This window comes from Clytia hemisphaerica, unplaced genomic scaffold (assembly GCF_902728285.1).
Source record: "Clytia hemisphaerica strain Z4C2 unplaced genomic scaffold, Clytia hemisphaerica genome assembly, whole genome shotgun sequence".
Taxonomy (NCBI): domain Eukaryota; kingdom Metazoa; phylum Cnidaria; class Hydrozoa; order Leptothecata; family Clytiidae; genus Clytia; species Clytia hemisphaerica.
Window position 1 is genome coordinate 905403 of NW_027104154.1, and position 72089 is coordinate 977491.

General features: G+C 35.2%; 5 protein-coding genes and 1 long non-coding RNA gene across 6 annotated transcripts in view; 2 read left to right on the plus strand and 4 right to left on the minus strand.

Annotated features, from left to right (window-relative positions):
• Nucleotides 1-4870: 4870 nt before the first annotated feature.
• LOC136814072 (uncharacterized) lies at nucleotides 4871-5578 on the minus strand. Its single transcript, XM_067070571.1, has 2 exons — nucleotides 5218-5578; nucleotides 4871-5080 (listed from the first exon to the last, which is right to left on the minus strand). Exons 1-2 carry the CDS (start codon nucleotides 5437-5439, stop codon nucleotides 4871-4873), a joined length of 432 nt encoding a protein of 143 aa, XP_066926672.1. The 5' UTR covers nucleotides 5440-5578.
• Nucleotides 5579-43730: 38152 nt separating this feature from the next.
• Nucleotides 43731-44064, plus strand: LOC136814050 (uncharacterized). Its single transcript, XR_010847595.1, has 2 exons — nucleotides 43731-43799; nucleotides 43950-44064. It is a non-coding gene; the product is annotated as an uncharacterized lncRNA (long non-coding RNA).
• Nucleotides 44065-44944: 880 nt separating this feature from the next.
• LOC136814073 (uncharacterized protein F54H12.2-like) lies at nucleotides 44945-46258 on the minus strand. Its single transcript, XM_067070572.1, has one exon. The coding sequence runs from the start codon at nucleotides 46256-46258 to the stop codon at nucleotides 44945-44947; it is 1314 nt and encodes a 437-aa protein (XP_066926673.1).
• A 1436-nt stretch (nucleotides 46259-47694) lies between these two features.
• On the minus strand, nucleotides 47695-48924 carry LOC136814074 (uncharacterized). Its single transcript, XM_067070573.1, has one exon. It carries the CDS (start codon nucleotides 48922-48924, stop codon nucleotides 47695-47697), a length of 1230 nt encoding a protein of 409 aa, XP_066926674.1.
• Nucleotides 48925-63147: 14223 nt separating this feature from the next.
• LOC136814075 (protein phosphatase 1 regulatory subunit 3B-like) lies at nucleotides 63148-63960 on the minus strand. The gene has a single exon (XM_067070574.1). The coding sequence runs from the start codon at nucleotides 63958-63960 to the stop codon at nucleotides 63148-63150; it is 813 nt and encodes a 270-aa protein (XP_066926675.1).
• Nucleotides 63961-66144: 2184 nt separating this feature from the next.
• Nucleotides 66145-72089, plus strand: part of LOC136814076 (dynein axonemal heavy chain 5-like) — a 139404-nt gene continuing 133459 nt past the window's right edge. The window contains exon 1 of the mRNA XM_067070575.1: nucleotides 66145-66199. The gene's annotated coding sequence lies outside the window, so the exon portion shown is untranslated. The remainder of the gene's footprint in view (nucleotides 66200-72089) is intronic.

The window sequence follows — 72089 nt, forward strand, 5'->3', positions numbered from 1 at the left end:
CCAGAGTTACAAAAACTCGAGTTACAAAAAACCCGAGTTACGACGAATGTGACGCCACAAGCTCAAATTATGACGTCATAAGGGGAGTTTGTAACTCGAGTCATTGTAACTCGGTTTTCCGGGCCTCCAAATACAAAGCAGAAAAATTTTTGGTTTAAGAAAAAAAATAAGAAAGAAAAAAATAAAGACTTACTAGCGGTTATTGGGAGGTTGTGATCACCAAAGTTCATTGTGAAGTGTACCTCTCCTAAAACTGGCAAGTTAGATTTGTTGGCAGATCGAGCGGAATGGAGGGTGGATTTTATTGGAATGCCAACACGGTGGACGAACGATTGTGAAACAACAGAAGATGTTGCCCCGGTATCGATGTTAACATGGCATGGATGGTGCTTGAATAAAGCAAAGAAGAATGGTGAGGTGTCGCATTCAACTTTTTGAACAGTTACTATGTCAGTTGCTGGTGGCGATGAAGAAAGAATAGGTGGAGAGTTGATGTCAAGCTTATGGATGTTGCTTGTTGCTGCGAGGGGAGGATCGATTTCGTCGCGTCCTTTTGGTCTACTGTGACCTGAAAAGCTTTAGCGATTTCCATCTTTTCAAACTTTGACACAAACCAGCATTCATTAATGGCATGGCAGGTGTGGGGACGAACAACTGATTTACATATAAAACACTGTTTGTTACTTTTTCCCTTTACCACCATTACGGTTGTTTGCTGTACTGGTATCTTGATCTGGTATAATGGATCTGCATATCCTCCTGGTGTGGAAAGTATAGCTAGAAGGGAATCCATTGACTGTGAAAGTCTTGGTTGAATGTCCTTGAGGGTGCATGATTGCAAATCATGGGCGTAAACACGGGCAACATAGCCTGATAATCGATTGTCTATTAAAGAAAGCCATAAAGCCACAGTTAACCTTTCAGTGGTGGGTGACATAACCTCGTCTGTGGTAGGAGGGGCTCCGTCAGGATGAAGACCAGAGGCTACGAGCAATAGGCTATCTTAAAGAGGCCTACACTTCGTTGATAGAATTCTCTTAACACTCATTAGGTTTCCTTAAAATTTTTGCAATGTTCAAGAAATTCACTTCTGATTGTACAAAGTTAAAAAGTCTACGAATCCTTTGCCAAATCCAAGCAAGATTTGTGGAGCGCTTGATGATATCATTACGTAGAAGTGATGGCGCAAATCCTCTCCAATGTTATCTTTTTCTGGACGGCTGTTTTTTTATTCTTTGCGTAAGGAGGATCTTCAGCCAACCCCATGTTGAGTATTGTTTGTGAAGACCAATTACCCTCTAGGAATTAAATAGACTCAGGTGATAGTGCATGTTTGATTGCGAATTAGCGTATAAAGTAATTGCTTCACTTTCAGTGAGGCTCCTCTGTTTTAGAGGCCACAAATGATCCATATTTCTGTACATAAGAGGTCGTTCGTTATATGTTCAATTTCACTATTTAAAGTCTTTCTTCGAGTTCACATGTCACAACGACAATAAATCCAACGCAAAGCAAATAGACAGTCCTTGATTGAAACACAATGATGTGAAACCTCTTCTATACTTTATATATTTATTTATTATCTCTTAATGAAACAAAACAGAATAATAGACTGGGGTGACTGTCGCAAACTTGGAAATGTTTGGAAAAAAGCCTGAGCGACAAGCATACCACAGCAGAAGTTTCATTGGGAATCATGTCTAAAAGATGTTGGAAGTAATTGATATAGACACAATTACGCGAAAAACATTTCATAGAAATTTGCAAAACTATTTCACCTCTATGCAACCTATCATAACATTATTGGACAATCACAAGGATTTGAAGAAGGTGACATTAATGATATGGGTAAATCTTGGCTCAAAATAGACCTCTTGCTAATTACACTGTCATGTTGAATTATTAAAACTCCTGCATCAAAACAATAATTGGAAAATTTTAGTGGTCATTTTAAATCGTTAGCTGTCATTTATTTTAATGCTGGAGTTTTTTAATTAATTTATCATTTTATTTGAGAAAAGCTTTGATTCCAGAATACCTTAATTCAATTAATCTTTTCTTTTTGCAGAAAAAAATGCGGGAAAATAAAATGCGTAATAATGAGCGTCATGCCTATACGTTATATTATAGAGCCTGGCTAATTAAAGCTCGAATATTTGTATAGAAACTCATATTACAAATTTGATGAGCTACTATCGTGCAACATAGCAGAAGGAAAACATAACTCCAAAGATGCATTTACTTGAAGATCACACAATCTTCTTTTTGAGAAAATGAAACATGGCGTTTGGAATTTATGGCGAGCAAGTTATGGAAAGCCTTTATGCAGTTTATACCGGTTTTAAGAAAAACTATGTATGCATGCCTGTTGGCACTGAAAGACTTAAATCAACTTTGGATGAACACTTTTTCAAGTCTGTTCACATATAGTAGTGTGCAGACCAAAAGTTGCCAGGCGAAAAAGGAAGAAGCTGAGCAAAAAAGAGAAAAGAAGAGAACAAAAGAGTGTAAAACAAAAGAATGGTAAAACAAAAGAAGGTAATATGCTACTTTGAATAAGTCACGTGACCACTTTCACTTTCGTTTTCAAGAGATCAGAAATTTACTAAGTCTTTTCACTGAGAGCACATTTTTTGACAATTTGCAATCCACTTTCACTTTCGATTTCAATTTGATTGATACAAATAACAACATTTTTGGACACCAAAAATGTAGAAAAATGGGAAAGATAAACTATAACTAGGTCACAGTGTGGATCTATACCACACTGAAACGACCGCCTTCCTTCACGCATCACGCACGCTCGCGAAAGAGCGCGCGCACATTGTTAACGCCTACATGTCATCTCCAGTACATTTTAGATTATTCATTAAAAACAGATTACAATATAGTCATTTTTCACGTCTCGATTATTCAATTACGAATAAAAGACATTCAGGGAAAAAAAAGAGAAACACCTGGGTAATCTAGTTAAAAAAACCGAAAGTAAATGGTAGACAAAGTAATGAGCCAAGGCAAAACGAGATTAGCGTACCACTATGAATAAACCCGCCTCCGGCGGTCGACTAGAACAGTGCTCACATCACTGGATAACGACCGCCTTAAATTTGATGAAGAATTAATCGGTTTAGACAATGATCCACTTCGACACTCTCGTTTGCGTGATTTAACTTGAAAATATGGATATTTTTTATAAGCATTGCACTTATAAGCATATCTTGGCTCAGATATGGGGAAAAATTAAGCATATGGCAAACATTACTTGAGCCTACGAAAAATGTTTTTTTCCTGATTTTGGCTGGAATTTCAGTATTTCCCTAAATTTGTGTTTTAGATTTAGGCATCCACTCAAGCATTTTTAAGCCTTATTAAGCTTTGAACCTAAGCATCTCTGAGCCTGTTTTCGTATTTTTGTATGCTTATAAAAAAACATGTATAAGATGCCTGACCAGATCTGTGAAATTGATGAGCTAGTATAGTATATTTTGAGTTGTTTAATCACTTGTGGTTTGAATCAGAAGCTGATAAATACTTTAAGTTTTTTTATTTACTTAACATTTATCTCCCTAGCGGGGCGCCACAGCATGTTTTTCATCTATTCATGATTAACATCGTTATCTCCAAAAAAATGCTTTTACTATCTCCGTAGTAAAACGCCACACATTTCAGAAAACAAGCGATTCTACAAATATCTCAAATTTGTCTCAGCTGCTCAAACCTTTAACCGAAAAAATTCTGCAAAACGTGCAGAATGGGCGAGTCAAATTTTAAAATATTCAAAAGGATAGCACAGTTGTGACAAATTTTGAATCCAACTTTTTTACCCGTATTAGTCCATGAGATAGGGGCTAAATGGGTATCAAAAAAGGGAGAAGTTGTGTTATATACCATTCGAAAGGTTAGGTATTGCAGAGTCAGAAAAATGATGGTAGACCTTTTCTAAGTGTCGGTACCAAGATTTAGGGGTCCCTAGGTAAAAGCAGTTGGACCCTCAAAAATGAATTTTTTAAAGGGGGTATGGCCTGAAAAAACGATTATATCTCGACAAATACATAAGATATGACTTTGAAAATTTGCAGGAATGAAGTAAACATATCGAATATAATCTGGAAAAAAATTTATGCTGATCACGTGACTCGTGTGTATTTTACAGACCAGAATAGCCGAATTTTCTAAAAAAAATGGCTTTTTTTCACAAAATCACCAAATAACTTTTTGTTTTTTAACTTCAAACTGCATATTAGAGGGTCAAATATGGTTCTTTTATGTTGCTAGTAACACTATGCAGCCCTTCAAATGATCATTGAACTAACCAAGCACCCTAGGAGAAATATTTACAAAGATATCAATTTTACAGACCAGAATATCGATTTTTAAGAAATTCATTGAACAATTTAACATAACATGTTGCAAAATGAAAATTGACCTAGTGTACAATAATGTTATGTTATATGTTAATAGTACATGAAATACTTTGACCAAATGATCAATGCTATCTACCATATGCCTAATGTGTATTTTACAGACCAGAAAAAATAGCGCATTTTCTCAAAAACTTTTCAAATATTCCGATTTCTTCCACTCGAATTTTTTTTTTGAGAAGGTATTCAGGTTTTCTTGTGATCTTTCGCAACTCACAAAATGTTTGATGAACAAGCCTAAAGACCCAAGAGCAAAATGATCAAAGATATCTATTTTGCAGACCAGAATAGATATTCAGAAAAACACATATTTTTTACATGAATTGATGTTTCGGATCGAATGCACTCCTCGTGTACGAATGACTTTTAAGAAATGTAAACAAAAATATAGTATGAAGTAAAGAAAAAAGTTATTTAATTTAGTTAATCAATTCAAGCAGCTTCAAATTTTAATTTTCATCATCTTCTGAATCATAATAATCATCTGAATCATAATAATCATCGTATTCATCCATCATTTCCTCATCAACTTCTATCGCTTCAATATTGCCACAATCATTACAAGAGCAAATATCTGTACACTTCAAGTTATTGACTGCACATGAACAACTGTTTTCGTCACATTTCTTCTTACAGTCACAAGATACCAGCTCAAGGATCTAAAATGGTATAAAAATTTGTGGGAACGTGTCAGATGAGTTAACAACATAGAAAGATAGAATAGTAGACTCTAAGATGATATAAATGTAACTTTTCTCAGATACCTTTTCATATCAAAGATAGTAATGACAATTACCTCATCGGGTGCAGGGTTGCATCTCATCCACTCAATATCGTAAGACCCATCTTCATTCAAAAGCCAACCATTTTCTGTTGGAACGTCTTGTTGCTGCTGTGTGACCAAGCTTTGTCGCCAAATGAAAGCTTGGTAGTTGGCTCTGATGATGTGTAGCTCGAGGACATCGTCACACGGTGGCAGTTTTTCGCAGGACAATTTCCCTCCACTCTGACAATACATCTTGTATCTAACGTCTTGCAGTGACTTGGTTTGTCTCCAACCGTATAAGTGACAAACAAATTGCTTCAACTGATCTTTAATCTTGTTATCTATATTGATAGTCTTCCCCAGCTGAGAAAAAGCTTCCACGTAGCGTATATCCTTCTCCAGGGGATTAAGGCGGGGTCAAAATGCTTGCAACGTTACAAATCATTTTCAGAAGCTCATTTTGGGCTCAAACAAAGCGTATGACTAAGTAGAATAGAATTCAGTCTAGGCAGATGTTTTTTCGCTTTGAAATTTTGCGTAATTCGCAAAAATCCTCAATTTTGCGCTATTTTGATGACGTCATAAAAATTAAAATCCCAATAACTTTTGATACAATTATCAAAATAATTTCAAATTTTGACCAAAGATGCATATCAATAATGTTTTCAGAATTAAATAAAAAAATTTATGAAATTTGATGACGTCATCACTTTTAAGGCAAAAAACTAAAATCCTCAAAAAATGCTGACGTCATCAAGATTTTGAAAATTTTTGAAATTTTTTTGAAAATTTGCATTGAAATGCATCTTTGGTGAAAGTTTGAAATTATTTTGATGATTCTATCAAAGGTTATTTGAATTTCAATTTTTATGACGTCATCAAAATAGCGCAAAATTGAGGATTTTTGCGAATTACGCAAAATTTCAAAATGAAAAAACATCTGCCTAGACTGAATCTTATTTTAATTAGTTACACGCTTCGTTTGAGCCCAAAAGGAGCTTCTGAAAATGACTTGTAACGTTGCAAGAATTTTGACCTCCACGAACCCGCCTTATTCCCGTGGAGTTCATCATCAAATTCAATGGTTTGACTTTCCCCTTCCCAGCGAAAGCACTAATGGTGTCACAACCAGTGAAGCTATGGAGGCCGATCAATGACTCCAGGATCAAATCTTTGGAAGCTTCGCATTGGTTCAATGACGTATTTACATTTTCTGCAACGGCTGTGATGTCAATAATTCTTCTGGAATTCTTCACTCCGGTGAGGAAAAATACATTGGCATTAATCATATGTTGCATCCCAAGACAAATTACAAATACATCTGTATCTGGACTTGAGATGAGAACTTGTTCAGACGTTTCACTTGCATGCTTAGCGTGCAAAACCATACGGGTGTCTGCTTCTTCGTGGTTACTGGTGAGCTCTTCTACTAATGAACATGAGTGGTCGGTTAAATGGAACACCGATTCTCCATCTGTCACGAAGAGGTTTTTAGATGCTATTTGTGAAAGACAATTCACTTTCTTCCACTCTGAGCATATAAATCTGACAAGGGCGTTTTTGTTCTTTCCACTCGAGTGAAAGAGCCCCCACTGCTTTATAGCTGTTGTTGGTAGAATGGCTGATTCCTTTCTGCGCAAGTAGTATATCAGTCAGCTTGTCGATTTTGTCCCAACCAGGTATGCCACGATGATCGCACACTGGCTATCCTGGCTATCCTGACTCTGGCTTTGGCTGCTCTGGCTGTCATCTTCATCCTCAATCTCCTCATCAGACACTTCCTTGACCATCCCGGTGTTCTTCAAAGGGTTATCGTTGTCAACAAATACAAAGTCAACACTGTCATGACAGCTGTACATACCCATGGTCAAACCCCCATCAGATTCAACACCAGAGTCCTCAATCCCGTCGTCAACCTCTTTCTCCACAGTTGACATCTTAAAGTTTTCTTGCTTCAAGTACTCCACACCGAAAAGCACATTTATTTTGGCTGATGGTTTTGGCTTGCCGACAAGCGGTTTGTCAAAAATCTGTGTGTGGAGGGCGTCAACTTTGGCACATAGCTCTGCATCGAACGTACGGAAGGAAGGGACTGAATTGGTTGCGTTGTTTTGGTTGGCATTTTGAACATCTTCTTTGCGAGCTTCGTTCCATCTTGCCAATCCAGCTAACAGATATGCTTGGAAGTTCACCCCGTTTGCCGATGTACCTGGAATAAAATTGACAATGTGGCTGTGAAAAGACTCAAGCGAAACTGTCCCTCTTGCACATCGATAGAGTGGAAGTTGGATGTCACCTTTCTTTGTTGTGCCAATTTTGGTGTAGAGGTCAATGGAAACAGGATCTTGGATACATGCGACGTGTCTACGTTCCACTTCCCAGATCTCAACCATTTTGTCGGTGAAAAGTGGGGTCCCAAGAGAGTCCGTTGCACCGGTAAAATGCAGAATCAGGTCGTCTATCAGCCTCTCTGTTTCGTACTCTCCCCTTGTCATTCTTCTCACGTGACGTTGCATCTCTGCTTTGGTCAGGTATTGCTTGACGGTTGCATCAGATGGTGTTTTGTTGCCTTCTTTCTTGAGGGCTTGCCGTTTAGCTTCCATCAACTTCTTGTAATCATCCTCATTCCATTTGAATATGCACCCAGACAGAAGAGACATAAAGGTTTGGTACAGTGGATGAGATTCAGAATGTACGCCACATACCAGCCTGTGCATAAAGTGCCAAATGGCGAGGCGGACCAACAATTTCAGCCATTCCATAATCATTGCATCTCTTTCCTTGTCTTCTTTGCTGTCACCTCCAGTCAAGAGATCTTCAATATCACTGAAAAGCTCCTGCATTTTAGAATTGCCACTTGCATTGCAACAATCCCGATCGGTATACAATACTTTTGGGGGATGGGCGTTGGCAGTTGCATAACGGCCCATGATTCCATTGGCCATCGGTCTCAGACTGTCAATGGATTCTGAAGAGGTCAGCACACACTGGAGGACTCCGCCATACTCATTACCAACATTTGTGCACCAATCAGCTGTGTTCTTATCATAACCAGCCAGCTTCTTAAGGATCTTCTTGGTCGAATCGATCTTGAGAACTTTTCCAAAGACAGGTGATGGAGCCTTTTAAGATGTTGGAACGGTACATTACGTCACGAGCATACGTGGAAAGAAACCATTTCGGTGTTGACACAGATTTTCTAGCTGGCAGTTCTTGAAAGTTGAGGTTCAAAGGAGCAAACTTTGTATCTCTTTCCTTGTAGCGCTTGCAGTCCTGTAGATACTTGGCAGCGTTCCTCAAGTAGCTTTCACTGTGTACCTCGTCAATGGTCTTTTGAGCGGGCACGAAGCATGGTCAGCAAGGATTTGTCAAGTGCATACCGGTACGTCAGACATGCAGGAAAGGTTTGTTTCGTAACGAATGGCATTGATTCCAATATGCGATGATCCCAAGCTGGAACCTTACTCCCACAAGGACATTCGAGATGCTCTGTTGCGATGTAATAATAACATGAGAGATCAAGCAACTTTCGGACTGTTTCATATGTACCCTTGTGCCACATAATCCTTTTGCACTTTGGATAAAGTATGCATGTAAATTTCCAGTCCCACATCTTGACTGGCATCCACAAAAAGAGATTTCGTCTAAAATACCCGTCAGGTGTGGGTTTCTTCACGCCGAATGCTTTGGATGGAGGGTAATACCAATTCCGCAAATCTTCCCTGAAGCCATGTTCTTTATTCAGGAAAAGGGCATGGCCAATCCATCCTTGGTCTGTCTCGTCAATGGTGACCTTCCACTTTGCTGGTAGCCTGGCAGCATATTCATTTTCCTGACGGGGCTTGCTGGGGCTTGGTGGCGGCTCCTTTTGTTTGACAGATGTTATTGTGCACAAACTCTCACGATCAGTACCCAGTGAAGCACGAACATCAGGAGGTGAAGAAGGTGGTGCGTCTATTTCTGATTCTGTAGAAAATGTAGTTTGTTGTGGAAGTGGTGCGTTTTGCGACTCTGCGATCATCGCCGTTTGTTGTGTTTGTGGTGCATCTTGAGGCTTAGCAACCATCGCCGTGTGTTGTGTTTGTGGTGCGTCTTGAGGCTTAGCAACCATCGCCGGTGTTGAGTCAAGAATTAGCTTACGGACAGCCTCTGGTACAGGAGTCAGTTTGGGCTTGTGAAAAGGTGGGTAAGAATTGGGTGACGCATGCTTGAAAGATCGCTTCAGCAGTGTGGATGAAAGCTGTTTAGGGCTCTGCGACTGAAAATTCAACAAACAGAACAGAAGACTTTTATTTTTATTTATATAATTATTTATCTTAGAGTTTTATATAAGTAATTATATATTAGAGATATACATATTATTATAGACTTTAGGCTGTTAGTACTATATAATGTTATTTTATTTTCTAAATTCTACATTATATTATGTATAATATATACCTGGATGTTTACCGTAGGAAAATGGTTTGGTAAAGTCACTGGTGGTGATGACAACAGTTTAGGTGCTGTCGAAGAAGCAGACATGCGTTTTGGATATGACTTTTTGTGCTGATATCCACAGTTACACTTAATTGGTCTCCCAAAAACATCAGTAGCAGCACCCTGAAAGGCTGGGCAATCGTCAATCTTTGCTTTCTCCTTGCCCCATTTAGACTCTCTTCGAGGATGCGAGCCAGGCTTTAGCTTTTTTGATATTGCATAAGCAGCAAGCTCCTCTCGCCAAATGTGATCAGGTTTAGCCTCTTTTGGCATTTTTACATTTTAACAGATTTCTATGAGATTAAATGAAAGTTATAATTCATCACGACACTCAATGTTTACGTGCCATAATGGTTTATAACTTCCACGAAACCTCCACGAACCAAATAAAAACCTATAAACTACTTTCAGGTTAACTCAAACAGACATTATATGACAGCTTGTAACGTTTTAACTTGCTTCGCAGAAGTTATGAAAGTCATTATTCACGACACTCAATGTTTACGTGTCATAATAGTTTATAACTTCCACAAAACCTCCACGAACCAAATAAAAACCTATAAACTACTTTCAGGTTAACTCAAACAGACATTATATGACAGCTTGTAATATTTTAACTTGCTTCGCAGAAGTTATGAAAGTCATTATTCACGACACTCAATGTTTACGTGTCATAATGGTTTATAACTTCCACCAAACCCCTGCGAACCAAGTCAAAACCTATGAGGTACTTCAAGGGAACTAAATGGAAGGTAAAACAACAAAAAACAAACAGAAACAAGCATGTATTTCAACATTAGCAAGCAACATTTTGGACCAAAACAATGAAAAATGGCTGTTTTGAGTGCACGGCCGTCACAGCCTCAGAACTTTTTACATACTCCTCAACCAACCAAAGAGAATACTATGGAAAGTATCCACAGATGATATAGATACTATTACAAGCAGTCATTCGTTCTAAATAAGCCTGAAAAAGCAGTCCCACCACCTTACCTTGCATGACAAGACCCCCAAAAAGTGACCAACATGAAAAACAACCATAACTTTTCCAAAAATGAACCAAAAGCAACCAAACTTCCAGAAGATACAAAGTTCAATGTGTAGATTCCAAATCTACCCAATTCCAGTCCAAATTCCAAGTATTTAGCTCATTTCAAAGCGATATTATAGCATATTTTGAACTTGGCTAAAAATATGCTAAAATATCGCTTCCCGCTTCGACGGCCATTTTGAATTTTTTCAATTCCGACCAATCCGATTACGGCAAAATGGGAAATTAGGAAATTGAGACAAACTCGGAATCTGATTGGCTTGGAAAAGTCTCATATTTCCCAATTTCTGGGGAACGACGCTGATTGGTCAAAATTGAGACTAAAATTGGGAAAATTGGGACAAAATTGAGACAACATGAGACTAAACAATGAAACATGAGACACGGATGACCAATGAAAATAGAGAATTGAAAATTGAGATTCTCAATTCACGTACAAGATTAGTTTATTCCTTGTGCAAAACCCGGGGAACGATCTTGGACGTAAAGGGGGGGGGGAAAGAAAAAAAAGGGCAGCGAAAGGGGGACGAAAGAAGAGAAGAAGTTGCGTGCGAAAGCGCGCATAATGGTAGCTGCCGAGATTTAAAAAATCAGCCCATTATCAGCTGATATTTCGCATATATTTGTTCAATTTAAAGTAATGTCTTATAATTTGCCTCTTTCTTACCTTTTTGATTCCTTCTTTTCGCCATTTCTTGATTTAAAGTGCATTTAGCATTACCCCAGACTGAGAATTGAACTCAGTTAGAACTACCTAGCTAGGGTGATCCTTGTTGTTGTTGTTGTTGTTTGTCGAATTATCTAGAAAATAAGAAAAAGGAGAGAAATCTGGAGAAATACAGTGTTCAAAAGAGGTCACGTGATCAAAAAAGGTCACGTGACCATTCTAAAATTTACTAAGTCTTTTGGCTGAGAGCATGCTTTTTGACACTTTCAAATTCACTTTCACTTTCGTTTTCTCTAAAATTTACTAAGTCTTTTCACTGACAGCTTATTTTCTGACCTTTCCAAACTGAATTTAAATGTCTAATTTCAGTGAGTTTAGAGAATATCTTCCTGTTAAATATAAACAAATAATACAAAAATGTACAAAAATATACCTTATAGGTGGTTAAAAAGCTATAAAAATATAAAAAACATCAGCAAACCAGAACAAACGAACCAAAACGAAACCAAACATTTACGACAAAAACCAAACCAGCACAACCACAACCACAACAAAAAACACCACAAACAGCACCAAACAGTACTTTTTACAGGACATTACATCAAGCCCCACCTCCTCTAGGTCACCCAGGAATATGGTGACCTGGTCTTGGTCTGATTCTTGCTGCTCTTGATGGTAGTGCCGGTATGGTGTCTGCTGCACAACTTTACAAAAATAGCTTCCACTATTCTATTTTTGGAGGGTTGGAAGGCAGGACTGCCACCGGTGAGAAAACATCTTCTCATTGCAATCTCTCGAGCAGCAGCATGACCAGACATTCTCTTCTTTCGTTGGAATCGGCCAGAAGCAGGCTTCATCTTCACTGGTTGCTAGACCATGGCTTTCTTGTCAAACTCGTCAAGCTGATTGAACGAGGCGACGATGTTGGCTGCAGACGCCAACTTTTTTGAAAAGTTCCATTAAAGAATTTAATGGCAACATCTTTTGTCGTTTGATTAAGTTTGACAAAGTTCGATTAGTTTGGTAGTCGAACTGTTCGATTAAAATTACGTCTGGATTGGTAGAAATTTCTCAAACTTTCAACAACAACAATACAGCACATTTTTTTTTTCTTTTTCCTTCCTCATCTTCAATAAAGCACTCAAACTCAAAGTAGAAAGGAAAAACCTGGAAGTGTGATTGAATATCTAATATGTCAAAACCAAGGCAAGGGTGTCCTTTTGTACAGCCATGTTTTGTTTACCTTATATTTGGAATTTTTGATTTTGGAGAAGTAAACCACGAAGACAAAATTATAAATCTCCATCCATTTTTACCAACCAAAAATCTCCAAAAATAAAAATATCAATTTAAAACAAGCATTTAATTAAAATAATCTGAATTTTTAAAGCTTTGTATGAAATTTAAGGCAAAACAAGCAAGTATCAAGACATCTTGAACAGCAAGTTTGCTGTTTGTGCTTGGTCCGCCATTTTCTACTTTCTCTCCACGCAGGATTAGCAAGCAAGAATAACAGGAAAATCGTGGATGTAGTTTGACAGGCCAACCTGGACCGGAATAGCGCTAAACTTTGAAACTCCAACTTATCTGCTTTTATCCGCGAAACAAGAGTAATAATTGTTGCATAAATTAGTTAAAAGCAACTTCCTTCCCAGTCTTTTATGTTTAAGACCTGAAATTTTAATAGCAGGGAGATATGGATGTTAGCTTGCTTGAATTTGAGCGGGAGCAAAATATACAGCTTCGTTGCTTAGAAATTCACCTTTATCTTTGGTGTCGCCTATGCGACTAGATTATCGGCACGCTGAAAATTGAGTATTATTACGGGCTTTTTTTCAAAGCTCTGAATCTCGATTTTGGTTGGCTAAAAATCGCTGAGATTTTGAACATCAGCCATTCTCAAGGTAAATTTTCCAAATATTAAATCTTAGATCGAAAACTCCCCAGCTTGCCTGTATTTTGCTGGGTAAAACGTTTAGGCGACAGTAAAATGTCGACTAAACGAAAATGTCGCCCATAGGTATACTTTATTGGCACATTTTGTCGCCTAAGGGTCGATTCGTAATTATTTTTATAAGCATAACGCTTATAAGCTTATTCGGCCTCATTATATATTGAAAGGAATATTTCTTAAACAATAGATCTATTGCTTTAAAGGATTAAAATCTGGGTCTCAGTATGCTTATAAGTATGTTATGCTTATAAAGAGAAAAACATGTACACGATTATGTATTTTGTGAATGTAAAATTTATCAGGCTTAATTATAAAGGGGTCAAAAGCATTTCCTGGAACAGCCCATATTTTTATCTTAAACGTGAAAATTGCTACTTTTAAAACAACTTTTCCAATAATTTCAAAAATTTATGACAATTGAAAATAAACATAAACATTAAGAATTAAATTATCATTTATATCAGATTATTAAGCAAACCAGTTATATAATTGTTTTTCACTTTTTTCAAACTTAGGCCAGAATAAGAATAATGCTTTCCTGCATTATCTGATGTGGAGAATAATCAATGGCTTCCATCAAAAAATTGAATATTCATTCATGATTGCTGGTCACACTAAATTCAGCTGCGACAGGTAAATACCTTATTGGTAGAATTTTGGTGGGTGCTAAATTTGCTTAACTGCCAAAACCATTTAGTATCCACCAGAATTTCTACCACTAAGGTAGGTTATTTTACTAGACTTATCTTTATTAACTTAAGGGTACAAATTTTAGCAGGAACTAATTTTTGCGGTTTCTGTTTTATAACAATAAAAATACAGATTAAATAAATAAATTTATACAGAATGAAAAGTTTAAACCCTGATAATAATCATACTAAAATACTAAACTTTTACAGCAAATGTGGTAATTTTCTTAATGTTGGCCTTAACATGTATTGATACCTGAACAGTTATCAGCGTGTATATAAGAATCGGTTTCTCCAAGATTGAAATTTTCAAGAAAATGGTGAACGTAGCTGATGGTGATTTTCGCTCCTTTTCCGGTAGAATTGATTTCATCGATCAGGTAGCTGTACTGCATATTGACTCCATCATTACAAATACCAAAAATGCTGCACTTTCAAGGCGTTTTAAAAAAGATTGGGCCCGGTTGAAGTGGGTTATACGGGTAGTGGACTTGTTGAGCGAAGTCCCAGCTAAAATGAGCCATACCCTTAAATGAGCACTTAGGCTTTGGCGAAAAGAGGTCGAACTTCTCCGAACTAAAAATAAGCTCCTTTGCATTTTCTTTGGCCTTATCACATTGGGCTCGGTAATAGTGCTGCTCTTCGGTAGCCCGGACGATGTGTTTCTTATGTTCTTCCAAGACTTGGTCATAATCGTCATCTTCGTCCTCGAAATTTTTGGCCCGCGCGCGAATTAGTTTTGTATTTCCCTCTTGGCAAACCCAACATAAATCGCTCATCGTTTTTGCGATCACGATGTGGGGCAATCTGGCTCTCCAAAATTCGGAAAATGTACTTAGACCCATAATGGGTAGATTCAACTAGCCTCTCGATACTTTTCGTATATTGTTTTCCTGGTTTCGTGCGACGGTAGCAGTTGTAGCCTGGCCTCTTCGTCACGATAATGCGGTACTCTGCCCGGTAGTAACAGAGCATTCTGCTCAGCAAAGTTGACGAGAAAGGTTTCCGCATGTTGTCGTGTTTCGATTGGAAGCGAATTATGTGGTGATTTTCTCTTATTTCCATGTTCACCAGGAACAAGGCCGTTCGTTTGGAAATGTTTGCACAAAGTAGCATATAGCTTTAGTAACAAGGCGAAACAAAATAAAAACGTAGTGCGACAAACACGTTGACCATACAAAAAAAAGTTTGATTTCTCACCATTATTTGGTTTATCAGCCATAAGAAAACCCATTACGATCATGTCTCTCTCTTTATTGTCCAACTCAAAAACATCATCTCGAAACTTAGAAACTTCGTCCTTGGTGAATAATTGAAAACATTGCGATTTTTCAGGTCCAATTTTACAACCACAGCCATCTCTAAAAAATTTGTCAACTTTTTCCTCCTCTACAGTATCAAGTGCTCGTTTCTCAGACATGGTAAATTATAACGATCAAAATAACAAAATGCACTTGGAGACCTCAACTAAATGAATCAAAGATCAAAAGTTTATCTGGGGTATTTATAAGAAACGAAACATATTTTCGAACGTTTGTTTATCTATTCTTTTAAACAAATTACATAATTCTCAACTTCAGTTGAGCTTTAATCTGAGAATGTCTGTATGTATGTGTTAGCGAATCCTACATACCAAGGACCTGTGTGTGTTGTAACCGTTAAAGTGAGGACCTCCCGCAAAGTGAGGACCTGAGATCAGGTCCTCACTTTGTAACTTTTTTAAAAATGAATTTAAACCTCATTTTAGGGGTAAATAAGACAATTTTTGTTGATACTTTAACTTTTAGGTTAGGTCCTTAGTATGCTGGTTTGGACACAAATTGTGTCAATTCTTATTTTTGCTAATTTTTAGGTAGAAGACTCCTTTTTAATCATATTTAACTCAAAATAGTTGATCTATAATTCTAATCAATCCTCAGTAAATAATATATCAAAATTAATGATTTCGCTTGCCCAGTCCTTCTTTGTGAGGACGTCCTCACATTGTTGGCTTGAACAAGCGATGTGTTATCAAGTCCTCGGAATGCAGGTTTATGTCAAAGGTGTGTCATAGGTCCTCTGAATGCAGGTTAAAGTCAAAGTGTGTCACGAGTCCTCAGAATGCAGGTTTGTGTCAAAGGTGTGTATCATAAGTCCTCGGAATGCAGGTTCATGTTAAAAGGTGTGTCATAAGTCCTCGGAGTCGGAATGCTAACTTGATAACAGCTGTTTATAATTTTCTTTTTTTATTGAGTAGAAACAATATATTTCCCAGGGTCACAGTTGACGAATTGGTCTGAAAAAACGGTAGATAAAATAGATAAAAATGTACATTGTCAGCCTTTTGGAATCACTTGTTCGATACCAAAATCGATTTCTTTAAGTTCTACAGGCTTGGATGAGCTTGGCGCAAAAGGTGACACACAAACATTGCAGGGACACAAGAGAATTGTTGAGAATTCTCGATTTTAATGAAAATAAACCATTCTCGGCTCAAAAAGTCACACACAAACATTGTTGGACTTTTTCGATTATCATATCAAAATTGCTTCCTAGTAAGTTTTCTGAGCTAGAATTTCAAAGGTTTTTTTAGTTTTTTTGAACTTTCCGAAATATTCCGGCCATTCCAGGAATATCCGGTCCTCTCGATAATATACTGAGTCTACAGTATTAGTCCATACCTTTTGTTGATTCTAGGCATCATGGTCAGTTTTTAGCTTTCTTCAGTCTTTGATGATATTGTTTAGCTGTTTAGATACTTTAATCGTATTTTGTCTTAAATCGTCCTTTTGAAAAAAAATACGTTTACGGATTTTCGGCACTTTGTGGAAAGTCCGGAATCCCATATTTTGGTTAAGATCTTATGTTAAGATTGAAATATTTGGCCTTTTTTCATCACTTGTTCGATCCCAAAATCGATTTCTTTAAGTTCTACGGGCTTTGATGTGCTTGGTGCAAAAAGTTACACACAAATATTGTGGGGACCAGGCTCGGATACAGAGGGAGGCTATAACCAATGGAGGAGAGTGCACTTTATTATCGTATTACCTTATATATAAAAACTAATTACTCTCCATGAATAAGATAGCCTACCTCCTGTATCCGAGCCTGGGGGAGACAAGAAAATTGTTGAGAATTCTCAATTTAATAAAAATATAAAACCATTCTCGGCTCAAAAAGTCAAAACATTGTGGGACATTTTTTAATATTATATCAAAATTGCTTTCTATTAACTTTCACGAGCTAGAGATCCAAAGGTTTTTTTTTTCTTTCGAACTTTCCGAAATATTCCGGCCATTCCGGGATTATCCCGTCTTCACGATAATATACTGAGTCTATAGTATCAGTCCATACCTTTTGTTGATTCTAGACCTCATGATCAATTTTTGGCTTTCTTTAGGCTTTGATGATATTACGTTTAGCTCTTTAGATATTTCAATCCTATTTTGTATTAATTCGTCTTCTTGAAAAAATCTACATTTCCGGTATTTTCGGTACGTTGTGGAAATCCGGAATCCCATCTTTTTGTTGAGATCTTTATGTTAAGATTGAAATATTTGGCCTTTTTATGACTTGTTTGATCCCGAAATCGATTTCTTTAAAGTTATACGGGCTTTGATGAGCTTGGTGCAAAAAGTGACACAGAAACATTGTAGGGACACAAAAATTTTTTGAGAATTATCGATTTTATGAAATCTACCACTTTCGAAGACTCGGGATGACATTTTAAAATAGATTTTAAGCTTTTTCTGCTGAACGAAACGCTTTTGAAGCCTTAGGGTTTTCTGCTGAATGAAAACAATTTGAAGCAGGTGAATGGTATTTAGAATCAATTTTAAGCTTGTTTTGCCGAATGAAAGCACTTTTAGAAGACTTGGGATGACATTTTAAAGCTTTTTCTGCTGAATGATGACAGTTTTCAATCCTTCAGATGGAATTTGGAATCGATTTGAAGCTTTTCCTGCTGAAGGAAAACACATCTTGAAGCATTCAGGTGGTATTTAGAATCGATTTTAAGCTTTTTTTGCTAAACGAAAACACTTTCGAAGCTTTAAAATTCATTTTAGTGTTTTCTACTGAAGGAAAACATTTTTCAAGCCTTGTGATCGCATTTTGAATCGATTTTAAACTTTTCTGCTCAACGAAAACGCTTTTGAAGCCTTCAGATGGTATTTGAAATCAATTTTAAGCGGTTTTTGTTAAATGAAAACACTTTTGAAGCCTTTGGGTGGTATTTGGATTTGATTATAAGTTTCTTCTGCTGAATGAAAACATTTTTTAAAGCCTTATGATCGCATTCTGAATCGATTTTAACCTTATTCTGCTCAACTAAACGCTTTTGATGCCATAAATTCGTATTTAGAATAGATTTTGTACTTTTTCTGCTGAACAAAACGCTTTTGATGCCTTCAGATGGTATTTGAAATGAATTTTTTAAGCGTTTTTCTGCAGAATGAAAACACTTTTGAAGCAGTCAGGTGATATTAGAATCAATTTTAAGCTTTTTTTGCTGAATGAAAACATTTTTCAAGCCTTATGATCGCATTTTGAATCGATTTTAACCTTTTTCTGCTCAACCAAAACGCTCTTGAAGCTTTAAGATCGCATTTTAGAATAGATTTTGTGCTTTTTCTGCTGAACAAAACGCTTTTGATGCCTTCAGATGGTATTTGAAATGAATTTTAAGCGTCTTCTGCAGAATGAAAACACTTTTGAAGCAGTCGGGTGGTATTTAGAATCAATTTTAAGCTTTTTCTGCTGAATGAAGACAGTTTTCAATCCTTTAGATGGAATTTGGGATCGATTTAAAGCTATTCCTGCTGAAGGAAAACACATCTTAAAGCATTCAGATGGTATTTAGAATCAATTTTAAGGTTTTTTGCTGAATGAAAACATTTTTCAAGCCTTATGATAGCATTTTGAATCGATTTTAAACTTTTTCTGCTCAACGAAAACGCTTTTGAAGCCATAAGATCGCATTTAGAATAGATCTTAAACCTTTTCTGCTGAGCGAAAACACTTTTGAAGCCTTCAGGTGGTATTTGAAATGAATTTTAAACGTTTTCTGCAGAATGAAAACACTTTTGAAACGGTGGGGTGGTACTTAGAATCAATTTTAAGCTATTTTTGCTGACCGAAAACACTTTTAAAGAATCGGGATGTCATTTTAAAGCTTTTTCTTCTGAATGAAGACAGTTTTCAATCCTTCAGATGGAATTTGGAATCGATTTAAAGCTTTTCCTGCTGAAGGAAAACACATCTTAAGCATTCAGGTGGTATTTAGAATCGATTTTAAGTATTTTCTGCTGAAAGAAAACACTTTTGAAGCTTTAAAATTCATTTTAAGTGTTTTCTACTGAAGGAAAAGATTTTTGAAGCCTTGTAATCGCATTTTGAATCGATTTTAAACTTTTTCTGCTCAACGAAAACGCTTTTGATGCCTTCAGATGGTATTTGAAATGAATTTTAAGCGGTTTTTGTTAAATGAAAACACTTTTGAAACAGTCGGGTGGTATTTAGAATCAATTTTAAGCTCTTTCTGCTGACCGAAAACACTTTTGAAGAATTGGGATGTCATTTTAAAGCTTTTTCTTCTGAATGGAGACAGTTTTTCATCCTTCGGATGGAATTTGAGATCGATTTGAAGCTTTTCCTGCTGAAGGAAAACACATCTTAAGCATTCAGGTGGTATTTAGAATCGATTTTAAGTATTTTCTGCTGAATGAAAACACTTTTGAAGCTTTAAAATTCATTTTAAGTGTTTTCTACTGAAGGAAAACATTTTTGAAGCCTTGTAATCGCATTTTGAATCGATTTTAAACTTTTTCTGCTCAACGAAAACGCTTTTGATGCCTTCAGATGGTATTTGAAATCAATTTTAAGCGTTTTCTGCTTGAATGAAAACACTTTTGAAGCAGGCGAATGGTATTTAGAATCAATTTTATTCTTGTTTTGCCGAATGAAAGCACTTTTAGAAGACTTGGGATGACATTTTAAAGCTTTTCCTGCTGAAGGAAAACACATCTTAAGCATTCAGGTGGTATTTAGAATCGATTTTAAGTATTTTCTGCTGAATGAAAACACTTTTGAAGCTTTAAAATTCATTTTTAAGTGTTTTCTACTGAAGGAAAACATTTTTGAAGCCTTGTAATCCCATATTGAATCGATTTTAAACTTTTTCTGCTCAACGAAAACGCTTTTGAAGCCTTCAGATGGTATTTGAAATCAATTTTAAGCGTTTTCTGCTTGAATGAAAACACTTTTGAAGCAGGCGAATGGTATTTAGAATCAATTTTAAGCTTGTTTTGCCGAATGAAAGCACTTTAGAAGACTCGGGATGACATTTTAAAGCTTTTTCTTCTGAATGAAGACAGTTTTCAGTCCTTCAGATGGAATTTGAAATCGATTTGAAGCTTTTCCTGCTGAAGGAAAACACATCTTGAAGCATTCAGTTGGTATTTAGAATCGATTTTAAGCTTTTTCAACTGAACGAAAACACTATTGAAGCTTTTAAAATCTATTTTAAGTGTTTTCTAGTGAATGAAAACATTTTTGAAGCCTTGTAATCGCATTTTGAATCGATTTTAAACTTTTTCTGCTCAACGAAAACGCTTTTGATGCCTTCAGATGGTATTTGAAATGAATTTTAAGCGGTTTTTTTAAATGAAAACACTTTTGAAACAGTCGGGTGGTATTTAGAATCAATTTTAAGCTCTTTCTGCTGACCGAAAACACCTTTGAAGCCTTTGGATGGTATTTAGATTCGATTATAACCTTTTTATGCTGAATGAAAACATTTTTCAAGCCTTATGATCGCATTTTGAATCGATTTTAACCTTTTTCTGCTGAGCAAAAACGCTTTTGATGCCTACTGGAACGAAAAGCATTCGTCGTGGACACACGAACGGTCAGTCATTCACGAACGGTCTATCCGTTCGCCACGAATGCTTTTCGAGCGACTTTCTTTTAAAGCGTTCGTCACAAACGCTTTCTAGATTTCGACTCATTTGTGACGAACGCTTTAATAGGGAGGCGTTTGTCACGAATGCTTTATGATTTATGACGAATGCCTAAGCGTTCACGACGAACACTTTGCTTTTAAACGAAAGTTTAAGCGTTCGTGACGAACGCTTTGGCTCTAAAAACGAATGTCTAAGCGTTATGACGAATGTGTGCATTTTTCACGAACGCTTTTCAAATAGGGTCACGCAAATAAAATAAAAACTGTTCGTGAAGAATGACAGAAAAAGACTATGGTTATTAAAGTGTTCGTTATGTTTACGAAGTAAATTCGAAAATGTCATTGAATATAAAATCTAGTAATGAAAATAATTATCATGTGGAAACTTTATGCTAAAATGCCATACAAAGTAACGACTTAGCCAAACCAAGACGTGAGACATCAAATACTGTGCCATTTCAATTTTTGATGACAATAATCTTATTACTGACTTTAAGCACAAATGTATTTCAAATTTCAAACGAAGACCAAATTAATTTTAGAGCTATTTATTAAAGTATGCACAAGGAGAATTACACACACCATATTGTCTCCACCGTGAAATTAGAATTCAATTTTTCCGGCTGACACTTGAAAAAAGCGCCCGAATTCTGTTGTTCCAAGGTAAAAAGTCCGTGGGGATGGTTTTGGAGTGCAATTTTTAAATATTGAATTTCGAGTTGGGATGAAATCAAAGTCATTCTCCCAGTGGGGCTGAAATTCGAGGATATTTTCCCACCGGTCTGTGACACAGGGGTGTGTTGGATTTTACTCAAGTAATGGAGCGTATCGAAAAGTGAGCAACAACTGTAGATAATTGAAAAAGGGCCCTCTCGGTGGATGCTTTCCAACATTATTAATTACTAAAGTTTACTTGTATAGTTCAATCTCAGTTCAATCCATAAGTCTTTAAATTTAACCATTCTTTACTTTAGATCTGGCCCTTGGTTGGAAGGTGTAAAAAGGGAAGCGAGTATACCTCCCCCATGGCCTACTAAAAATACGGCCATATATGTCACATTTTTTTCAAAAAATTAAGAGGCCTAATATTTGTTGCTTTATTACTATTACTATTATAATCTTGGTCATATTTGCTGGAAAGACACGCTAGAAAGACACAGGGTTTTGGCTTGTTTTTTCAAGCTTGTAAGCCGTATTTCTTTTATATTTTGATTTTTCTTCTTCTTTTATAATACACAAAGAAAAATACAGTAAACAAAATATCCAACAAACAATACAGAATAATATAAATACCGGAGAATGAAAATATGTTTAAAAACGAGATTGTTCGAGAGGCTGCAAGACAAGTTATTGTGAGCTCTTTTAACTTTAAAATGATGAATTATGAGTCTTCCATGATTATTTTTACCTGGCTGTCGGGAGCCAAAGTCAAACCCAAATTCAAATCAGAAGTGGAACAATAATATCACATTGAACCATACTACATTAAAAGGAAGACATCACTCTTTGGCACAGATCCTGCAGACTCCCAAAGTATTTCAAACACTTTTTCTCTGCAAAAGCAAACCAGAACTACTACGGTACTACGGTTACTACTTCATAGCTTCACAGCCTCGTCAGCATAACTCTTATACATGTGATCACTTCATATCAAATACTAAAATTCTCTCCAAAGTAATATCAATTCACGCACCAAAAATTTACCACCGTTAATTTAACGATACTGAGAAAAGCGACGTTCGATTGGGTCACTTTTGAAAACGTACTTTAAAAACCAAATTGTAGCCAACAATTACAACTGCTCATTATTTGCGATAGCAGCTCGTGATGGGCTAGTGGTTCAAAGGTTTGAATCATCAAAGTACATACAGGAAGTTTTGATCTCTCATAAGTCCACAAACCAAAAACACGATTAGATATAGACAGAAATAGGCAGAAATATTCATAAACTTAAGTTCCATTTACTCTGCAACAGGAATGTACCTAGCTTTTATCGTTCATTAGTACAATATCGTTCGATCACTGGCACTATACTACAAATTTAGTGACTCCATCTAACCACATCAAACATAAGTAAATCCATGTGAAAGCCACAGAACGACAGTTTTTTCAAATCTGGAAAGTAAATTCTGATGGAGATTTGATTTGTTTAAAGTCAATCGAGTTAACATATAATAATGACTCTGGATTTGAATTCCTTGTTAAATGGTCTTCTTGTGAGTTTCGTTTGATGGAGGTTTACAAGGGGCTTACAAGTTAATGTTTGTAGTTGGTACACCGATTTTCAAGCTCAGTCAAGCTCCTTAGAATGTTTTGTTGGAAAAACAGGGTCTAAATGACCTAAATCCCAGTTGAGTGAAGCCCTTTTGCGATTTCGTGTCAAACATTTATACTCAGAATACTGTGTGTTATTGGAGTCCAGTGAGCACCATTTGTTATTCATCAGTTCCTCTTAACGTTTGCTCAAAGAAAAATGAAATGTAGATACTGTATCTTTTACCAGTAGGCTCGTGGCTTGTGGCCTACAAAAATACCCAGTCTTGCATTTTGTTTTAGTAGAGCATTTGGTAACCATAATTTTATGTTCATAATCATATAAATAACCTTCTGAAATGAAAAAGTCAGTTAGTATATCTATAATCCATGAAATAACTATTTGAAAAAAATATCCCATCTAATTTCTTTCTACACACTCCACACATCTCACACAACAAACTACTCTAACCTCTTGTGCACACACTTGCACAAAAATTCGGTTTTTCTTTCCTTTTGTTTTATTGTAAAGTACCTGTCTGTTTATTTACTTTGTATGTAATGAATTTTTAATGAAGTTATTTCTTTAATAAATCTTTTATAACAAAAGAAAATCTATAACAGTCAATGAATAGGTAATATAATTAAAGAGAAAGTATAAATAGTTTTCAATTCTACAGTGCCATTTGATAGTAAAATTTTTAGGCCTCTTAATTTTTTGAAAAAAATGTGACATATATGGCCGTATTTTTAGTAGGCCATGCTCCCCCGATACCATCCTGATCAGAAGAGGCTTTTTATAATATGTATTTGCTTTCTTTTTCAGTGAAGATTTATGAAATAAATAAAAGAACTTTCTAAATTCAAGGCAGTCATTACGATTACAAATTTTTGGTATCAAAAAGAACTTGTTAGGTCTATCGAAAGTATAGATTTTAAAGTAAGTACTGAAAGATTGTAGAAATTATCAGTTCCCACTACGCATATTTCGATATTTTATTAATCTATACTTACTATACTATACTATAGAATGGGCAATTGAATTTGTTAATTACATTTTGTAAAGGTCTAAATCGTTAATTAGTTACGGCAGCTCAAAAATATTGTTCAAAATTACCTTAAATGTGGGTTAATTTACGCCGTTTTCGTTTGACATGGTTAGTGAATTTCAAAAGACAAATCGAGTGACAATTTTCAAATCAAGATAGACACTTCACCACAGCAGTATTTAAGCTTAACCATTATGGGCAGTATCTCAAAAACAAAATGGAGTATGCGACATACGAGTTCGAATCTTGGAAAGATAATCGATAAAAAGGCCGAAAGATTTCTTAAATTTGATTTTCATAAATAAGCGCTGACTTTAATAACTCCCGTCTCGAACATATTAAAGATCGTCATCACCACGGGCGAGTCAAATACAGGTATCTACTTATAAATAAAGTTTTAAAGAAAGAAATGTTTCCCTTTTTTACATGTCTCAGTACTTTGTCTTTATTTAGTGGAAAATGACTTTTATAGGCTCACTCCTTTTCTCTTGGTTTCTCTATTTAGCAACATGTTGGGGAGAAATGACCATAATCAGATGATGCTTGATTATCATTTTTTATTTGAATTTGATACATTTACCCATGTCAAGCTCATCATTTATCGAAGTACACTTTGTAGCGTATTTCATTGCGCTCACTCCCAGTTCTGCTCTTTGCAAAGAAAAAGAAGACAATGCAGTGTCATTTATGAAGATCAAATAAGCCGCCACTGAGCAACATTTTTTTCTCCTTTTTTGCAACATTCAAAAGAAAAAGAAGACATTCCAATGTTTATTACGTGATATAAATTTCCCACGCTCTTAGAAACGTGCTTCACTATCTTTCTCTGATTTTCAGTTTTATTGTGGAAAATGAAGGATTGCAATTGAGTACTTGCGTACTTGTTGAGGCGTGCAAAGTTTTCGAAGAATCAAGAAATTTACAACATTTACTTTCGCGAGCATATACTTCTAGAACTGGATTGAAACTTATGTCTTTTGACTTATGAGACTTTAACAGGCTAAAAAGTGCCATAAATCTTACATTTTATTTTAAGTTAGACGTTTTACAGATTTTGTCAAGAATTTTCAAGAATTTGTGAAAATCGCGAAAGTTTCTGCCAGTGAAAGTCTGCGAGTCTGTACGCCTAAAGTAGTATTTGGTTGTCTTAAAACAATCAAAAAAGCTTATAAAACAGAAAGTTTGCAAATAAATAACAGTTTGTATTAAATAAGAAAAATTCTACATAGTACCTTTTCGCAAGTCCCTTACTTTTCGGGTGAAAAATCTTAGGGTTTAATTTAGTGGAGGAAAAACAATAGCTGATTCACAGACCCTATAGATATACTTCCTGTAAGAAGCTTTTTTCGTTTGAGAATAATAGAAGCCTAGGCCAAAGCTTCGACGGGAAAAATTGGCTCACCTTAGAACATTCAAAAAATTTTTACTTTAGTAGTTTTGGAAATAAGTGTTTCTACCCAGAGGGAGTTTTTGTCAAAAGTGTAAAAAACACTGACTTAAAAATGGAATGAAATGCAAGTTTTGGTTGGGGATAAAAATATCGCGGAAAGCTTCGTCGGTAGAAGTAAGAACGGGTTGGAATCTCCTAATTACTTACTTCCATACGTAACAAAAAGGGTTCTTCAAAAAGCATACGTGAGGGAGGGAGTCAATCAAGATATGTATGTATCGCTTGCAAATTTTTTAAAACTTTCTTTTTTCAGTTTTTTTTAAAGCCTTTATATGTATATAGTTAACTTAACTTACACCCGACTTACACTAGTTTCTTCAAAGTTTCAGCCCAAATATAAACTGGAATAAAGAGGGCTTTATTAAAGAGAACGTTTTTAAAGTACATATTTATTAAACAGAGGGGTAAAAGGAAACAGCTAGGTAAAAATATCAACAAAACTAATTTTATAAGTTTCGAAGTTGCTCGAAATTAATTGATTGACAAGCTCTTGCAACATTTTCTACTCTCGAAAGAAGACATTACAGTGTCACAAAAAAGAGATCCCCCAAAGCTTAGAGAGACTTTGGGAGGGTGACCCAGCCCTTAAGGCACGTGTCATACCCAGCGCCCATATTTTTGCCGAAGTACCCCCCCCCACCGGGGGTTCAATCATACTAAGAAAATAACAGCCGAAATACTGCTCAAGTCTGTATTCAGTTCATTTGCGAGACAAATTTTTTGCAGTGCTCGTATCTCATCTTGCTGAAACGTATCTTCGGCTTGTCTTTAAAAAAAATCTCTTTATACTCTTTACTCTATCTTCAAACGAGAACGATTGACTCATGACTATGCTTCTTGCCTTGGTGCTTCAACGATTTGTCTTTCTAAGGAAAAAGATAAGAGTGTATAGTTTGTTACGACACTTAATGTCGGACGGAAAAATACGTACAAATTGATAGATCGGCTCGTTTAAGAAAAACATCACAAGATGCATGATTTTAATCTCGCTTTTCATGTCAGATCGACGCATGATAGAATTGATATTTTATACTTTTCGGTTGTAGAAAGTCGATTAAGAAGACCTTTTAACCTTTTAGAGATGAAGTTAAGAATCATCACTTTTTGTAATACCCCCTCAAGAACAACAACAACCTCCTTTGACCTAAATAAAAGCTCGACACGGCAACTTAAAAGTCGAAGAGACGCTAACCGAAATATCGAAATATTCAAACTGGGAGATAATGAATCCTACAATGTAGTACTTCACCTTGATAACTTAACACGATATAAAACTTCTAACCATACCAATGTTTTTTTTCTCAAACCAGTAATTTGTACTTACAAGCACTGTCTCAAATTTTTTAAATCTAAATATTGTATATCATGCTGAAAAAAGAGACTAAACAAATTAGTCCCCGATCGGCAGCCCTCTCTTATCCCCCCATATACATCATACCATGTTCTCGTTACGATCAAGAAAATCGCCTAAATTTGTTCATTGTAATATTTTTTAAATATAAAAAACATAAAATGAGTCACGCAAATTTTCATCCAATTACAAATCAGGCTGAAACTTTGATCACACCTAAAAAGAATCTGGAATCAAGCAAATGTAACACCCCTTCTCACAGATCTGGTAGAATTTTTCAGCCTGGGGTGGGAAGGGGGTAAAAATAACGGACAAAAACTTGATGGGGATGATACTAACATGTACATATTTCAGAAAGTAGAAGTCTATATAGAGCCAATGTTCCTTGTTTTCATTGAGTGTTGTTACGACTTATAATCTGTCAAGAAAAAACACACATCTTTAATGAATATTTTGCCCTTACAGACATTTTCAACATTCCCAGAAAATATATATTTGTCAGAAAATTCAGTGGGGATAGAGAAAAATAGCACACAAGTTTAAGCAAGGATTTTTTTATTTGATTATTTTCAACGGGGACAAAAATTAGAGTCTAATTTTCCACTGGGAACGATATTTCGGCCAAGGGGTCTCAGAGGGTCGGTGAGAAGGGGGTGTAATGTAGGTAAGGAACAGAAGCCCTAATCACTCCAAACTCCCGAGGGCATTTTTTTTCGTAACGAATTGCCATCATACAGTAATAAAAATCAAGAAACATTTGTCCAAGTAATAAGAATTAAGATTATATTTTTTGAGTGTATTAAAATTCAGAGTTATGCAAAGAATGGTTTGGATTTGATTCACCGCTAGATACTTTAACCCTTTTCAATTCAAAACTCCCTTTAATTACAAATTACATTCAGTACACTCCTGTTTCAGTGACAAGTCAAAAGTTGACTATCAGTAGGGATAAATTGAGGTGCTGGACGCGATGAGTCTAAAAGAGAACTTCCTGGTTTATACAAGTGAGGTTTGAAATTCTATTGTCCCTACAATCACCCTCGAAATATGAGATTTTAGTGTATTTTAACGTTTTTCAGAATTTAAAGTTCGGGCGAGAATTGCTATTTTAGCACTTCGACTTTCTTCCATTGATGTCTCGATTTTAGAGGGGTTTGATGGCTTCTAGGCTATATTCCAAGCCTCATTCGAGCAAATTTGAGCTTTTAAATCCTGAGATCCTAAGGTCCTAAGTCCTAAGTCTCGTGTTAAAACTCTACTTTCCAACTGTATTAAAGATCAATTGTGGTGTTCAAAATTACACCGGGAACTCCCCTTTGTCTCAAATATTTAGTGGATGATTGTAGTTTGAAATTCAAGTAAATTTTTGTTTCTTCGTTTCTGTGATAAAGGGATGTTTAATTCCAACAAAATTATATTCCCTGTTCGCTTTATCGAGATCTAACTAGTGAAAGGCTCGTGTGATAAAACAAATTATGAAATATTTATTTCGCTTCCAGGCAAATGACTTTGTGCTGGAGCTCCTGATTATATAATTTGTAACAAACAACAAAGCAACTGTGACGAACGCTTTAAACATAGTCTACCTCTTTTTGTCATTCGCCACGAACGCCTTTGAACCAAACCATTCGTCACGAACGGTTTGGATTTGACCCTATTTGAAAAGCGTTCGTGAAAAATGCACAAGCATTCGTCATGAACGCTTAGACATTCGTTTAAAAGCAAAGCGTTCGTCGTGAACGCTTAGGCATTCGTCATAAATCATAAAGCATTCGTGACAAACGCCTCCCTATTAAAGCGTTCGTCACGAATGAGTCGAAATCTAGAAAGCGTTTGTGACGAACGCTTTAAAAGAAAGTCGCTCGAAAAGCATTCGTGACGAACGGATAGACCGTTCGTGACGAATGACTGACCGTTCGTGTGTCCACGACGAATGCTTTTCGTTCTAATTTGAAATGAATTTTAAGCGTTTTCTGCAGAATGAAAACACTTTTGAAGCAGTCGGGTGGTTTTTAGAATCAATTTTAAGCTTGTTTTGCCGAATGAAAGCACTTTAGAAGACTTGGGATGACATTTTAAAGCTTTTTCTGCTGAATGAAGACAGTTTTCAATCCTTCAGATGGAATTTGGAATCGATTTGAAGCTTTTCCTGCTGAAGGAAAACACATGAAGCATTCAAGTGGTATTTAGAATCGATTTTAAGCTTTTTCAGCTTAACGAAAACACTTTTGAAGCATTGCTAATCTAAATGAAAGTAGCTTTAAAAGATTAAACACACATTTTTTGCAAAGTGAGGACCTCAGTTTTGATCGAAATTCAAATTGAAAATTTCCTTGATTTTGCATTGTAACTTTGACACACTGCAAAGTGAGGACCTGAAGTCATTTTGTATTTTTACCGACATCTTTCAAACAGGAATAAGTAATGATGATTAAAATGTCAATAATTACATCCAGAATATATTTACGATTTTTAGAGCTTCTGTAATATTTGAAACACAAGAACTTTACCTAAATTTTAGTAAAATACCATGAATTTTAAATGATCAAGATGATTTATGGTTGGTTAAATTTGTAATTGTTTTTAAGTCAACGTGTAAGATGTTCCTAGCATGATAAAATTATCTTAGAAAAGACAATGGCAAAGCGAATCTAAATGAAAGTATCTATAAACGATTAAACACACATTTTTTGCAAAGTGGGGACCTCAGATTTGATCGAAATTCAGATTGAAAATATCCTTGATTTTGCATTGTAATTTTGACACACTACAAAGTGAGGACCTGAAGTCATTTTGTCTTTTTACCTACATCTTTCAAACAGGAATAATTAATAATGATTAAAATGTCAATACTTACATCCAGAATATATTTACGATTTTTAGAGCTTCTGTAATATTTGAAACACAAGAACTTTACCAAAATTTTAGTAAATTACCATGAATTTTGAATGATCAAGATGATTTATGGTTGGTTAAATTTGTAATTGTTTTTAAGTCAACATGTAAGATGTTCCTAGCATGATAAAATTATCTTAGAAAAGACAATGGGAACGCGAATCTAAATGAAAGTAGCCATAAAAGATTAAACACACATTTTTTGCAAAGTGAGGACCTTAGTTTTGATCGAAATTCAGATCGAAAATTTCATTGACTTTGCATTGTTTTTTTGACACACTACAAAGTGAGGACCTGAAATTATTTTGCATTTTTACTTAAGGTATACATGGTGAATAAATTTCTGACTTTCAGAGCTGCTGTAATGTTTGAAACGCAAGAATTCTATCTAAATTTTAGTGAAATACTATTAATCTTAAATATCAAGATGGCTTGTGGTTGGTTAAAGTTGTAATTGTTTTTAAGTCAACATTTAAGATGTTCCTAGCGTGATAAAATTATATTAGAATGACAATGGCATTGCCAATCTAACTGAAAGTTATGCTTTAAAAGATTAAAACACACCTTTTTTGCAAAGTGAGGACCTCACTTTTGATCGAAATTCAAATTGAAAATTTCCTTGATTTTGCATTGTAACTTTGACACACTACAAAGTGAGGACCTGAAGTCATTTTGTATTTTTACCTACATCTTTCAAACAGGAATAAGTAATGATGATTAAAATGTCAATAATTACATCCAGAATATATTTACGATTTTTAGAGCTTCTGTAATATTTGAAACACAAGAACTTTACCAAAATTTTAGTAAAATACCATGAATTTTGAATGATCAAGATGATTTATGGTTGGTTAAAGTTGTAATTGTTTTTAAGTCAACATGTAAGATGTTCCTAGCATGATAAAATCATCTTAGAAAAGATGATGGCAACGCGAATCTAAATGAAAGTAGCCATAAAAGATTAAATACAGATTTTTTGCAAAGTGAGGACCTCAGTTTTGATCGAAATTCAGATTGAAAATTTCCTTGATTTTGCATTGTAACTTTGACACACTACAAATTGAGGAACTGAAAATATTGAATTTTCACCTGAGGTTCTGTAATGTTTGAAACCCAAGAATTTTATCTAAATTTTAGTAAAATACCATTAATTTTGAATGATCAAGAAAGCTTGTGGTTGGTTAAAGTTGTAATAGTTTTTAAGTCAACATGTCCTTATGTTCGTTTTTCGAGATTTTTTTTGACTTGTGTTATCTTTTGTCTGATTACGTGCATTGACATACTCGGTTCTACATATTTCTTCTCTGTTCGTACCGTACCGTTGATCTCTGATAGCCTTTTGGACTTGCTGATTTATTGCAATTTTCCTCTTTTTTCCATAAAATGTTTTTCTGTTCAGACGAGGAGAAAATTACCCAGAAGCACCTGTAAGTCGTCAAACTGACTTTACCAGACCCCGGACTTTGGGCCCGCCCGAACGCTGCATCCACTCCACTGGGTTCTAAATTGTTCCTGGGCCTTCCCAAAGTGTGCCCTGACCCGTGGCAACCTTTCATTTCGTCTTAAAAGTCGGCCAAAAATACCCAAAAAGGTGATTTCGGGCTATCGGGTTCATCCCGAACGCGTGCCAATCGAGCTCAAATTTTGAGGGAGTCTTCAGGGTGACGAGGGAAAGTTCCCTGCCAAATTTGGAGTTTATACCATTTCTAGTTGGCTCAGAATTCACGCGTTCGGGGTGAACTCGATAGCCCAAATCGCCTTTTTGGGTACTTTTGGCCGATTTTTGCCGACTTTAAAATCTGTAAAATCTGTAAAATCTGCTTTATTATAATTAAACCTCTCGGTTAAGACTTTCGGGTCGAAAAAGCATTCACATAAAAAAGAAAGCACACTGTGGTCACTCTTGTCTAGAGGAGCTAGGTATTGGATGTCATTGACTTGGTGTTCTTCATTTGTTAGTATCAGATCTATTAATGATGTTTTAATTCTATTCTATTCTAATTTTTAATTTCTATTAATGAAAGTTTTCCCGATAACTTGTTTTCCGAAAATAATCCGAAATAGGATTTAAACTTAGTAGTCTTAACGACGACGACCACCAGAGGGAAAAAAATCGCGGAAGGGATTTGAAGGGTCCCCTTGGCTGACCAATAAGTAAAGTTATTGAGACGAGAAAATTTAGCTCCTATGATTTAAAGCCTCAATCCGATAGCGCCTTAAGTCTGTATTTACACGTCCATTTTTTCCAGATCACTTACAGACGGCTCAAAAATAAAACGTAACAAAAAATGTCATTTTTGACGTCCAAAAAAAAGGTTTAAAAAACCTGAATTTGCTTTTTCTAGAAACGACCGTGTGCGGCCAAAATTAAGGTCTTTAAAAACCGACCCAGGAAAGAATTGTCTAAAAATCTATCATTATGGCTCGCCTGGTGTAATTTTTCGATAATATTTGCCTTGTTAAGGACAAACTTTTTGAAGTTTACCATAAATTTCGTATTTCCTTAAATTTTAGACCCTTGCAGAGCACCTCCTCTCTCATCGAGCCTTAGCGGTGCAATTTCAGATTAATGTCTGATTAATTCGCACAAAAGATTTTTTTTTAAGTTTATTGAAGCATAATGTCCCTGCCGTATTATGAAAGAGAAATCTCTAAAGATTGATGTTTATTCTTTACCAGACAGTGACTTATGCCCTGAGGATGAAAATGCTTCCTGACTAGTGGAAAATATCAAATATCCTTTAAGAAGTTTGATTTAAAATCTCTAAAAATTACTTCTGACTACATCGCAACAAACTCGTGCTCAACCCTCCATTATACACCAAATCAGACTGTCACTAATAATTAACATTTACTCAAGTCCTCAGATTGCATGTTTGTACACACGAATTTTCTGAAATCCGGGAAGTCCTCACTTTAACGGGTACTTATAAACGAAAAAATAGACACAGGTCCTTGGTATAACGGATTTTTGAATTAAAAGATAGGGGTGTGTTATTAGGGCTGTTTTACGTATTAGTGTCTACTCTAACCCCACCTAAAATTTTATTACCGTGGGTTGCATTAATTTAAAGATATAGACTTTTTTGTGTAGGTCCTCACTTTAACGGGTTGCGAATGAGGTCCTCACTATGGACTTTTCGTGTGCTATGGTGTCTGTATGTATGTATACATACATACCGTCCGAAAACTTTAGGGCAGGCTGGACACTTCAAAAAAGGTCGGATTTGGCTGAAATTTGGCACACTTGTTCCTTGGGTGAATATCTGGGGGTGTTTTTTTCATTTTTTGAAAATTTTGATTTTTGGGGCCTGGGGACGAGTTTTTCGCCAAAACGAGGCTAAAACTTTGGGGCAGCCTGGACACTTCAAAAAGGTCGGATTTGGCTGAAATTTGGCACACTTGTTCCTTGGGTGAATATCTGGGGGTGTTTTTTTCATTTTTTGAAAATTTTGATTTTTGGGGCCTGGGGACGAGTTTTTCGCCAAAACGAGGCTAAAACTTTGGGGCAGCCTGGACACTTCAAAAAAGGTCGGATTTGGCTGAAATTTGGCACACTTGTTCCTTGGGTGAATATCTGGGGGTGTTTTCTTCATTTTTCGAAAATTTTGATTTTTGGGGCCTGGGGACGAGTTTTTCGCCAAAACGAGGCTAAAACTTTGGGGCAGCCTGGACACTTCAAAAAAGGTCGGATTTGACTGAAATTTGGCACACTTGTTCCTTGGGTGAATATCTGGGGGTGTTTTCTTCATTTTTCGAAAATTTTGATTTTTGGGGCCTGGGGACGAGTTTTCGCCAAAACGAGGCTAAAACTTTGGGGCAGCCTGGACACTTCAAAAAAGGTCGGATTTGGCTGAAATTTGGCACACTTGTTCCTTGGGTGAATATCTGGGGGTGTTTTTCCATTTTTGAAAATTTTGATTTTTGGGGCCTGGGGGACGAGTTTTTCACCAAAACAGGCTGGCAGCTTGGAGACTTTAAAAACGGTCCGATTTGGCTGAAATTTGGCACACTTGTTCCTTGGGTGAATATCTGGGGGTGTTTTTTTCATTTTTTGAAAATTTTGATTTTTGGGGCCTGGGGACGAGTTTTTCGCCAAAACGAGGCTAAGACTTTGGGGCAGCCTGGAGACTGCAAAAATGGTCAAATTTGGCTGAAATTTGGCAGTAAACAGTAAGTTTATATTGTTGTATGCAAATTTTTTAATAATATGTTTCATCTTTTCAGATATTAAAATACACTTTTTTGGATAACCAGCAAGCAGCTCTTCTTTTTCCGGCAACGTAGCGCTTACTAAAAAAAGGAGACTTCTAGAATCAATTACTCCATCATAAATCTAATCAAATGAGTTTTTTCATAAATTTTCATATAATTTTTATTTTTGCTTAATTTTTAACGATTTTCTAGCGAATATTTCATTCATTAGAAAGTATATTATCATCATGTTTTTTCGGGGTTTTTTTAATTTTTTAAATTTTCAATTCTTCAATAGTTACCCAGTAACAGTAAGTTTATATTGTTGTATGCAAATATTTAATAATTGCCTAATGGAATGTTTCATCTTTTCAGATATAAAAACACTCAATACTAAACATAATATGTCTAATACAACAACAACCGACGCCGAGTCACGACCAAAAACCTTTTTGGATACACCAGCAAGCAGCTCTTCTTTTTCCGGCAACGCAACGCCTACTAAAAAAAGGAGACTTCTGGAATCAACTACTCCATCAAAAATTAGTAATGTTTCTATGAATGTGGAACAACTAATCAATAACATGCAAGATACCTTCACCAAATTTAGTAAAGATCTTGCCTATTTAGCGAAGTGCAACCGTCAACTTCGTGCAGCAAATGAGCAGTTGAAATTTCAACTAAAACAAGCAAAAATTGAAGAAAAAGAAGAAGAAGAACAAGAAACCGTGTCCTTGTTACACGGAGAAATTGACATATTTTAATTTCCTTTATTTTCTTTTTTTTAACTTTGTTTGTATTATTATTATTATTATCAAAACTACATTTAGCATTTTATTTCACTCAGGGTTTTAATATAGACTTGTATAGTTAGTGTATTGGCCCTGTTAGTTTAATTTTACCATGATTACCTTTGGACGAGAAAGATAAAAGCACAATGGAATCACTCCCAAGTACAAAGACAGATGGTCTTCTTGGTCAGCTACCATTATTTAATGGCATGCCAGTTTTTCTGACGAGGAATATTTCAACAGAACTAGGCTTGACCAATGGCGCTACCGGGGTTGTAAGATCTATCCCATTACCAACAAATATATCGCCAAAACTCATCTGGCATTATTTCTTTGAAAGAATCTCTACCATATGTTGTCGTTGAATTTAACGACATATCGTTGAATCCATTGAATGGATTAAAACAAAGTCATGTTCCTGTTTTTCCTGTGCATGGTTCGTTTTCCATCAAATCTGGAAAAAAGAGCATTGCTGTTAAACGAAACCACTTTCCGCTTGTTCCTGCTTTTTCCTGCACTGCCCATAAGAGTCAAGGACAAACATTAAACAAAATAATAATTGATTTAATCCCTCCAAAAGGAGTGAAAAGAATCAATTTGAGTTTTGTTTATGTGCCATTGAGCAGAGTTCGGAGATTGGCTGATCTCACAATTGTCAGACCCTTTGATCGGGATATTTTAACTTGTCTGTGGATAGTGACTGTAAAGCTATGATGGTAGACTTTAAGAATAGGGATATATGTAAACATTTGTGAACCCAAGAAAACTTTAATATCTTGATAAATTTTAAAATCAATTTTCGTATATGATAAATTGTGGGAAATTAATTTTTCAGAGCAACGTGTGAACAAAAGCCACAAAAGGTTTGAGGAAATTTCTCCTAAGTTATTTATTTTGAAAGGCTCTTAGGACGAGGACACTATTCTAACGCACATAAAAAAATGAAAAAATTAAGATAAAAACACCCCCAGGTATTCACCCAAGGAACAAGTGTACCAAATTTCAGCCAAAACGGACAAAGTATATTTGCTACCTAATACTAAATATTTGAAATGTTACAATTGGGCCTTCTAATAACGGGAAAATCTGAAGTTGAGCCCAGTGCGGTGCGCACGTTCGACTATATTACATAACATTATCCTTTTTTATGAGCATTCAGTTTTGTAGTTATTAACTCATAATTACACAACTTATAAGAACGTCAACAGATTCTGTTTTGACGCTACATAATACTACATTTAAGTGACGTTTTCTTAAGATTCGAATCGAACATTTGAGAATATCGTTAATTAACGAACTGTCAAATGTGACGTAATAAAATGTTGCGAACTATTCGAAATGTTTCCGATTTACAATTCATCTCACTATAAAAGAGTTCGAATTTCCGATTTATTCACTTGTCTCAAAGCTTTTACGAAGTGATAATAAGAGATTTACTATATTATTGATCATGCCTAGTACACGTGTTAGAACTGTGGAGGATAAATTACCTCAATTTACTTTGATTTTTTTTGCAATTGATGGTACCACCGTAATTAAAAGTACGGACCAATTGAAATGGGTAATCAGAGGAGAGACCTGCCGTATCAGGATCAACACCAAAGAAGTTTTGGATGGAAAGGTTCTAGCAATGAGAGGTAGGCACAAAACAATTCCAGTTCTTGTTGTACGATGCTAGATTTTTTAGTAGCAACATTTTAGGCTACGTCTATCCATGAACATATAAACGACTGGACATCTATCTTTTATTGTCTCTTTGAAGCGAGCTTCGTTGCCGCCTGTATTTCAAAATTGGTATGAAAAATCCGACAATATTCCGTCATAATTTTATTTCTTTGAATTATGTAGGTAAAAGGATTGATAGAGCTTGAACATTACTCCTAATGCACAAAAAAATTATTTTCGAATTTTTTAACAAGTTTGTAATATATTTTATCAATATTTTCAACTCTGAAATGCAGAATTTCAACTGCGTGTATACTTTTGAATCCCTTTTGTCTCTCCAATAATTTTTTTTATGACTTGAAAAAAATAGCTTGCCAAAGTTGAGAGCCTGTGTAATAAGAATATAGAAATTAGAATGTGACACTCTCTAAAATTATTAGACACTTTTAAGTCAAAATTTAGAAATATTAGTCGGAGTTTTGACAAGCTGACGATGATTTTGCCTCTGTTATCTTTGTTATGATATAGATAAAAGACTTGAGAAGAGTAGAACAACAGAGACTTTTGTCGAAGTTTTGACGTTGTTAGCAAGCTATTCCCAAGTGGTATATCATCAAAATCTATTGTTTCATTTATACTTTTAACGAGGCGGCAACGAAGCTAGCTGTGTTATCTTCAAAAAGACAAAGGAGATGGATGTCCAGTCGTTTATATGTTCATGGTCTATCCTAAACGTAAAATACACTCTTTTTCATACTTTAGGCGTACAAACTTTCGCGATTTTCGCGAATTTGGTCCTTTTCGCGAAAGGAAATGTCTTTAAAAATTCTAGGAAGGGCCATTCGCGAAAATTATGCTCTCGAAAAATTCTTGACAAAATAGAAAATCTTTAAAACTTTAAATAAAATGTAACTTTTATGGCATTTTTAGCCTGCTAAAAGACTAATAAGTCTAAGGACAAAAGTATTTGTCCCTATCTAAGCAATTTTTTCATGTGAAAATTCTCAATTTTACGTCTTGATTCGCGAAAGTTCATGCTTGCGAAAAATATTTTTTAGTTAAATTCGCGAAAGTAAATGTCGTGAATTTCGCGAAAGTTTGTACGCTTAAAGTATAAGAACAATGAGGCTCAAAATGGCCAAAAAACGTTTGTGACTAAGCTAGACTAGAGTCTACTTTTGGCTGAACTGCCATCCAGTCTATAAAAAAGCTTTAAGTGGACCCCGGGCTATGACTAAGCTAATAGTTTCCTTAGGAACTCTTGTTACCTCATAGGACTCTGACTTGAAAATTTCATGCTCAAAAAGTATTTTTCCCACTAAAAATAGAATTAATTTAACTCATACTTTGGTCTATTTTTTACATTTTAGATACCAAGGAGGAACTCAATGGTTTCGAGTTGGAGTGGGAGAAAACTCAAAACAAAGAGGTGGTCTCATCAGATACGGACACAGAACCAGAGGAAGAAGAAACAACTAAAGCGAAAGCGGTATGTAATTTTATTTCTTCAGCCTTGCGGCTTCAGCTTCATCTCCGGTAGTATTTTGCTCTCGATTTACGTTCGACCTGGAAAAAATATAGAATATTATTATCTTCGTAATGACCAATGGTATCAGAAAGGGATGATTTGGCGGGAAAAGAAATACACTTTTTTATAAGAACTTTTTTGCCTCTCTGTACCACCATCCAGACGATACAAATTTTTTAACATTTTTTTGCCTCTCTGAAATTCTTTTGAAAAGAGATTTATCTTATCCCTTTTCTTTTCTTTTTTGCAGAAATCCAAAACACCAAAGAGGAAAACACCAAAGAAAGCAAAGATTGTCAAATCAAAGGCTAAAAATAAAAAGGAACAAAAGAAGTCAGGAAAAGAAAAGAAGGTATTTAAACTTACCTGAGAGATTTATGTCAACTTCTGGGATTTGATGGATCTAAAAGGAGATAACATACTTCTTAAGTTGATTTTTTCTAGGCTGTCTCAAAATAAAGATACTTTTTTGGCAAAACTTCTTATTTGTATCAGATTTTGGGCAATTTGATTAAAAAGAGGGGCGATTTTGGGTAAAGGCAATGGATATTAATTTTGACAAACCACCATTTTTTCAATTTTGACCGGTACTTATTTACAAAATTAGTTTCCCTTAAAGACAATCGATCGAGGTTTATAGCAATCTCTTTCAAAGATGAAAGTTTTTTCAAAGGGTTCAAATTATATACATTTCCTGATCCTCTTACTAGTATTGGGCTATTCCATTTTCAGTCCCTACAGGGGTATTGACGAACTTTTCAGGGGTCTTTCAACCCTTTTTTCCAAGGTTTTTTTTTGTATTTTCAAAAAATTTCCAAGGGGCTTTATGAAGATTTCCAGGGGTCAATAAAACTTTACAGGTTTTTTCCAACCTCTTGTTTCAGAAAATCAACAAAAAAAGAATTTTCCAGGGGGTGAAAACTCAATATCTAAGTGGTAAGCTGATGTTGAAAATTTCCAGGGGGTTTTGTAAAAAAGGTTTGTCAATAACTCTGTATGGTTTTAATATAGATTACTTTAATCGTAGAAATTTTAGCAATAGTGAGAGCTACAATGTTCTTCGTGTGCACAGACTTGTTAAAAGCAAACTAATTTTTTTAAATGATCAATTAGGTCTATAAGATCACAAAAACAAGTGGTGAGAAAAATTTTGACCATTTTGCTGGTCCTCATGTGACGTCATCACTTTTGCTGGGGCTTGAAAATGAAAGTGAAAATTAGAAGCTCATATATGGCTCAAATGAAAGATATTTATCCAAGGATTCCAAAAAATATCACAACATATACCTGAAAATCAATATTTGAGAAGCTATGAAGGAAAATAGCTCAAAAATGACGTCATCGATGACGTCATCGGTAATTAAAAAATCGTCGAAATCGAAAAATTTTTGTTTCATTTGAAAGAGGACCTGCTTGGGAACAAAAAATATTACTACTGAAAGCCTTGAATTTCACTTGATAGGAAATTATTCTGTGAAATGCGTTTGACTTGACTCTCAAGCTTTTTAAAGATTCCTGGGCGTGCCCGAAGCTAACCTTTCACAGGCAAATTTGATGAATTACAAATTTGCTGACAGGGGCTTTTAAGGAGTAATTCAGATTTTTTTGTAGTAATATTTTTTGTTCACTAGATGGTCCTCTTTCAAACGAAACGAAAATTTATCGATTTCGACGATTTTTTTATTGTCGATGACGTCATCGATAACGTCATTTTTCAAGTTATTTTCCTTCATAGCTTCTCAAATATTGATTTTCAGGTATACGTTGTGATATTTTTTGGAATCCTTGGATAAATATTTTTCATTTGAGCCATATATGAGCTTCTAATTTTCACTTTCATTTTCAAGCCCCAGCAAAAGTGATGACGTCACATGGAGACCAGCAAAATGGTCAAAATTTTTCTCACCACTCGTTTTTGTGATCTTATGGACCTAATTGATCATTTAAAAAATTTAGTTTGCTTTTAACAACTCTGTGCACACGAAGGATACTTTTAGAACATAGTGGCTCTCACTATTCTATTTCCAGGGCTCTTACAGGCTGTTTTGAAGTATAAATTTTCCAAAATTTTCTATTCGGACCCAACCATGGTGGGTCCTCCTGATAACAATGTATTGTACCCTATTTGTAAGGTTAGACATTCTTGGTTGGTCTTATTCACTTAACCTATTTGATATGGATTTTTTAAAAAAAATGAACCTTATATGGGCATACAAAAAATGAAAAAAAGTAAAAGCAGAATCTTAGATATTCTTCAGCTCAAGTTATTTACTGCAAGATAACCCTCATTGAGAATTTCGAAAATCTAGCCTTTGGAGCATACAAAAAATGAAAAAAAGTAAAAGCAGAATCTTAGATATTCTTCAGCTCAAGTTATTAACTGCAAGATAACCCTCATTGAGAATTTCAAAAATCTAGCCTTTAGAGCATGTATTGAAAGAATATATTCAATGTGCACATTTCCACTCTTTTTCTGCTAAATGGATATCTGATATTTGCAAATCAAGCTACTGCTGAAAAATGGAGCCCATGGTAAATTAATTGTGCAGGCTAATGCTAAAGCGGTCAGGGAAAACCTGGAAAAAGGGCTATTTTTAGAAAAAGTCAAAAACATGGAAAAGTCAGGGAACTTTTGTAAAATTCTGCAAAAGTCAGGGAAAAGTCAGGAAATTTCTTTCTAGACCCTTGAAATTGATGGTTTTAGCAAATCTTTGAATCCCTATTTTTCAAAATTTTCTTTGTCGGACCCAACCATGATGGGTCCTCCAAGTAATCATGAAACCCACTAATATCAGGACCTATCTAAAATTGTTGTTGTTATTTTTGAAAAGTTTGAAAGGTAGTGACATGAAAAGTGCTACATGAAAAGTGCTCCCCAATTTTCTATGTTAAAAACTCTTGCTAGAAAATAAACCTTATGGGAGCAGTGAGCCATAGGGAAATGATTCTAGAAATAAGAAGTTGAAAATTGGGAAAATGTCAATTTTTCAGCAAAGTTTTTGATTTGACTGAATTGACTAAACTCTTAATTACACAGTTTCTTCGTCTGCTCGAACTGGAAATGTCTTAAAAGTCTTGAAGTTTGATATTTGAAGAAAATATTTCTGATAATCTCTAGAAAACATTCTGGAAATATCGGAAAATTTCTTCCTACTACTTAGAATTGCAAAAGAAATTCTATCCATTTCGCTCGCAACCAAATCTTCTGATTTGACAACCTTGCTGCGTAAGCTGTTAGTAATAAAATTCTAGAAACTAGACAACCGCTGTTGTACGCCATGGTGTCATAAATCCACTAGTATCTAGAGCACATTTTTATCTGTTGTTTAATTTGAGAAAATGTCAAAATAATTCTGGCATCAGTGACATTATTTTGTGCACACAATTTTGTCATAATATTTTTAAGAAAGGGAAGCCCATAAAATTTCTGGCAAATTGAGGATCCGGATATCCCTATTCTAACGAAGCACCATACGTAAAGTTCAAAATATACTTGAATGTACTTGAATTTTGCACCTCCATATGTACTTGAAAATAGCAAAGATATACTTGAAAATAATCAAAAATGCTCCAAAAAGTACTTGAATATACTTGATTTTCAATGACTAAAATCGCTGGCCACCCTGTTAGAGGTAAAGGGACCAAATGATGTCACAGTTTTGGGAAAACTTCAAAATGTGATATCTCGAGTTTGAACAGGAGTTGAGAGATCGTTGACTCCTCATTGGATCTAAAATTCTATGGGGAATAAGATGGGAGGGGTGGGAAGCTTGAAAATGACTTTTAAATTTGGCTGAATTTTCAGGCTTTTTTAGTTGATGACGTCACCAAAACGGAAAAATGAGATAACTAAAGATTGGAAAGGAGTTAGGAAATGATAGACCCCTCATTCAATCGGAAATCGTTTTTAACCATTTCAAGTGGTAATGTTTTGTTCTTTGGGCTTAAAAATCAAATCTTTTTACCTTCCCCACCATCCAAAGGGCTTATGATACAATCAGCTTATCTACTCCTCGGCGGGTGCGACGCCAGTGACGGCTAGTATTAATCTATATTTTCAAGACAGATTCTACATTTTTTATTACTTACTTTTTATTACTGGTTACTCCCATACTTGGNTTCAAAGCTAGTAGGTAGAAAGTGAGAGTTTGAACACAATGGGTATTGTTAACATGAATAGAAATGAATGGGTATTGTTAACATGAATAGGAGAGTTTGAACACAATGGGTATTGTTAACATGAGCAGAAATGAATAGGTATTGTGTTAGAGCAGAAATGAATAGGTATTGTGTTAGAGCAGAAATGAATAGGTATTGTGTTAGAGCAGAAATGAATAGGCATTGTGTTAGAGCAGAAATGAATAGGCATTGTGTTTACTTTATCTCAATAATATTAAAACAAAAGGGGTATGGATCGAACTAAAAATGAATGGCTATTGTGCTCATGATGTCTATAAATTTCAAAAATTAAGTTTATCTAAACATATCAAGCTCTAGCATAAAATTGAATCATGTCAGCTGTTGCAGAAGTAAAGATTGATCAAGAAAAATTATCAGAAGAAGAAATTACACGAAATATCATCAATAAATGGCAACAATATAATAAAGATTCGCAGAGAAAAATAAACACGACATTTGCAAGACACAAAATAGGAAAAAGAAAGACAATTTACTCGTTACGCCAATATCATACCAACCAACAAAACTTTGGTCAATTGGTGATTTTATCAAGAAACAACATCAAATGTCTAAAAGAAGATTTTGAAAAGATTTTGGAAGAAGCAAATCACAAACAAGAAAAGAAGAAGAAGAAAGAATCAGCAACATCATCGACTGCTGGTATGCAAGCCCCACCAGAAACTACAATCGAGAAAGATGAAATCAGATCAGGAAAAGAACAATTGAAATACAAAGATGACATGATTCTGATGTTTTTGGAACAAATGAATAATAAAGTTTTTGACGTGAAAAAAGAAATGTGTGAGGGATGTTTGGAAGATTACCCAAGCCAACGAGATCACTATTGTCTGATGACAGAAGCAAAAGAATTTTTAGAGGATGCATTCTCAAACCTCATCAAAGTGGTTGACGAAGAAGAAGCAAATCGTAGGTGTCGTTTGAAAAACCATCTAGACGATAAAATATATATGAGCAAAAAAGAACTTTTAAATGATGAACACTGGGTAAATGAATTGAAAAAGAAGATTTTACAATCAAAAATTTTAAAATAGAATTTATCACACGATGTATCTCTTTGTATTAAGAAAGAAAAATTATTCATTTGAAATGCTTAATGATTGTTTGTTATATTTTTTGTTCGGTTGTATTATTATACGCATGAGTGAATAAGATGAAAAAGAAAAATTGCAGCGATAGTTTTTAAATCAAATCAAAACAAAAAGAATAATTACATTCATCGAATTTTTTAAATACGTTTCGAAGTTTTATTAAGAAGGCAAGCTAACTAAAATTAAAATGGAAAACTCTTCAAGAATTTTTGATTTGATCGTTCTTTCAAGTGGCGAGAAGAAGAAGATCAGAAGTCAGATTCAGATCATCCAGTCAAACCACAAGAAGAAAAAAGCATGAGAACATAATTGAAATGCCTGACGATCAGTTGTTAGAAGACTGGATTCGAAATTATCAAGGCTAATAGGTATGTTTTTCACACTTATTTCTTGATACTACATCTATCGCAATCTAAAATATGTATGGGTCTTTTTTCAATAATAGCTGATGAATAATGTAGGGCAAGAAAAGTAGCATATATTCTAGAACTCATAGAGAACTACTTTATTTCTTTAAGACTCTTCACAGAAACAACTACTTCCCGCAATCAAATATATTTGCAAATTATGGATTTTTCTTCTGGATCACAACCACTCTCACAATCGGACATTGATCAAAATTTGAAAGCAGATGAGGAAAAAGAAGCAACAAAGTTCTTCATGGAAAGAGAAGAATATCTCATGGAAATTGTCGATAAAACCACCGAAAGGATGATCAATGCTTTAATGCTTTAACAGAGACAGTCAATGAAATGTGCAAAGGATGCCAAGAAGGAGGAGCACAAAAACATCATGTCTTATGTAAAGAACACATTATCAATACGACAATGAAACTGTTTGAACACATGTGGAATGAAATGGATATCGAGGAATTCAACAAGCAATCAACGGCAAAGTTTAAGAGACATCTTCAAAACAAGGAACAATTTTCAAGAGATAAAAATTGGTTTGAATATTTGAAAGAAAATTTCTTTATACATTATTTTAGAATAACAGAATAAATACAAATAAATTACAATAAATTGAACATTTACTACTAAAAACTACCATGTCCTGGGAAATATTTTAACAAAAAGTGTCCTATCTTTTGATCATTTGCAGATAGGTCGGTTCTATCAAATTTTTTTACAATGTCAGACAATCTTTTACCACGGCACAATTGAGTAGCAAAATAAATGACATATCCACCGCAAACTTTTGAGAATAATGACTGTAGTTGAACAGGATTTCTTTCGATTTCAGTCTGCGGTTTATCAAATGTTATATTGTAGTAATGAGGAGCTCTTCCAAAACTATCAAAAAATACAACTTTTCGTTTAGCAACAAAAACTAAGAGCCAATGGTTACCAAGTTTATGAATAGGTTGATCATTCACTATATATAGTCCATCAAGAAGCGAGTTTTCTTTGACAAACTCTTTAAATTGATCCAAAGCATAAACATCTCGCAAATGTCTTCTCGTCACAGGGTCTTTGGTCAAAATACATCTAAGTTCATTCGTATTCATTATCCTTTAGTAATCTTTGATGACATTTCTGTATTTATCAATAGAAATGGTATTTTCAAATTGTGAGTACACAATTACTGTAGCAGTTTTTGCCAACGCTTGGTGAAATTCCAACTCGATTTTCAAGGTACCTCTACGTTTAGGTTGCTGATGTCCTCCTCTACAGAGCGATTGAGAAATATCAAAACCAAACAAAGCGTAGCCATTTTTATAGTCTATTCTCGTGATATCTGACCCATCATCAGCACCAAACGTACCAGCAATATCAAATAAACTTTTGTAACCTTCCAAGTATTGACCATTCGTAAAGTTTACACTGATAGGTTTTCCGGGTAGCGACTCGCCATTGATAAACACACCCACCTTTCGAATAGAGTGATGAGCAAAGTTAAACGGATTTTCTTTGTAATTTCCCACGTAAGAGGAATTGTCAACGACACCGACAACAATTTTACTAGGCATTTGCCCCTGATAAGCATTATGCCAAACAAAAGATGACAAACCAGTAGCAGCTGAATGCGTACGAATATCAATTCTATCCAACGGATAATTCGCTTGTTCTTTTTCCAAACGTCGTTGAATTTCTTCAAATTTATGCGGGGTTAGTTGTACTTTTCTCAAACACATAATAGCCTCCGTAATAACGACTTTATAGTCAGCGTTGGCAACGGGAGACAAAAGCATAAACTCTGGTTTATTTCTCAACAAGGTGACTTTAAGCGTCAACCCATTCAAAATCAATTTTCCTTGATTGAAAATGTCCGAGTGAATTTTTCCAATGAGATCAACCACTTTGCTTTCAGCAAAAAATTCTTGTCTTTGTTTCAATGTAGTGTTCTGATCGGGGTCATGTGCAGCACATTTTCCGTGCTGATCTTTAGCGTAAAGCCCCATAGTGAGCTGCGATTTCTTAGCATCTCTAGCATAGTTTAGTAGTGCTTCCTCATAGGCGCGATAGGCATAGTTGTTGTGTGATGTTGAAACACTGACACCACCAAGTGACACATCCACCTGACTCGCTAAAGCACCAAAGATGTAGTTTACAGGAGCAACTTTTTCATCTTCCTCAAGATCTGCCCCATCCGCTTTCACGATTTTTAAAGAAAATTTGAAATAAGTATTCGCCAAATCGAGAAACATCTCACTCGCATTTTCCACAACAAATTCCACAGGTCCATTATCATTCAATTTAGAAATTGGATAAACATCCTCATAAACACCCTGTTTAATATCAGTCTGAACGAAAGCTGGTGTAAATACGTCTGTATCAGACAAAGCACACTCTTGATGAGCTGATTGATAATCTTTTTCGTCATCCATCAAGAAAAAATGTCTTTTCGTTTTCGCTTTGAAGGTGCAATTTTCAGAGGACCACCTCTACGTTTGAGTGTTCCGTCGCGAATAGCACGATTTATTTCCTGTAGCCGTCTTTTATGTGCTCTCTGATTAGCTTTCACACGAGCAGCTTTGGCAGCAGGAGAATTTAGCTCCTTTTTGAACGTTCTCCCAAAGGATTTGATGCTTTGTAACGACCTGTCTTTAATCGATCTCTTGAGAGACTTGCCTCGACGCACATCCTTGATAACTTGAGGGATAGCTCGCAACGCTTGCTTTCCTGCCGTCAACAGAGTTCTTTTCAAGACGGGTGCATAAGATCTTGCCAAACCTTTGAATATACCGCCAATAGCACCATGACCTCTTTGAATCGATGCACCATGAAACGCGGGCATAGATGTTCCACCATACTGCCAATGAGGTGCAGACAGTCGTTTCATATTGATGATGACGATGATGATGACTTAATCATAAAACTTTGCCAACTTTCGCTTGAATAGCAACGTCACCACCACCTTACCAGATTGAAATGGTACCAATTCACCCGTGTCATCTCTTATATTGATGCTAATCTTTTCGATATGTCCTCGATTGACAGGAAAAAAAATAGGGTTTGTCATTATTTTCATAACACACTTTACCATTAGGTTGTGTTACAGGAATGATCCTCAATAAGGGAACTTTCACATCACCAGCGTGTTGATTTTCAATAATGTCCGTATATATACGTATATTGAACTAATTGTGTCTTGTACACTCGAAAGAGTAGGTGAAATAGTCTTTCCTTCCTTCTTGATAACTCCATTAGGGAAAAATCCCAAACATCTAGCAATGTCAGAATTTTGCCATCGAATCACGCAATTCTTTTTTAAATCGACTTTAGTTCTTTTTGTGACTGAATCATATTCGAAATGAAATGGGCGAAATATACCCTTTTGGCTCTTGTTGAGAGGATTGATAATGTCCTTGGCGCTATCATAATGTCCAGCAGGTAAGGTTATTCTCGTACGATACACAAGAGAAATGAGTTGCCAATCTTTAGTCTTTTTCTTGGGAGGTTCTGATGCTTCAATTGATGCTGCTGATGACAGTGGTAGATTTACAGGAGATGCAACTTCAGTCTTTTCATTATCATCTAACCGAGCGATCATTTCGATATTCCCCTTTTCATTCGTAAACATTCCACTGACCTCTTCTTTGGTCGGATTAATAATGTCCTTTTCAAAATAGTTTTTTCCCTCATCAATATTGTACCAAGAATTTGGAAATCGAATTTCAGCAAGTCCAACTTCCCATTTGTCGGGATCATTTAACATGATCGGGTTGTGATAGACTAACTTTGAAATTAGCGAGTGTATTTTCAGGATACAGTTTCATAGAGCTATTGCTAGGTAAAACCAAGTAAAACTTTTCCATTATGATTAAATAATTTCACCACCACCACCAATAGCTTCAATATCCTTTTCTGATACGTAGCTGTTAAACTTGTTAGAATATCCTTTCCACTTTACGAGATAAGATATCGTACCATCTCTCGTGTTCTTCTTTTTGCGCAAAATCTTTTCAATCCTATACGTTCGAGGTTCAGTCACCGTTTGCAATTCGTCTCTATAAAACACTCCTTTTAAAGGCTCATCAGCTTGATCTTTCAATTTATACACTATCGGACTTCGACTACCGTTGCCGCCGAGAACATGGGTAATAATGAAAATCTCCTCTGTCCATGATTGTTCATATCGCTTTTGAAAGACTGTCCTTTCGATACTTATTCGCACATGCTGTCCAATTTTCAAAACACGATTATGACGGCGACGACGACGAGCTTCCGCTTGTCTTTTTCCGCTATTTAGTCTTTTCTCGTATAGGTTCACCCATGCTAGAGGAGCATTCTCTTTTGTCACCTCACTAGGATTCATTTTGATGGAACGATGATAAGAGTTGTTGTATCTCTCAACCATGTCCTGTAAGACGTCAATATAACGATAAGTATTATACTTTGTAAAGTATTTGAACATCAAGTTTTTAAAGGTGCGATTAAATCTCTCTACAATGCTGGCTTTTCTTTCACTATACGTGAAAAACAACTTGATGCCACCGTGTTCTTTCAGTAGTCGTTTCACGTGGGTATTTAAAAACTCTGTACCTTGATCGGTGTGAATGAGTTTGGGTTTGCGTTGTTGAAACATTCTTTCCATAACAACATTCAGCTCTTTTCCAGTTTTTGTTTTTAGAGGCTGAACGAAAGCGAATTTACTCAAAACATCAATACACGTGAGAAGGTATTTGAAACCTGAGTTGTACCTAGACAACTTGGTTAAATCTACCAAATCCATTTGCCATTGCTCATCAATGTCGTAAACGACAACCGGTCTCGTCGCGAATCGAAGTCTACTCACGGGTCTGTGAATAGTATAAGTCAATTGTGAGCTCAACCATCTCTTAACTTTGGATCTTGATATCGTAGCACTATTCTTACGAGCCTCTCTATACAATTTCTCCAGTCCGGAAAAAGAAGCTGGAGAAGCGAGAGAATAATACAGTTTATAAAGTATTCGATCATCATCATCAGTACTTTGATTATGAACGAAGTCACTACCGCGATCATTGCTTTCACTATTGATTGTTGACTGCTTTCTTTTTCGGCTTGCCATCAATTTGAGAATTTTCAATAGTTATACCAGAACCGCAACAAGCTATCATGCATCGAAATCTTTTGAAAAAATCTCGAAGTCTTAAAGCGAGAGGCGTACTACACATGATGTCGATGATGCGATCTCATCTCAAGCACACTTACGAAACCAAATGAAGCAAAAAGTCTGATAGATTTTCTTTTATATTATATTTTCTTTGCGAATAATAAAACATTATATATTTAACAAGTAATAAATCATTAGGTTGAAGAGGCCCACTTTTTGGGTCTTTTTATCTTAGGATGTGAATATTGGTCATCAAAGTCATATCCAGCACGACCACCATCACCACCACCATCTTTGCTAAATTCACGACGTAACTTTATTACTGAAGGAGAAAATGGATTTTCATTGCGTAGACCTTTGTAGGTCTGCAAAAGCCTTTTTTGCTCCTTATTTTTAATCCAAGTATCCGCTACATTTGCATCTGACAATGCCTTTGTAAAAACAGACTGTGCCATTATGGGAATGGATAAACTCTCTCTATTCGTAACAGAGTTAGTCAGCAGGTCTGTAAAGTTTGTGTTTGGTATACGCGAATTTTTAAAGTAAACGTCACCGTTTGCTTCCCATCGTATAATATCAGGGTGTTTTTTCAACTGTTCTATAATCAACCGTGCGTTTGTCTTACTCGTTTTGGGTAGACCTTTGAGAATATTGGTCTCTATAATATTCAATTCGTCGAGTGCTGTAGACGGCGATGATGTTGATGATGATGTTTGAGGATTCAGACTGCTGCTGTTGTTGTTGTTGTTGTTGTTGTTCTTGTTGTTGCTCTTGTTTAAAACAATCTCAACAGGTTTTGGTTTTGTTAGAGACTCGTATCTAGATTGAAGATTGTTCAATTGTTCGGTGAAATTTCGAATTTTTTCATCAGTTGACATGTTGTACTTGTCCCATACATCTTTCATTTTGGCTTCGGCTTTGAATAACTCTACCTTTTCTGGATTTAAAATTTCAGGGGCATTGGTATTTAATCGCGAATCACTATGATCACCACTATCCAAAACGCTATTATGATGGTTTTGGTTCTTGTTGTTAGCATCTTTGAGTATGTTGTATTCCTTTTCGGTGATGACAACGTATTTTTTTCCAAATGGGATCATCCCGGGAATATCTTTGGTAGTATTGACGATACCAGTTCGCTACCTACGGTGGTAAGTAGAATAGGTAGTAAAGCAGATCCGCCTTGCTGAATGAGCAGTTTCTTGCGATCTTTAGTTTTTGTTTTCTTGTCCGCGAGCTTTCTGAGTAGGGTCTTCTTAGGAAGAAGCTTTTTCTTTTGTGAGTGAGTGATTTCGATATTACCCAAAAGTATATTTTTGATGCAGTCACAAATGGCGTTGATTTGCTCACTTTTTGCACCTGTCAGCAAGCGAATTCGATCCTGCTTTGATGAACACTGCAACAATTTCAAATAATCACTGTTTTTCAGCACTCTTCTTGTCATAATTACTCTACATCTGTGAGTTGTCAACAGTCTACCAAACAACGATGAGAATGACTTGACTTGTGAACTGTCAAGACAAAAATGCGAGATATTGATTTGAGTGTATTCATTTTATATACCTTTTGGAATATACATAATCTGTGGATGTTCATGAGGGAAAATATTACTGCTGACTCTGAAACGATCATCTCTTGTTGGTGTGACGTCTAAGAAAAGGTATGAGAAGGGTTTCTTTGTCGCATCGCGATATGCCCAAACAAAAAACTTTGTATTACCTGGCATAACTTGTCTCGCTAAATTGACAATCTGAGAAGCATCTCTAGGGTTCTTAAACACCACGATATAGTCAGAGTTTAAACTAATATTTCTTTGATTTTTATGAAAGAGATTTTGGGTGAGATAAATAACCGAAAGGTTATCGTGTCTTCCGCGTGTGAAAAGCTGAGAAATTCTTTCGTCCTTGCTAGCCTCGTCCATCATGTCATCCAAAATGATCAAATTCATGATGTTTCGATCGAATGTGCTTTCCAGGTCATGTGGAATACCATCTACGTACTCGATATTTTTATCAATGTTCATGAGTTCTTCGAGTAGGTCAGGTTGGTGTTTCGCATACACCCACATGATGCGTTTTGGCATTGCTGGTTTAATCAGATTTTTACCATGCTGAAGAATGTGTTTCGTGAATACGGTCTTACCGGATTTTCTGCTTCCAGCAACAATCATACTAAACGGATGACTTAGCTCCATTTTGAACTGGATTGAAATGAATTCTTTTCAATGCTTTGATTCATTTTAACCGTTTTCGAGATCATAAATGAACAAATCATACTGATCATTTATATAGTTACTTTCAAATTTTCATTTGAACAAACAATAAAATACCATGGTTGAATATAATTCACTATTCATCTTATTCAAAATAGTTTGTTTATTATTCAATTTCTTTTCAGAGGAAAGTATAACTTAGGGTTTGATGTGATCTTGAACATTTTGTTTAATTTTTTTGAAGAGACTGGTAGCAGCAGCAGCAGTAGAGTGACGTATTTGAGCTTGCATCTTTGCATACCTTATACTTTGTTTTTGAGACATAATATGTCTTCATCATCAGATTCTCTTGATGACTTGATAACTATTTTGTTGGAGGATATTGAGATACCTGAAGAAGCAGTGGTCTCCGAAGAACAACTATCTTTATCTGGTCGAGAAAATAATGTTGAAATAATTCCGAATTTTAGTGTCATGAATATGATGGATTTTCTAAGCAATATGGAAGTAGAAGAACTATATGATTTTAATGATGATGATGATGATAATGTTGCTGATGATGAAATTGATTTCCATATAAAAGATGCATCTGATATCAACGCGTGTTGTACTACTCTGGTATGTAAGAAATGTAAATATCCGTGTTTCTCCGAAGATCATTTGAAAAGACACAAGAAAAATTGCAATAGACTGGATACAGATAAAGAGTTTTCTTGTATGTCTTGTTTTCGTCGTTTTACCATGAAGAAAAATTGTAAACTTCATGAAAATACTTGTCGGAAGCGATTGCGTACTGATGATATTGTTGCTCCAACTTCATCAAAAAAAGCCAATACGCGTCAACTAACACCACCGCCATCATCATCACACAGAAATATTTTAGTTCAAGATGGTGGAAGTACTTCGAATTATGGTGAAATTCATGCCGAATATTGGGAAATTCCGACTGTACATGAGAGTGCATTCAATGGAAAGATTGTAACATATAAAAAGAAGTTTGATCAATCTGTACAAGCTAACTTTTCTGAACGTTTGAAAAACGTTTGCAACTTTCACAAGGCAGAGCTCGAGAGAGAAAACTCGCCGAATCTCGAACTAAAGCTTGGAAATACTATTTTTCAGTTGTAGCAACTTTTCACAAGCTCAACCAAACTGATGTTTTAACCGAACCGCCAGCCGTTTTTCGCTCTGAAGTCTTTACAATTAATAATGACAATTTACATGACATTTCGCGACACATTGAAATAGCACATCAACAATTATGGCATGAAATTGAAGAATTTCAACGAAATGGTAGTGGCTGGGTGATCGATTGTCTTATTTCCCTTGATATGAGTAAGTTTCTTTTATTTGTTTGCTTACATTTCTTTCTTTTTTTTTGCCTCTTATACTCTGATCACTTTTAAAAAAATATATATTTTTTTTTTTCAGGTTTGATTGCTTATGATCCTTTACGCGCATCATCTTATCTACCTCTACCGAAGGGACTCAAGTCCAAGAACTGTTTTGTCAACGTCAAGAACACTTTTGATGATAAATGTTTTCTATGGAGTATTTTGGCGCATCTGTACAATTTTCCGAATAATCGAAGTCGTGTTCAAAAGTATCAATATCAAGATTATGAACAAGATTTCGATTTGGATATGAACAATATTTCATTTCCGACACCTGTTAAGCAACTTGATCGATTTGAAAGACAAAACCCTAAGGTGGCTATTAATGTGTTTGGATGGGATGAGGAAGAGGAAAAGATTTACTTTCGAAGATCAACCAAATCTTTAGGTCATATTCAGATTAATTTGCTCCTTTTTTCAAGTAATGAACAATCGCACTATGTACTTATTACTAATGTTAGTTCAATGCTAACTCGTCAACTTTCTCATCATCATGGAAAGAAGCATTTTTGTTTTCATTGTATGCATGGTTTCGAAAATGAAAATACATTGATCAGTCATTCAAAACTATGTCATACACATCAACCTCAGCATGCTGAACTGCCGAAAGAAGACAGTAATGTTTTACGATTTACCAAAACTGAATATCAACTACCTTGTCCTTTTGTCATTTATTGTGATTTTGAAAGTATGTTGGTACCAACATCTACTGCTGATTATTATATTCCGACTAAAAACCATCCGGGTGTAGAACGACACGAAGAAGATGAGGAAGCAAGTGCGAGATTAAAGACTTCATGGACAAATAAATATCAGGAACAGCGTGCTTGTAGTTTTGCGTATCACATTGTCAGTACTGATAAACGGTACTATTCAGATCCTAAACTTTATTTCGGAGAAAATGCTGCTGAAATCTTTATTGATATGCTTTTGCGAGAGGAGAGGAGAAGATACTCCGCAAGTGGTTATTTCGTCAGACACCTATGCATCCCTTAACACGCGAGGAAAAGAATTATTTTTATTCAAATAACCCGAAATGTCACATTTGTGATGATCCGATTACGTTTGGTTGGAAAGTCAAAGATCATAATCATCTTGATGGCACTTACAATGGTATGTATCATTGTTATTATCTGGTAATACCCAGATGATTTTTTATTTTCGTTTTCATACGACTCTTTCACACTCTCATGAAGCTTTATAAGAAATTAATTTCTCTTTCGTTTTAAGGTCCTGCTCATCAAGGTTGTAACCTGAACTATCGGATTCATACTGAGCAAATGAAGATACCAGTGGTTTTTCACAATTTAAAAACGTATGATGCACATTTAATAATGTCGGCTGTAAAACAAAGACATGGAGAAATAACTGTCATTCCGACGAACACTGAAAAGTATATTTCTTTTTCCATTGGTGGTTTACGTTTCATTGACAGTTTTCAGTTCCTGTTTTCGTCTTTGGATAGGTTATCCAAAAATCTTGACACGTTTCCTGAATGTGAAAAGTACATTAAAAAAACCTCGTATCTGAACGGATTGATCCCGATGAAACCAACAACATAGTCAACAGTCTTCCGACAGATCTTGACGATTTTGGTGACGACCAAGAGGTTGATCGCTTCAATATAAGCAACATTCCCGACTATCGTGACGAACCTCCCTATACACCTCCAATATTAACGCAAGCACAAGAGGTGCGTGTTTCTGAGGTTAAATCATATATGACTACCAAAGGAATTTATCCGTATGAGTTTTTTAAAGAGTGGAGTGACTTTGAAGCTGAAGAAATACCATCACAAGATCAATTTTACTCCACTCTAACCGATTCAACTGTGTCCGACGATGATTATGCACGTGCACAACTCATATTTCATTCTATGCACATGCGAAATATGCGTCATTATCATGATTTCTATCTGTTGACTGATGTTCTCCTTTTGGCAGACGTCTTTGAAACGTTCCGATCAACATGTCTAAGATATTATGGTATTGATCCTGCTCGATGTTTCACAGCTCCTGGTTTGAGTTTCGAATCCGCTTTAAAGATGACTAAGGTAGAGTTGGAGTTAATGACGGACATTGACATGTATCTGTTTTGTGAAACCGCTATACGAGGAGGGGTATCCACGATTACGCATCGATACGCAAAGTCAAATTTACCATCAAAGCCAGGGTATGATGACACGCAGCCGACGAGACATTTAATGTATTGGGATGCCAACAATCTTTATGGATGGGCTATGTCTCAGTATCTACCCATTGGTATGGTTTAATTCGTTTGTTATTTTTGTTCTTTTATGTATGATCATGATTATAATATTATTTTTTGAAATTTGATTCTTGTTTTCTAAAGGTGATTTTGCATGGATGACAGCTGATGAAATTTCTGCTCTCAACGTTGATGACGCTAAGGATGATGATGACATTGGTTACATTATGGAAGTTGATCTAGGTATGTTGACATGATATCAATCATTTCATGATATCTAATGCTATTGTTATTATTGTTGTTGATCTTTCTTTATCTTTTTTCATTATAGAATACCCTCAAGAATTACACGACTCGCATTCTGATTACCCTTTGGCACCGGAACGGATGATCGTTCAACCTGATGAGTTATCGTCAACACACTTGAAGATTGCTGAAGCATTGCGAGGAGACAGCTACACCACACTACCATCTACGACCAAACTCATACCTAATCTGAGAAACAAGGAATCATACGTACTACATTATCGTAATTTAAAACTTTATTGTCAGTTAGGTATGAGACTAACAAAAATTCGCTCAGTCTCCGTGGTTAAAACCCTATATCGACTTTAATACGTTGAAACGGTCACAAGCAAGAAATGAGTTTGAAAAGGACTTCTTTAAACTCATGAACAATTCAATGTTTGGGAAAACCATGGAGAATATGCGAAATCGAAGAAACATTAATCTTGTTAATAACGAAGAATCTTTACGAAAATTAACGGCGCAACCATCCTTCAAAAGATGTACCATTTTTCATGAAGATTTGGTTGCTGTTGAACGTATCAAAACAACTATCAAGTTGAACAGACCAATCTACACGGGTGTAGCTGTGTTAGACCTCGCAAAACATTTGATGTACGACTTCCATTATGGGTATGTGAAGACAAAGTATCCTGGTGACCAATCTAAGTTACTCTTTACTGATACGGACAGCCTTCTTTATTCAATCGAATGTGAAGATTTGTACGCTGACATGAACGAGGATAAGCATCTCTTCGACTTTTCGGATTATCCACGAAATCATCAATGTTTTTCATTACAAAATAAAAAACGGATTGGTAAAATGAAAGACGAGATGCATGCATCCCCCATCTTAGAGTTTGTTGGTCTACGAGCTAAGATGTATTCTATCTTGGTCGATCGGTCAAAAGACTTTAACGTTAAACGAGCAAAAGGAGTGAAAAAGGGTGTTGTGAAAAAGGAAATTTGTCATTCCAATTACCGAGAGGCTTTATTTAGAAATACTGAATTTTTACATTTAATGAACAGTATACGTTCCTATGGTCATGTCATATGTTTACTGTACAACAGAACAAGATATCGTTATGTCCATATGATGATAAAAGATTTTTATTTTATCTGATGGTATAAGCACACGCCCTTATGGGCATTACAAAAACACGGAAGAGATGGAAGAGAATGTAAATTGATATACTTTTTATTTTATTTTATTACATCTTAAATATTACATTTTTATATATTTTAAATATTACATTCACATGATGCATTTATTACATTATTATATTTTTCCGCATCATATGGAACATTGTTTAAGTTAAAAGAAATCGTCTTTTGAAAAATCAATAGCTTCTTCATTCACCATTTCTTTCGTTTCTAATCTCAATCTTTCCACTTCTGAAAATTCAAATCTTGAATTCATGTATTTCAAAAGCTTCATGACTTCAGCTGGGAATAGATAAATTCTATTTCTGAACACTCCTTCAATTATGTAAAATGACAAACTGAAAATCGCACGTTCTCGATTGAATTCTACTTTGACAATAGAACTGTAGTCGTTCATCATCCTTTCTTATTCCAAATTGAATATATTCTGAAGAGTCAATTGTAAAGTTTTTCAGTTGATCCAAATTGTGAGTGTTTTCGAGATAAACATCAGTCACTTCATCTAGATTAGCATGATCCAAAAATTGAGCACTCTTCTTTATCCATTTTTTGTTGTCGTGACAAATTGTAATCAGCGACAAAAATAGTTTACTGATGTTGTCCACCCCCTTCATTCCAAAGATACTTTGATTTTCTTTAGCATCACCATACAAATTTCTCACAATGATTGTATCTGCCGCATCTTCTCCTTCTCTCGAATATACAACTTTAAATTTTCCTAAGGAGAATGCCCTTTCTCTCTTCATGTATGATGCCTTGTCGCCAATGTTGTTCATAGCATTGGTGTTTGAAGTATCTTCTTTAAAAGTCGCCATTTTGTTGATTCCTTTAACAGCTCTCCAACTTTGAAAAGGTAAAAACTGAGAAAAAACGTGAGCAATTTTCATCCTTTTATAGGTTGTGTTTTAATCAAAGCGTAAAAATTGTATCTTGATTTACTTTAAAAAGTGGAAAACAATGCTTATTCATTTTCAGCTCTTCTCATGCCTTTTCGTTTTAAAATTTGATGATTTAAAGTAAACACAATGCCTATTCATTTCTGCTCTAACACAATGCCTATTCATTTCTGCTCTAGCACAATGCCTATTCATTTCTGCTCTAACACAATACCTATTCATTTCTGCTCTAACACAATGCCTATTCATTTCTGCTCTAACACAATGCCTATTCATTTCTGCTCATGTTAACAATACCCATTGTGTTCAAACTCTCCTATTCATGTTAACAATACCCATTCATTTCTATTCATGTTAACAATACCCATTGTGTTCAAACTCTCACTTTATACCTACTAACTGCAGACAAGGCTTAAAGACGATTCAGTTAGTTGAGTATTATACTAGTATATGTACAGATTCAGGAAGAGTAGAAACTGATTAAATGTAATTGGGGAGCAATAAAAACAGTTAAAAACGATTAAAAGATCAAAAAATTCACTAGTTTGGTGTCGGTGGGACATATTTAGTTATTCAAATAGGTGAGGTTTAAGGCCAGCTCCTAGGGGAGGAGATGATCCAGAATTCAACTTTGAACATAATTGGCTTACATAGCTTTACGAGTATACTGGAAAGAGATCTCATTTTGCGTCTGTTTTTTTTTTTCTCTCGCTTTTTGGATCTACCTGGAGGTCGTATAAATTAACCTGTGTTCGTCCGTTTGACTGTTACCAACTTTTCTCGGAATTGGATCTTGGATCGTAGGAATTTTGTGTTTTTTGGTACAAAGGTGCTAAATGGTGATTACGAAAACGTGACGGAGCCCGTTTTCGGCCCGATTTTCGAAAAAATATATATTTGGGCAAATTTGGGCCAAAAACTGCCTAAAAATAGGGTTTTTTTGGACTTTGTGCAAAAGCCTGTCATTACTTTTTTCTGATTTTTTGTACAAAGATGGAGGGCAAGATTTTCTAAAGAATGGCTAAAGTGGTTTTTCCCGGAAAATTCTTATTCGCCTTAAAAAACGGATTTTCGTATTTTGGGGGAATTCCCTTTAACCAAATAAGAAAATATAGCTTTTCTCAAAGTTGACTCATTATTTTTTTCTAAAATGTGACGGAGCCAGATTTTTAAGGAAATTTTTTTGGGGTAAATTTAGGCCAAAAACAGCTTAAAAGGTTTTTTGGGCCTGAATGGTTTAAGTGATTTTCGTATCTGGGGAAATTCCTTTTTACCATTTTACATTATTCAACACACAAGCTTTATTTTTCCATTCTGAATTTTTGTACTTATTTTCATCTGATGTTAATCATTAGGTACAGTGTATGGCCCCCAAAACGGAGACGGCCCCCAAAACGGAGGTTTTCATTAAAATGAAGATTCTGACTTGTAGATTTATCAGAATTAAACGATTTTTGTTTATTTTGAAAGAATGATGGTTATAGTTAAAAATGAGCATGTTTTTGCTGGTTTGAGACAGATTCAAAATAACATATTTGCGTCTAAAGGAAATATTTTAACACCAAAATTAGATAAAAATTGCATATAACTCACTCTAGCTCCTTGGATATTGAAAATAAGTTATGAAAACGGGGTATAGGAAACTTTCTACACCTAATGCCGTTCAGAAGATGCAAATACATCTGTGACTTTAGAGGCTGGGTAAAAGATATAGCATCTTGAAGGTCGACCAGTATTTTGGAGCCCTAAATTTAGCATTGACAAAACCGAAAATTCTAATTATGAGAAAAAGCAAAAAATCTTGGAATTCTATTCCTATCACCTTGAGTTAATAGTTTATAACAAAAAACTAACATTATATATAAAATTTTTCGCTGAATCAGCAAAAACGGCAAATTCTGTCATTTCTTTGCAAAATATAGGAGAAAAATATCTTTAAAGCTTAATATTTTCAGTTTCAGTTAAGCTTTTTTTCTAAAATTTTCACAGCTTATTCCATACATGAATGGAACAATTTTCAAAAGAGATTTGTTTTCAAAAACTTGATTAAGACGTTGTTAAATCAAAATTCATTTTGAAAATTTCTAAATTTTCAGTTTGGACTTTGCAATATCGAAAATCTTGAAATATTTCATAAAAATCATAAATTTTATATCCATCGGGTCGTAAATTTAAGGGAAAACACAAATATGTTCATAGTTTTTCCCCCTATTACCACTGGGCTTAATAATTTGATTTTAGCTACACCTCCGTTTTGGGGGCCCCAAACCTGCATTTTGACAACCAGGGGTAAACTGTAAAAATTTTATCAAATAAATTTATGCCCAAAACCCTCTAAATCATATTTCAAAACTATGGTCAAAATTTTGTATTCATATCTTAAAGATATCTCGAGAAATCGCTAAAATTTCAAACCTCCGTTTTGGGGGCCATTAGAAAAAAGCTACCTATCTTTAAGCGATTGAAAAATATTGTTGAAATTGAAAATTTTGAAAAAGAACTTCCAGGAAATAAAGTAGAGATGTTAAAGGTTTTCATGCAGCAAAAATTTTTGTAAAATCTCTTTTCCTCTAGAATTGAGAGAAATTTCAAATTTGATCGCCGTTTTGGGGGCCACATACTGTAGGTCCATTCAGCATGTTGCTTGTTGTTTCTACATTGCCTTCATTAAATCTTTTATTATTCGTTTTATAAACAGGTCGCATCGCTTGTTCAAGTGAAAGACTACCCGTATGTAAAACAGTAGGGTACTTGTTAGTTATAAAGTGCTAAATATGAGTGATCTATTTCTCATTTATAAGTATCCACTTTATAAGAATCAAATTTAGAACTCTTGATAGCGGTAATGTACCTTTCGGGAATTAGTTTTACATAGCAAACAAGGAACTGTGTACAATATCAGAATATTAGTTTTATAAAGGCTATTAGATAAGCGGTCATTTTAGTGCCGTGATCAAGCTTTTGCAATTGATTTTGGTCAATTTGAGGGTGCTGAATTAGACGATCCTATCGTCTACACATTATTACTGAAATTCAGGAAGCAGGATAAATTTGAAAACGAGTTTAGTTCGGGGTGGAGTAAACAGTGGCATAAGTGTTTACAGTGTTTGTTCCAAAACTCTACCGCCACTATTTTTCCCGCGTGCGTTTACTGACCCTCTAAACGGACGATAGCATCGTCTAGTGCTGAATCCGAATTTGAATGTTACCAAGCGTGAAACCTGCAGTTTTTGCGTAATTTACGATTTTTGCGTTTCCAGGCAAAATTCCCAGGCCTGATAATTCATGATTTTTTGGGGTCTTCAAATAAAAAAAAAGACCTATACCACGTGATATAGCTCTTCAAACTGAGCAAAAAAATGTATTACATCAAAGTCCCCAAGATCCGGATTCAGCGGATTTGCAGGATTATTGTCATGGTTACTTTTGTATTCACGCTGAATAGTTTCACAATGGTACACGCCAAACCAAATAATCTAACGATATGGATTTCTAGTGGGATAAATCAATACTTTCTACCTTTTAGTTTGCCATGCTCAGACTAACGTTACTAACGGATGCGCATTTATATTTGACTATCAAAAGTTACAGTCATTCTTGTTTCCACTGCCAATTATATCTGGATAGACTTTAGCATCAAAGAAAAAGTTCCATTTTTCTCTTCTCCGTTTTTCATCATTTTCAAAAAATTTCAAAGTAATTTTTCTTAAAGATTATAGTACTTTTAATTACGATGATAATTTTTTCAGTGGTACATAAATTATTATAGATGTTATGTTTGAAACATTGGTTGAAAAATGGCAAACTTACCTTGAGATGCTTGAAAAAATTTTGGAATTACCAATGAAAGAATTTTTTTAGGTTTATAAATTATTTTATTTTGTAAGCTATAAATTAAAGTGGAGAATTTACAGGAAACTTCATATCATGAGCTTCATTTATATTACGAGTTAATTATTCGGTAGAACAGAAGTCTTTTAGTTATCTAGAAACCCTGCTACAAAATGCCTAGTTTGAATCAGAGGCTGTAGGTTTCTGAAAAAAAGAGTTTCTTCCTATATAGGATATGTATATCTATAGAAATCTGTGATTGTCAGATTAGCTATAATCTGTCCTTTTTGAGCTAGAATCACTATATTGTTTGAACAGCATACTTTTAATGGGATAAACTTTCGCGGGGATTAAATTTCACGGTTGGGCCTATCTGCGAAATTCAAAAATTTCGTGGGGACTTAATTTCGCGGGTGGCACTATTGGGTGTCAATATTATCACGATTTTGTGACTTTCACTGTCAAATCATACATGTTGGTTGTTGAAATACACATTATTTGCGCCTCTTTGATGCAAGTAACCATTCAAAAATTATTTATTTGACATTTTTTGAGTTTTATTTAGAAATGTTTCGCGGATGAGGCCCTTCCCCCTTTCCATTGGGACTTAATTTCGCGGATTTTCGCGGATGACACCCAAAATCGCGAAATTTAATCCCCGCGAAAGTTTATCCCATTAAAGTATTCGACAAATATTTCTTACATCTTTCTTACATCACCCTGAAGATTACTTGACAGTAAACAAAAACTTTGGTTAAAAAAAGAAAATAAGAGTGCATACTAGGATTACAGGATACAAGAAGTGGCAAATACAGAAAAAGGTAATTTGATACTATTTTTTAAAAGTCAAACAATAAAAGCAGCATTCAGTTTCGAGTGAAAATATGCAATAATGCACATTCAAACTATCTAAAGCAAACAACATAACAAATCAATTCCAAAAAGAAGACAGGTCTATTGTGGTAAACAATACAAGGTGGATATAACTTATGATTGTAATATGAAATATGTTATTTTCTAAAACAAAAATCTTCTCACTCCTATAAGAACCATATCATATACTATGTGCACAAACCTTATAATTATCTAAATACTATGATATGAAATAATTCGTTGATGATACTAAAATAAAAAAGTCTAAAAAAATTCAATAAATATATCTTTTTTTAAGAAGTTTTCGAGTATAAATTTCTGGAAAAAAACTGATTAATCGGTCAAATGAAATAATTGTCAAATTGAAATAATTGTCAAAATGAAATAATTAAAAAAGATTGTAATACAAAACTAATCAAGTGGATAATTGGAAAAAAATTAATGTCATACATTTCCAGTCAAAATATAAAGAAAAAAAAAACAAATTAAAAATTGGTAACAAAAACATGGTATCATATTTCTGTGCATACTAATAGTGAGGTCTGTTAGTTAGGACAAGAATACTAAATACATCAAATCAAATCAAATTTGGTGAATTTGTTAAAAAAATAGGAGGTGTTTAAGTTTTGCCTAAAAAGGCTTTTGATGAGGTCATCACAAAACTTTCAAAACCTTCATAACTTTTGATAGGAAGATTTTCAAGGTATGTTTTATACCTCAATTTTCATCAGCATTTCATGCTGTTTCTGCTGGAACCATCAGATGTTGAATATTTTCAAAAAAATAATTTTTTGCCGAGCCACCTGATGATGTCATCTGGCAGGTAGCCAGGTGGCAGAATTTGGTGTTACTGTTTAAAATTAAAATCTAAGGATCATCGGTGCCAATTTTCATGCTTTTATCACCATCTGAAGTATTCTTACATTTTTATGTGCTAACAGACTTCACTATAACAAATTATCGAAAAATCTTGAAAGATACCACATAACAATATAACAATAACATAAATTCTGAATACATTTAAAGTGGTCTTTGGACAGAACAAAACGCACTTTTTCCAGTGTTTTTCTACTAAAAAGGCTGTTTTTACCAATATTTAAGTAATTTCAAGAGGGGCAGCGTCCGATAACCGGATGCTTAAAGGGCATGAAAAATGGCCTGCTACTTCTTTTTTTCAGATTTATAAAATCAAGTCTTTTTATTATCTACTGTATCCAAAAAGGATAAAACTTATGTCCATTACCTAAATAAGATCAAATTAAAGACAAACATTGTGATTATATCAGTTTTAATGTCACCTAATCATTTCATTGTGTTATGATGCCCAGCCAATAAAGTTTTGTTTGGAAATAATAAACCCATTAAAATTGTCAGAATCATCTATTAGTTTCTTCTTTGGAGATTTGGTTTTGATTGCCAAGATATAATTTTTAGATTCATTAGAATCCCAAAATTCTTTTTTGGCTGCTTTGTAACAAATTGCGAATTTGATATTGCAAGCAGTGTCTTCAGGAAAGGTAATTTCAAAAGAAAAGATATCAATCGTCCCAGTGCTGGATCCGGGAACATATTTTCCTCTGGCATTTTGCACAGTTTCCCAGTCATTTAATGTATAAGTGATTGATACATCTTTCTCGAAGGAAATATTTTTCACATTCACAGTGCCAAGAACTTTGTTGTCTTTAACAAAGATGTTTTCCAATAAAACATTTCCCTTTTGAACACGCTCTAGAAAGTTTGGTTCAGTAATTGGTGGTTTAAAATTGACAAAGTCAAACTTCTGGGATGTTTTCTTATCTCTTACAGGAAAACTTCTTCGGGTAGAACTGTAGTTTGTTTTCAAACCAAGGAAAAGTAAATCCAGATCATCCTCAAGATCACATAAGGTCTTAACCGACTTTAAAGGTTTACCCAAGCTATCAGCAAAATGTACACTTTTCGCCTTCTTTATATTAAGCTTTTCTCCACTTCCATCAGGATTTGGTATTTGGATGCATGACTTTAGAGGTAAAATCGCTGGATCTTGCCTTGTTTTGATATCTAAAGTGTCTTTACTAATTACAGTATGTCCGTGTTGAGTTTTTGTCAGCGGTACTGTTGGACACTCCGATACAACGAATTCAACCATTTTCCTGAGGCAAAAAAAACTACAAAATGACTGGTATCTTACAACTCATCTCTTTGCTTAAAATATGGTATACTCCTTGCTGAATGCAGGTAGCATGATATGTCATAATATCTCCATAATGTCCTCCTTCTTATTCTTCTTCATGGCACGTCGAATGTCAGCCCACTGCTTCAGATTTTCTCTGCTTACGCAAGCGGCACGACGACGCCATTTTGAATATTACGACAGAAAACAAAACCAACCAATCATCAAGCAGATCTTGGTTTTGACACATGAAAGCATGATTCCTAAACGTGATCAAAAAGTTAATTGCGAACAATGATAGACTTTGAAAACCCATGGGGGTCAAGGGTCAATTTCGAACGGGAAGCATGATAATTATAGCCATATAATAGAAATGGGTAATCTCAAATTTAGCATGGCGGTAAATAAATGTGATGAAAGTACACGTTTTTTCATAAGAACTAAATAAGAACATTGCATAAAACTTCGATGGCCAAAAAGGATAATTAAAAACTGATATATTTCGACACTTTATCAACAAAAGTGTCTTCTTCGAACAACATCATCTCTAATATCTCTATTATATATTTAGACTTTTCTACTGCCCTTGTTCTTTAAGTACCCCCTCTTTTTTCCCAGGACACTGTGGGCCCGGGGGGGGGGGGCACTCAAGGTAAATGACTTACCAGACGTTCGGCCCTTAAGGGTAGGTTTTTCATAGTTCAGCTAGTGCACTGTAAGGGTAGGAAATTACAAAAACTGTGCACTGAACTGCACTGTAAGGGTAGGAAATCGTGATAAAAGGCCAATTTTTTGGTAAAATTGGCACAAAATTGATCAATTTTGGAGGAAAAATTCCACACTTTCTTGTGCAAAAATTGTCGCCCTTACAGGCGACAAATTTTGAAAAAATGCACTGTAAGGGTATGATTTTTCAAGGAAATTCACTGCACTGTAAGGGTGTTGGAAGCCAAATTTTGGGCCGAACGTATGGGCCATTCCAGAAAATTTTTGTTACCCCCCGTCGGCGGACGACGTGCATTTTTTAATTTTTTCTAGCCTCGGAAATAATTTTTCTTTTCCAGTAGTGGTCGGAAATTCCGATAAAAATCCATGTACTTTTGCAAAATGCATCGGAAATTCCACTCTTTTTTGTCTTTTTTAATTCAATTACCTTGGAAATTCATGCATTTTCAGGGGGGGGGGGCGTACGGGGTATGCAATTTCCGAAATACCGAATAATTTTGCCAAAATTTCCGAAATTCCGTAAAATAATACTTACAATTCCGATATCGATTTTTTGGGTATTTTTCCTCGTTTTGACTAATTTTTCATCAAATTTGATTTTTCATGCATGAATACCGAAAAAGGGGGATAAAAAATTTATAATACCGAAATTTCGAAGCAAAATGTCATGGATTTCCGATACCGAAACAATTTCAGAATTCCGAAATACCGAACGAAGGAATTTTGCCCGATTTCCGAAATTCCGAAGAAAAAAGGGTCAATTTCCGCAATTCCGAAATACCGTACGCCCCCCCCCCCTTTTCAGGACCCTGCCGACGCACCGGACTTAACGAAATCTCTCCCCTTGGAAATTTCGATTTTTTGTGAAAACTTTTGCCCTGTCGCCCCCCCCCTGTTACAGACAAATTCTGGAATGGCCCGATGGTCGTTTTCAGATCGAGTGCCCCCCCCCCGGGGACTGTGAGGGACACAGATAGTTTATTTACCCCTCCTTTGCCTCTCCTGTCGTGTCGCACCCATTGAGTTTCAAGCCCGAAGGGCTAGAGGTCAATCTCTAACCTTTCTCAGGCAAGAAAAATTGAAGCCTTAAGCTTAAAATATGCGCCGTATTTTTGATGACGGATTGAATATAGCAATTCCTTTGTTTTCGAGTGATATATTTTTCGAAATTAAGCGGTAAATTTTAGTTTCAATCTGTCATTTGTGTAAAAACCAGGCGGGTCGTTCAAGGCCGCGCAACTTTGATAGGATTTGTTGGCTTCAAATCCTACCAAAGAGATTGACTACTAGCCCTTCGGGCTTATACTTCATTGGTCGCACCCCCTCGCACCCTCGCACCCCGTTACCTCGGAAATTCCGAAAACAAAAGTAATCTATAATCCAAAATGGTAGATAAAGCCGTGAAAGATTTTAGCGGGAGCGCATGGCGCATTATACCGAGTGAATGAACTACACCAGCACTTTTTTTTAAAAAGGTTATTGAATCTTTGTAAGTACTTACCTATTACAGCTTTTGTTTCATGAGCTCATCCAACTTGTAAAGTGCTTTATTATGAACTTTTTAGACATGTATGATACTGCCTTTCAGTTTTATAATGAAGCTATTAATTAGATACTGTGAAGTTAGTTAACTTGCATCAGTGGAGGCTAACATGCATCTCAAATAACTGACCAACCAAAAATGCCAAAGCAAGAAATTGTCAAAACAAATGAACTATGTAGCTGCGCTCGCAGCTCTACTCTAGCATTTTTATTTTTATTTAACTTTGTATTTTAAGGACCGCAGGGCGCAGCCCAGGGCAGGTCATTCATTTGAGGGCTATGCATGTTAGCCTCCACTGATGCAAGTTACCAGACTGCACGGTGCTCGGTGACAGTGGTATGTAGACCAGAGTTCTTCATTGGTGGGCTGGTTCTCTTTGGTCTTCTTTGTAAGCTAAATATTCTGTTTCGATGTATTTATTTACTTACTTTTGATTTTCTTCAATTGATTTTCTTGGGAAACACCATGTGTTTTTTTGTATCAGCTCTCATATTTTTTTGACAGTTTTCTATTTTCTATTTCTATTTCTATTTGGTTGAGTTGCATGAGGCTTTGACAGTCTAAACTTTTAAACTCCTATATCAGGATTAGAAACTAGGCTAGTCTTACCTCTTTGTATCTTTCCTTACACAACAATGCTGATAAGTTGGACACACATATGTGTACATGTACATTGACAAGTAATCCCTGAGAGAAGTTTTATAGAAATCTGCAACAAAAACGAAAGTGGTCTATTCTACTGATTGCTTCCCAGCGCTCTTTGCAGTGAGGCTGGAACTTCCATTTTTGAGGATTACAATTTTACCAGCTTTTTAGTGATTTTTGCCTCGCTAACCCAAATCTCGCAACCTCTTTACCTTAAAGGAAGATTGAATAGAGTTTTTCAGCGTTCAGAAAAAACGCAAAGCAAAAATTTTTTTTATCTTCACAGGATCGATTCTCAACAACAAAATACATCTTTTGGTCTTTGGGTTTGTTTCTGACGTTTTTCCTTCAAAGAATATTGATCACTTTCCTTTTCCCCTCGAGCGCGCAAAAAAAATGATTAGCTTGCATTCTCGCGCGGGCGAATAAAGATGAGGCAGGAATCTTGCACTGAGGGTGCTACTTAGTTTTCGCCCTTTTTTGGGCCCACAATAGAATGATCCAAATACGGGGGTATTCCAAATGATAAACGATGTCGTTTTGTAAGTGTTTATTTTCTAAGAGATACAAATAGTATATTGAATATTATTAACTTATTTATTTAAGTATTTTTGAACCCAAATTTAAATATTTGGTTAAATTAAAAACAAATGATAGCAGTTCCGTTTTTCTTCAAACCCCCGGGAAAACTTTTTTTGCCGACTTAGCTATTTTACAAATTTCGGAAAAGAACTCCCATAGGAATTCCGATACCTAACCTGATTGGTTCATTTCGGAATGGCTTCAAGAAAGTCATAATGGCAGATGATTTTAAAAGTTTGTGAGGAAATGTGTGGAATTTATCGATGTTGATGGCTTGTTGATTCTTTAAAGAAAAAAGATAACAGGTATATATAGCTTTTTCTAATCCTGGAATATCGAGGTTCCAGATACACTGCCTTGCAGCTGCTTATCAAATTTCCACCAATGAGGTTGCGGCATTTGACCATCTTCTTTCAGTTCGTTTCACTTTATTTGAAAGCTTCTTCTTGGAATAATAAGCCGTTAAAGCTTGGCATCATTCAATATTGGTGTGGTGTTGTTCTAGTGCTCCGTTTATTTTAATTTTTGAACAGATTGCAAGGGATAGTTTGAGGATTCTGCTGCACAAATAAAATTCTATAGAAATTTTTTTTGTTTTTTTTCAAGTTCAAAGACGCTCGTTCGTGCACTGGGGCTGTTCGTGCACTGGTAACTTGACTCTACAGGAGGGTGGACGATGGCAGAATTCCGGCCCAGGCAAAATTGTTTTTTTTTAATTCCTGGATTTCCAATACAAAAGCAATTTTTTGGTGAAAAAATCTGGGAATTCCAATATTTTTTTCAAGATTTTGACAAATTATTTGGAATTTCCAAAGGTTCAAATAAAAAATAAAGCGGAATGTTGGCCATCTCTCTTGAAAATTTCAGATCAAAACAAAAAAGAAACCAATTCTTGTAAGTCAATGAGAATTGGAAAAGCTATGCGTTTCATGTTTGGACGCAAACACAAACAGGCTTGATCTGGACATCAATGTTTTAAGCCTAAAGATTGTTTTTTATTTTGGCTCAAACATGACCTGAAAATGTTTTGGGGTATGTTCAGGCCATACCTTTGGTTGTAATTTAGAGGTCCTGAAGGAAAAAATGGATCAGCCTGGATCAGCAGAAATATTTCATGACTAAAATTAAGTCTGAGTCAATTCTCCTGCACCCTGTACAATGTAGGTGGACCTTCAATATTTCAGGATTATGATTTTACCAGCCTTTTTAGCAATTTTTGTCTCTCTACTCAAAATCCTGCAACCTTTTTACTTCTCAACAAGATTGCAATTTGTCGCATGAATAGAAAAAAGCCACTTGAAGGTTGTTAGTGGCATTATTTTAATTAGAGTTTTTCGAGGTTTTGAAAAGTTGTCATATAGAAGATGGCATTCAAAAATTGTGTGAGGTTTTCAAAAACAGCAAAAAAAAAAAGAAATTTGAATATTCTTTTTAAAAATAACTCTTTTCAAACGAAACTTCACAATATTGGTTCTAAAGTAGGTTGAACGAAGTATGTTGAAAAATTTTTTTTTGTAAAATGGGCCAAAATTGCAGCACAAATCAAGAAAAACACTATGTTGATAAAACAGCAGCCACAAATTTGTTCAATGAGTAAAAATCATTTTTTTCAGATGAAACTCATAGCAAAAGGATTTATCCACAAAATATCAAAAATGGAACCAAAATTTTTGGGTCATTGGGCTATAATTACGGCTCAAAGTTGACGATTTTTTTCATATATGCTTTGATTGAAGCCACATTTCAAGCCCATTGAAAACCCTGCAGCCACAAATTAAACCCATAAGTATCTTAAGACCTTAAACTACCATTTTCAAGAAAAAAGGTTAAAAAGTATTCAAGTCTTAAAGCAGGACAGCACATAAGCCAACCCTAAAAATGCCAACTAATACCTAATGTAACAGCTCAGAAGGTTATAGTTACAAAAAATGGTATTTGCAGCCACAAAATGTACACTCTTTCTTAAAATAACACTGTATTGTGTCAGATTGTGTTTGTTTTGCTTTAGGCTTTGCAAATATTCATGTTTCGAAAACAAAACCCAACCTGGAATGTGTAAATTGATAAATTAGTGATTGAAGTATGATTGGAGCCACATTTTAAGCCTATTGAAAACCGTGCAGCCACAAATTAAACCCATAAGTATCTTTATCAGACCTTAAACTACCAATTTCAAGAAAAACGGTTAAAAAATATTGAAGTTTTAAAGCAGGACAGCACATATAAGCCAACCTGCTGAGTGAGCCACATGACATACAGCCACAAAACCTGCCCTCACTTTGCCATCTTATATTTTAAGACTGAATCACTCAACTTCAAAGAGGGCCACATTTTTGGAAAGCTCATCAATTTCCTTATTTTATGGAAACTTGTACTACACAGCAGCCACAAGAATGTCAACGTGGTTGTGATTGAAAACCTCGCTTTTTGGGGTTCTATTTTTGAATGCAATCAGAAGGTTAAATTGGTTCTCTTTTGCCTAAAAAATAATATTTCAGAGAAAAAGTAGGGCTTTAATTAGAAAATAATAAAAATATTTTTGATGTGGAACTTATTTTTGGTAGCAGTTTTTTTAAAAATTTTGGTGGGAACTAATTTTGGCAAATATTGACATCCTCTGGACTTTTAATATCCCAAATGAAGACAAATTTCAATGAAAATCTTCATTTTTAAAATACAAAGATTGTCTCTTTAAAAGTATCAAAATGTCTATTCTACAGTTTCCTTAGCCAGAGTGTCAGACGTGATATCTAACCTCCGTTCAGCGAGTTTTCACTACACTTATACAAACGCCTGATTGCAACCAACTCTCGTTGCAGCTCGTTTTATCACATCCAATCAGATTCTAGTATTTTCTCTTGCAATAAAAACGACAATTTGTCGTTTCTGATTGTTTTGATAAAATAATGCGTTCTAAGCAAAGAGAAGAAGTTTGTCATTTTTAATTGCTCTTGCAAATAATTTAGATGTTAGTATTTTTGCCTTTGATAACAAAATATTTTTATTCCCTTGGGAATGCAAAAAGTCTTTGGCAAAGGTAAACATGTTTTTACCAAGTTTGTTTGCAACTAAGCTAATAGTATACATTTTTTCTAAAGTAAAAATTATACAATTAGCTTAAAACCTTGGCTGCACTTTCCTCTACCTTTAGCCTTAAGAGCCATTTTCTGTAAGAACCAGGCAGGTGGTGATAGTAGAAAAATTTAAATTCCTCCATTTTTGATATTAGGTAGAGAACAGTGAAAAACTCAGAATCCCAAAATTTCAGGTCCCCAAAATCCATAATGGCGGATTTACAGCCAATAAAAAATTTCACTTTTTTTGGCCGTTTTCTTTGTTACAACTTTAAGAGGCATTTTTTCAAGTTGCAACTAAGATCACATGGGTTTTTATTAATTTTCTGAAGTACCCAATTAGTGCTTCCAAAAAAACCAAAAAAAACCCATGTGACCTCAGATTCTATAATGGCTGCTTAAAAACGCTCCAAAATCCATTTTCAGCCATCTTTAGGTGCCATTAATCAGCCCAGGACTTTTTTTGGCCAAATTTCTTTGTGGAAATGTGTTAAGCAACTTTATGACAGCAGATTTAAGCAATTTTGAAATTTTTTCTTAAAGTAGACTGGGCTTTAGCAGCCCTGAAAGGCGGCTCCAAACTCAAAAAGTTTCAAATCCGGCTCAAATTTTTCAGAGTTGCGACTAATTTCGGGCAAAACCAAAAATTGGATCTGATAGCCTAGACTATTTATTCTCAGAAAGTGAAATAAAACCCATGTGATCTATAAGCATGAAAGAGAAAAAAAGGATTACAGTTCACCATCATCTCGGTAAAGAAATACATCAATGTGAAGTGTCATTCCTTTTTTGCCAAAATAACCACACTCTCTAAATCTCATTGGGAGGACTTTTTGGCAAAAGTCTCTAATCCACAGTCCTGTTGATTTGCTGAGGAGCTCAAAAGCATCAATTTTAGCTTTGTCCTGCTGCACATGTCTCATTACGTGTTACAGCCATTTGAATATAGCATTTCTGGCCATCTTGATTTCATACTGCAGCTCCTGTTTACCAGGCATTTGAGATCTGGAAAGTTCATCAGAGATCAAATCTATTGTGCTAATCTAATGAAGAAAATCATGGAATCTTGGATATATTCAACTGAAATAAATTGTTTGGAATGAATACTAGGTCTATTGTGGAAATATTGATAATATATTTGAAAAAAGTTGATTTTCCAAGCTGAATAACCGGTTTTCCAGCTTGAAAACAGGCCTAAGAAAATTTTTGATCCTTTTTTTCTCTTTCATGCTTATAGATCACATGGGTTTTATTTTACTTTCTGAAAATACATCCAGCAATTACTATTTTTCATGATTTTCAAGCTCCAACACCATTATTGTGTGTTTACACAATCGGGGAATCTCCCCTGTTTTTCGAATTCTATATACCATTTCGTGTATGTGTGTACCAAGCCCTAGTTTGGGCCCGTTTCCCATCTAAACATTCTATTTCTATCCAGCCTGGTTTAGTGGTGGTCTCTGTTAGGAGTTTTTCTTTTACTATTGTTGAAATATTATTATGCTAGAATATCGTTTTTTTTTTGTTTTTTTTTT

What these genes read in the sequence shown, in the direction of transcription:
- LOC136814072 (XM_067070571.1), bottom strand. Translation starts at nt 5,439, where the DNA reads ATGTATTGTCAGAGTGGAGGGAAATTGTCCTGCGAAAAACTGCCACCG. An exon ending in GCAACCCTGCACCCGATGAG is followed by an intron (nt 5,081 to 5,217) that starts GTAATTGTCATT and finishes ATACCATTTTAG; the next exon opens with ATCCTTGAGCTGGTATCTTG.
- LOC136814075 (XM_067070574.1), bottom strand. Translation starts at nt 63,960, where the DNA reads ATGGTTGAATTCGTTGTATCGGAGTGTCCAACAGTACCGCTGACAAAA.
- LOC136814074 (XM_067070573.1), bottom strand. Translation starts at nt 48,924, where the DNA reads ATGGCAAGCCGAAAAAGAAAGCAGTCAACAATCAATAGTGAAAGCAAT.
- LOC136814073 (XM_067070572.1), bottom strand. Translation starts at nt 46,258, where the DNA reads ATGGATGACGAAAAAGATTATCAATCAGCTCATCAAGAGTGTGCTTTG.